The following is a 72,089-nucleotide window of genomic DNA, read 5'->3' on the forward strand; positions in this document are numbered from 1 at the left end:
AGGCATGTTCTGATGGCTCTCTTCACGAATGAAGACTGGGTGGAGGGGTATACATAGCCTCCACACAAAATCTAACCGTTACACACAAGTCACCAAACTCGGTGGGACCGATTTGGTTCATAATGTGACCGTTAGGTGTTTCGGTGGGACCGATACGTCAACTCGGTGGGACCGATTTCGTTAGGGTTAGGGCATAACGTAATCTCGGTGAGACCGATTACACAAACTCGGTGAGACCGATTTTGGTAATAGACTAACAGAGAGTTGGTCAGGCAAACTCGGTGGGACCGATTCGCTCATCTCGGTTAGACCAAAACGTTACGAAGGGGTGACAGAGAGTTTGCATTGCAATCTCGGTGCGACCGATTGCAAATTTCGGTGAGACCAAAATTATTGCAATAGGCAACAGAGAGTTTGCAATCCCATCTCGGTGAGACCGAGATCCCTATCGGTGAGACCGATTTGATTAGGGTTTCTGGCAGTGGCTATGTCAAGAGAACTCGGTGGCTCCGGATAGAAAGAATCGGTGGGGTCAAGTTGGACTTTTGGTTTGGGACATATGTGGATGTGAGAAAGTAGTTGAGGGCTTTGGAGCATATCAGTAAGCAGTTTGAGCAAGCAAGCCATTAAGCAACACCTCATCCTCTCTTAATAGTATTGTCTTTCCTATGGACTCAATGTGATCTTGGATCACTAAAATAGAAAATGTAGAGTCCTGAGCTTTGAGCTTGAGCCAATCCTTTGTCTTTAGCACTTTGAAGGGGTTCCACATCCTCTAGTCCATGCCACTCCATTGTTGAACTTATCTGAAACATACTAGGTAGAAACATTAGTCCAACAAGAGATATGTTGACATTAATTACCAAAATCACCCAGGGAGCACTTGTGCTTTCACCAACGCCTCGCTCGGGTTCAGTTAGAGCCCAACGCCTCGCACCCACGCGCGTGCGTGTACGAGAGAAACACGCATCGCTCGGCCCGACCACCCACCGTAACCGGGAACACCCCGATATTTTCCTCGCCCTCGCTTCTACCACGGTTTTTTCCGTCATGGACGGCCCAAAGAATGTCATCCAGCAGCGTCTCCGGCCCAGCCAGGATGAAAAGCCCATTTTCTGTCCTGATTTTTTGTCATAGAAGTAGGACCCCACCACATCTATGATGATACCGTGTTTTGTCACAATTATTGTCATAGAAGTGTCATAAGTATGACAGAAAAAAATTTCGTTCGGCCCAAAATGTCATGGATGTGTCTTTTTTTGTAGTGTGTACACATTCACAAGTTCCCACTCGCAGTTGTACCCAATATAAACAACCCAATCTCCATTTGTGCCTGCCGAAGCCTTGCCCTCAAGCGATGGCATCTTAACATCATACGTATCATTATCAAGCGACATCAACTTGCACAAGGCGAGGCTTCCCTCGTCCCCGCGCCAGTCACCAGGGTCACGGCGAAGAAGATAGGGGAGATCAAACCGCTCCTGGACCCTTGGGTTCCTTGTAATGATGTTATTAGTTGAGTCAAGAATGGTCTTGAACGAACCTGCCATGCTAGCGGAGGTGATGACGTCACACCGATCAATGAGTTCCTCCACCACATCATCTTTCAGATCGGGGCAAGAATAACGGGGTCGTTTCCGGCCTATTCCCTCCATGGAGAAGATGATCAAACAATGGCAGAAGGAAGGGTGAAGGCAAATGGAGGGAGGAAGAGCGTGCGACAGCAGTTCCAAGTCGAGAGGGAAAGGCAAAGAGGCGATGGACGGTTGCCACGGTACACGAAGAGGCGCCTGGGAGCGAACGGTTGCCATAGAGGTCACACACTGATGACAAGGGCTGAGTGAACCGCATGCGTATATGGCACACACCTTGATCTGGCTGACCGTTTCTTTTGTGTTGCCTAATCACAAACAGTTCATCCGAGTGAACCGTATGCTATATATCGCACACACCTTCATCTGGCTGCCCGTTTCTTTTGTGTTGCCTAATCACAAACAGTTCATCCGAGTGAACCGTATGTTGTGTATTGCACATGCCTTCATCTGGCTGCCCGTTTCTTTTGTTCCTCCTCATCACAAATAGTTAATTCAACTGAACTATATGTCCTTCATCGCACACGCAACTAAAATCTGAACCGTGTTTGATGCATCCGTCATCGCAAACGTTTTATACATTTTTGACGGTTTTCATACACCACCGTTTGCGATTATTGCATCGCACACAGTTTCTCGAAGGATCTCTGATCGTAGTGTCGTGTTAGCAGCATCCTACAGTAGTGTGACCAACTTGCATTGCATGGATACATGAAGGTGACATGCATGCCGAAGATGTACTTGAAAATTCCAATCCATTTCACTTCCTCTTTTGCTGTTTTTTCCCGCCCACGGCAAATCTACCATGGCCCGGCCTGATCAATCTCCTTCAAAATATATTTCGTCGTTGGAACGGATATTTTTATTTTGTTCCTTCTCAATGGTATTGCTTGGCAAGCCGTTGGAGACCTTTTTCTTTTTTAAAATGGAACACTTGTATTCCATTAAGGCTCGGTTAAATCACCGACTACGACAACTCAAGTCTGGGCTTCATACAAATAAAAGGAAACAAGGCCTGCAAAAAATGTTTCTTTCCTCATTGCCTCCAGCAACACAGTACAATCAAACCCTAGTTGGAAGAACCACTATTCATTCAGAACGCATAAAACTAGTGACTGATGCAAACAAGTTCCCGCGAAAAAAAGTAGAAACGACACGAAGAGAAACCACCATGTCCTGATAGTTGATTTACTCATTTCACCACAAATTTCTCCGATCCATGAGCATAAGGTGGATAAGCCGCACACCACCTGACATCGTGCACGTTACATTGCATCTTAGAATCTTAGAAAGTACACCGCAGTAAAGAAGAACAAATTGATCTCCAAAGTCATCGGAACAAAATCAATAAATAACATTAATTTTGATTTCAGTGGTTGTATCTAATTATTCTTATGGATAAAGTGCAATGGCTTATTTTTCTCTCAAGTACAGTGTACAGATATTTAGAGGGTTAGTCCTATACTTCATAATAATCATAATACTCAACATCGCCCCGCAGTCACAACGGGAGCGACACAGACAGTGAGATTGGAGAAGAATCCGAAGACAAGCCGACGGACACCCCCCACAGTCGTAACGGTCGATGCATTGCAAAAGTCATGGCTGGAAGGAAACCGACGAGGTTGCTCAAGCAAGGCGGTAGCCCTTTGTGCCGTTTGTCGATGTAGCCGAGAGCGTAGGGTGATGTAGCCGTGGTCGAGGTAGCCGCGTGAAGAATGCCGTGGTCGATGTCGAGTCGGGGTAGCTGGTGTCCAGGAAGTCGCTGTGGAGCCACGGGTGCAAGGAGGCGTCGAGTTAGTCATGGGCACAGTTGTGTCGAAGTAGTGGTGTGCTGGGAAGACGACGTTGTTGACGACGCGTCGCTCCGTGTTTGCCAAGCCCGGTGAGGGAGTTATGGACTAAGGGGTCCTCGGGGCGTCGGCCCATTGACTATGGGCCGGACTGGTGAAGTCGTACATCGACAGGAGGTCTATGAAGCTGTGGTGTACCTTCCAAGTCAAGGATAGGCATGATCTCTTTACCCCTTATTGTAATCTATCTCCGGTAACCCTAACCCTACCGGTGTCTATATAACTGAGGGTTGTAGTATTTAGGGCTAGAGCTATATTCACCACCTGATCACCTTAGGGTTTAGCTCATGCTGATCTTGAGGTAGATCTACTCTGTAACCATACTATACATCCAATACAATTAAGCAGGACGTATGGTATTACCTCTTCGAGAGGGCCCGAACCTGGGTAAACACCGTGTTCATCGTCCCTTGTTCCCCATCAATTCTAGATCCCTAGATCGGGATCCCTACCCTGAGGTCTGCCGGTTTTGACACCGACATTGGTGCTTTGATTGAGAGTTCCGTTGTTGGATTGCCGAAAGAATCGATGGCTCAACCGGTCGTTAGAGACCACACCCGTGCCGAGGGCTTCCCCACCCCGGATTGTCTCTTCGATTCGGTGGCGTATTATTACGCGCCGATCACACTGGTCGCCTCGACCAGATTGAAGGCTTCGCCCCCATGGAGGGACCCGCTGGCTTGGGGGCATCAACCCCGGGGCCAGTAGACCCAAAAGGATCAGATGTCTCCGAGGGTCCGACCTTGAAGCCTGACTCCGACAGACCGTCCACAAGACCCCTTGCCGAATCTCTGGAGTGTTTGGCACCCCCGTGTGCCCAGCCGGCAGACCACCTTGCAAGTCTATCCGTGTAATGGCAATCTTTGTTACCAGGCCCACGGCCTATGATCAGGTCGGGCTTAAACCCGACGACCAAGAAATCAACACCCCTCCAGTCACGCACCTCGTTGCCACCGTCGAAGAGGCCCAGGAGGGGCCACAGCCTTATAAGCTAAAAACAGTGTACACTCGAGTCTCTAGCTCAGAGTCAAGGACCTGTCCAGAAATACGTCCGGACTGGAGCCCTAAAGTAGGATCCGGCCTTGAGCCGATCCAGCCGCATATTAGTCCGGATCCGAACCCTGTGCGGTCAAAACTGGACGGAACTCAACCTCCTATTGAGGATAGTTCGGGTCCACCGCAGGTGGGAATCCCAAAAAATTTCCCACCCACCCACCATGCGAAATACTCCTCGGATTCGGGAAATCCGGACATATGGGACCTCATGAATGTCAAACAGCTGCCAAACGAGACAATCCGTCATTATTGGGCTAGATTTTTCCTTGCAAAAAACAAGATGGCATCTTGTTGCGACAAAGAGGTAATCAAAGATTTCCAGTTCACCTACAAGGACGAGGGCCTTTTGAACGCCCTCGCTCGCCGCCAAGTTCAAAGCTTCACCAAACTATCAGACATGGTACACAAGTATTGCGCCATGGAAAACATGTGGAGGGCGCAACAGATGAGCATGGGGTCACCGCCGGTCGCACTGCACGGAAAATCTTGCGTTAAACGAGCATACACACATCGGTCGGTGGAACGCGAGCCCGAAAGAAAACCGGACCTAGATCAGTGCTGGACGAGTTGCTGGATAAACCGTGCCCAATACACTCGGTCTTGCTAGACGCAAACCCGATCCACAGACTTCGAGCCTGTTGGGTGGTAAGACAAGTGGCCAAATATGGCGAGCCAATCTTGGGACTTACACCTCCAGATAGCAGTCCGCGGCTTCACCACAGGACCACAATGTCCTTACGGTATACGAGACGCTCGCCTCAAACAATAAAAGGAAAAAAAGGCTCTTCGAGAGCTCATCCAGATATATCAAGTGACGGTCTGATGTCTACTAGGCAAGTTTATTCTTGTAGACACGTGTTGGGCCTCCAAGCGCAGAGTTTTGTAGGACAGTAGCAATTTTCCCTCAAGTGGATGACCTAAGGTTATCAATCCGTGAGAGGTGTAGGATGAAGATGGTCTCTCTCTAATGACCCTGCAACTAAATACAAGAAATCACTTGTGTTCCCAACACACCCAGTACAATGGCAAATTGTATAGGTGCACTAGTTCGGCGAAGAGATGGTGATAAAAGTGTAATATGGATGGTAGAAATATATTTTTATAATCTGAATAAATAAAAACAGCAAGGTAGCAAATAGTAAACGGGCACAAAAACGGTATTGCAATGCTTGAAAATGAGGCCTAGGGTCCGTACTTTCGCTAGTGCAACTTCTCAACAATGCTAACATAATTGGATCATATAACCACCCCTCAAAGTGCGATGAAGAATCACTGCAAAGTTCCTATCTAGCAGAGAACATAAGAATAAATTGTTTGTAGGGTAAGAAACCACCTCAAAGCTATTCTTTCCGTTCGATCTATTCAAGAGTTCGTACTCAAATAACACAAAGCTATTCTTTTCGTTCGGTCTATCCTAGAGTTCATACTAAAATAACACCAAAGCAAATTCATATTCATAATACTCAATCCAACACAAAGAACTTCAAAGACTGCCCCAAGATTTCTATCGGAGAAACAAAGACAAGAACGTGCATCAACCCCTATGCATAGATTACCCCAATGTCACCTCGGGAATCCGCGAGTTGAGTGCCAAAACATATATCAAGTGAATCAATACGATACCCCATTGTCACCACGAGTATTCAATTACAAGACATATATCAAGTGTTCTCAAATCCATAAAAGTATTCAATCCGATAACAACGAAATCTCAAAGGGAAAAAACTCAATTCATCACAACAAGATAGACAGGGGAAAACACCATATGATCCAACTATATTAACAAAGCTCGCGATACATCCAGATGACATCTCAAGAACACGAGAGAGAGAGATTAAACACATAGCTACTGGTACAAACCCTCAGCCTCGAGGGTGGACTACTCCCTCCTCATCGTGGTGCCCGCCGGGATGATGAAGATGGCCACCGGTGATGATTCCCCCTCCGACAGGGTGCCACAATGTGGTCTAGATTGGTTTTCGATGGCTACAGAGGCCTGCGGCGGCGGAACTTCTGATCTAGGTTAACCCCAAGGGTTTTTGGAATATTTCTGAATTTATAGGGTAAAGAGGGGTGCGGGAGGCCACCGAGGTGGGCACAACCCACCTAGGCACGCCCGGGCCCCCAGTTGCGCCCTGGTGGGTTGTGCCCCCCTCAAAGCACGCCCAGGTGCTGCTCTGGCCCATCCTGGGTGTTCTGGTCCATAAAAAATCCCCAAAAAGTTTCGAAGTGTTTGGACTCCGTTTGATATTGATTTCCTGCGATGTAAAAAACAAGCAAAAACCAGCAATTGGCACTGGGTCAATAGGTTAGTCCCAAAAAATGATATAATGTTGCTATAAAGTGATTGTAAAACATCCAAGAATGATAATATAACAACATGAATTCTTCATAAATTATAGATACGTTGGAGACGTATCAGCATCCCCAAGCTTAATTCCTACTCGTCCTCGAGTAGGTTAATGATAAAAGAAATAATTTATGAAGTGTGAATGCTAGCAAAGTGCACAAGTTTGATCAATGACAATTTGAATCACTTTTCCTAGCATCATAACATCTATTCTTTCTCATAAAACTTCTCATGTTATAGTAGCAACCAATTCACATGTTAAGGTTCAAACAATGAACTCTCTTGAAACTCAACAACCTATGTTCTTAGTCACCAAGCAATTGCAATTCAACTTATTCAACGGAGTTTAAGTAGGAGCTCCACATACTCAACCATCATATAGTCTTCTATGATTGCTAACACTCATCGCATACACATGAGCAAAACGTTTCAACCAGACACATAGAAAGATTGGGGCTTATTGTTTTGCCTCCCAACGTGTTCACCTCAAGGGTGATGTCAACAATAATAACTCATTCTACCCATATTCAACTGGACATATGTGCCTAGATCTTTCCTCACCACATGATGCTTGTCAAAAGTGAAAAATAAGAAGGAATAGAGAGAAAAACTTTGACTATTTGCATAAAAGTAAATACTGAAAAGTAAAAGATAGGCCCTTCACAGAGGGAAGCAGAGGTTGCCATGTGCTTATTTGTTTGTATGCTCAACCCCTTAGTGCAAAAGAACGTCACGTTATATTGCCCCTTATGATAGCAACCTTTATTATGCAGTCTGTCGCTTTTATTCTTTGCCATCACAAGTTCGTACAACGCTCAATTTTCTCTTACACTAAATGATCTAACACTTTTAGAAGCAATTTTTATTGCCTTATTGCACCGATGACAACTTACTTGAAGGATCTTATTCAATCCTTAGGTAGGTATGGTGGACTCTTGAAAATAAGATTTGGGTTCAAGGGTTTTTGGATGCACAAGTAGTATCTCTACTTGGTGCGGAATTTTTGGCTAGCAAAGATGGGGGGTAAGCACAACATGTTGAAGGATCTATGACAATATAACTTCTATGTGAATATGAACAAACATAAACCATTACGTTGTCTTCCTTGTCCAATGTCAACAATTTTGGCATATAATATTTTGATGGGGGCTCACAATAACAGAAGATTTCCAAGATAGTGTATTTGCATGGGAAAGTTCTCTTCCTTATACTAATTATTCGTGAATTGCTTGTATGACCAATATTGTGATTGTCAAACCTCAAAAGATTTCACTTTCTAAACCCAATGTGAAGCTGCCACTAGGCATGATATGATTTCAACTTCATGACATTCAATTTATTCATAGGATATAAGTGAAGCACAAGAGTAAATGACAAGCTACTCCAAAAAGATAAGTGAAGATCATGAGCATAATATTTCTTTCTCTCAAATTGAGTTAAGTGAAGCAGGAGAGAATTTCTTCAAAAATACTAAAGCACACCATGCTCAAAAAGATATAAGTGAAGCACTAGAGCAATTCCAAAGAAAAGAGCTTTGTTGACGGGATGTGAGTGCCGCTTACCTAGCCTCCCTGGCAACTATTTTGAGGACTCTATTTTATTTAAAAGTTTCAGACCTAAGTATTTTATTAAAAAAGCAAGAAAAAGGAAAATAAGCTGACATTCCAAGGATAGCACACATCATGTGAAGAAGCAAAAACTTAGGCTCAACCGATACTAACCGATAATTGTTGAAGAAGAAAGGTGGGATGCCTACCGGGGCATCCCCAAGCTTAGATGCTTGAGCCTTCTTGAAATATTATCTTGGGATGCCTTGGGCATCCCCAATCTTGAGCTTTTGTGTCTCCTTAATTCTTATCATATCACGGTTTTCCTAAATCTCAAAAGCCTCATCCACACAAAACTCAACAAGAACTCATGAGATATGTTAGTATAAACCAATGCAAAAACCTTATCATTCTATACTGTAGAAAATCACTAAAATTATTATTCAACATTGCATACTAAATTGCTCTGCATATTTAATACTCCTATCCTCAAATAGAATCATTAAACAAGCAAACATATGCAAACATAACAGCAATCTGCCAAAATAGTATAGTCTGTGAAGAATGCAAGAGTATCAATACTTATTCAACTTCAAAAATTATGAAAATTCTACCACACTGTAGAAAATTTATCAGAGCTTATTTTGCAAAAAGTTTCAACATTTTATCACAGTCTGACTTTTCTAGGGAATTTTTGCAACATCGATAAACTTTCTGTTTTTGAAACAGCAACATGTAGACTTGTAAAATAAGCATAGTAAAGGCTATCGATGTCACTTTTATTGAAATAAAAGATGGAAAACATTATTCTAAATAACAGAAAGCAAATCCTAACATAATAAATTGATGCTCCAAGCAAAATACATATCATGTGATGAATGAAAACATAGCTCCAAGTGAGGTTACCGATAATGTTGAAGACGAAAGAGGGGGTGCCTTCTGGGGCATCCCCAAGCTTAGTTGCTTGGATATTCCTTGAACATTTCCTTGGGGGTGCCCTGGGAATCCCCAAGCTTAGGTTCTTGTAACTCCTTATTCTCCTCATATCGATATCTCACCCAAAACTTGAAAACTTCAATCATACAAAACTTAACGGAACTTCGTGAGATAGGTTAGTATGATCAAGAGCAAACCATTCCACTTTTGGTACTGTCAAAGACAGGATTCATAATTGCTCTCACACAATTCCTACCGTAGCATATCATTTCTACAATTTATATTGAGCAATATAAGCCATAGAAACTAGAAAGCAAGTAAACTATGCATTGAAAACAGAATCTGTCAAAAACAGAATAGTCTGTAGTAATCTGTACTCAAACCATACTTCTGCTACTCCAAAAATTCTAAAAAATAGGAAAACATAGATAATATGTATATCTATCACCTATAAAAAATTCAGATCAAAATCACATTCCAGTGAATTTTAGAAATTCCTGGACTGGACGCAGAAGTTTCTGTTTTTGGACAGAATCAAGTCAACTATCATCCACACTATCCCAAAGGCTTTACTTGGCACTTTATTGAAACAAAAGCTATAAAACATGATTACTACAGTAGAATAATCATGTGAACACACAAAAACAGTAGGTAAAAGTGTTGGGTTGTCTCCCAACAAGCGCTTTTCTTTAATGCCTTTTAGCTAGGCATGATGATTTCAATGATGCTCGCATAAAAGATCAGAATTGAAACACAAAGAGAGCATCATGAAGCACATGGCAAGCACATTTAAGTCTAACCCACTTCCTATGCATAGGGAGTTTGTGAGAAAACAACTTATGGGAACAAGAATCAACTAGCATAGGAAGGCAAAACAAGCATAACTTCAAAAGTTTCAACACATAGAGAGGAAACTTTATATTATTGCAATTCCTACAAGCATAAGTTCCTACCTCATAATAATTTTCAGTAGCATCATGAATGAATTCAAGAATATAGCTATCACGTAAATCATTCTTTCCATGATGCATAAACATAGAAATTTTTTTACTCTCCACATAAGCAAATTTATTCTCATCAATAGTAGTGGGAGCAAACTCAACAAAATAACTATCATGAGAGTGAAAATTAAAATCATGATGACAAGTTTCATGGTTATCATTATTCTTTATAGCATACATGTCATCACCATAATCATCATAGATAGCAACTTTGTTGTCATAATCAATTGCAACCTCTTCCAAAATAGTGATTCATCATTAAATAAACTCATGACCTCTCCGAATCCACTTTCATCAATCTAATCATCATAAATAGGAGGCATGCAATCATCATAATAAATTTTCTCATCAAAACTTGGGGGACTAAAAATATCGTATTAATCAAATATAGCATCCCCAAGCTTATGGCTTTGCATATCATTAGCATCATGGATATTCAAAGAATTCATACTAATAACATTGCAATCATGCTCATCATTCAAATATTTTGCGCAAAACATTTTATTGACTTCTTCTAACAATTGAGCACAATTTTCTGAACCATCATTTTCACAAAAGATATTATAAAGATGATCAATAATATGATGTAATCTCAATTCCATTTTTTTGTAGTTTTGTTTTATAAACCAAACTAGTGATAAAACAAGAAACTAAAAGATTCAATTGCAAGATCTAAAGATATACCTTCAAGCACTCACCTCCCCGGCAACGGTGCCAGAAAAGAGCTTGATGTCTACTAGGCAACTTTATTCTTGTAGACACATGTTGGGCCTCCAAGCGCAGAGTTTTGTAGGACAGTAGCAATTTTCCCTCAAGTGGATGACCTAAGGTTTATCAATCCGTGAGAGGTGTAGGATAAAGATGGTCTCTCTCTCTAACGACCCTGCAACCAAATACAAGAAATATCTTATGTCCCAAACACACCCAATACAATGGCAAATTGTATAGGTGCACTAGTTCGGCGAAGAGATGGTGATAAAAGTGTAATATGGATGGTATAGAAATATATTTTTATAATCTGAATAAGGAAAAACAGCAAGGTAGCAAATAGTAAACGGGCACAAAAACGGTATTGCAATGCTTTTAAATGAGGCCTAGGGTCCGTACTTTTGCTAGTGCAACCTCTCAACAATGCTAACATAATTGGATCATATAACCACCCCTCAAAGTGCGATGAAGAATCACTCCAAAGTTCCTATCTAATGGAGGACATAACAATAAATTGTTTGTAGGGTATGAAACCACCTCAAAGCTATTCTTTCCGTTCGACCTATTCAAGAGTTCGTACTAAAATAACACAAAGCTATTCTTTTTGTTCGATCTATCCTAGAGTTCGTACTAAAATAACACCAAAGCTAATTCATATTCATAATACACAATCCAACACAAAGAACTTCAAAGACTGCCCCAAGATTTCTATCGGAGAAACAAAGACAAGAACGTGCATCAACTCCTATGCATAGATTATCCCAATGTCACCTCAGGAATTTGCGAGTTGAGTGCCAAAACATATATCAAGTGAATCAATACGATACCCCATTGTCACCACGAGTATTCAATTGCAAGACGTATATCAAGTGTTCTCAAATCCATAAAAGTATTCAATCCGATAACAACGAAATCTCAAAGGGAAAAACTCAATTCATCACAACAAGATAGAGAGGGAAAAACACCATTTGATCCGACTATATTAACAAAGCCCGCGATACATCAAGACCATGACATCTCAAGAACACGAGAGAGAGAGAGATTAAACACATAGCTACTGGTACAAACCCTCAGCCTCGAGGGTGGACTACTCCCTCCTCATCGTGGTGGCCGCCGGGATGATGAAGATGGCCACCGATGATGATTCGCCCCTTCGACAGGGTGCCGGAACAGGGTCTAGATTGGTTTTCGGTGGCTACAGAGGCCTGCGGCGGTGGAACTTCTGATCTAGGTTAACCCTGAGGGTTTTTGGAATATTTTTGAATTTATAGGGTAAAGAGGGGGTGCGGGAGGCCACCTGTGGTTCATAAAAAATCTCCAAAAAGTTTCGCGGTGTTTGGACTCCGTTTGCTGTTGATTTCCTGCGATGTAAAAAACAAGCAAAAAACAACAACTGGCACTAGGCATTGGGTCAATAGGTTAGTCCCAAAAAATGATATAAAGTTGCTATAAAATGATTGTAAAACATCCAAGAATGATAATATAATAGCATGAATACTTCATAAGTTATAGATACGTTGGAGACGTATCACGGTCGCACAGCCATGGGCAGCCGTGCCTATTACCTTCGATGAGAAGGACTAGCCAAGTCCCCGTAGTAATCACGCACCGGCCGCACTGGTCCTTGACCCCATTTTCGATGGTTTTCGGCTGACTAAAGTGTTGATGGACGGAGGCAACGGCCTCAACGTCATCTATGAGGATACTCTCGACAAGATGCAGTTCAACAGATCCCGCATCAAACGTAGCCACACCACATTCCGAGGTATAATACTCGGTAGGGAGGCACCCTGCTCGGGACGCATAACCCTGGACGTTGTGTTCGGCACAATCGATAACTACAGATCCGAACCCTTGCTATTTCACACTGTGCCCTTCCGCAGCGGATACCACACCCTCCTAGGGCGTGAGGCATTCTCGAGATTTCAGGCCATTTCACATTACGGGTATATGAAACTCAAAATGCCAGGGCCCAACGGGGTAATATCACTTAAAATTGACCCAAGCAAAGCCTTGCAAGCCGAAAACAAGACGACATCCCTCGCCCTAGAGGCACTATCCGAAGCCCTCACGGCCGAAGAGTTGACAACACTATGCACTACAGTCGACAGGGATGATGTGGTCCTCAGTAGAAGACAAAAATCCACATCATTCAAGCCAGCAGATGAAATAGTAAAATTTCAAGTGCACCCAACAAATCCCAATAAAATGACATCCATAGGAGCACAGCTGGACCCCGCAGTCGACGAGGCGCTAAGAACATTCCTGTGTGAAAACTGGAAAATATTTGCCTGGCACCCCTCAGACATGCTGGGAATCCCACGCAGGCTGGCAGAGCACAGCCTAAACATCTTAAAAGGCTTCAAGCCGGTGAAACAGACTCTACACCGATTTTCTGAACCGAAACGGCAAGCCATGGGTGAAGAGCTCGCAAATCTGCTGGAGGCCAGATTCATCCGCGAGATTAAGTACCCCGAGTGGTTAGCAAATCTGGTTATGGTACCCAAGAAGGATAAGTGCTGGCGGCTCTGTGTCGATTTGAAAGACCTTAACAAGGCCTGCCCTAAGGACCCTTTCCCCTTGCGAAGAATAGACCATATCATCGACACCACCGCCGGACACGACTCACTATGTTTCCTTGACGCGTACTCCGGATACCACCAGATCAAGATAAAGGAGCCCGACCAGGCGGCAACCACATTCATCACTCCTTACGGGCCTTTCTGCTTTAACACCATGTCGTCCGGGCTGAAAAACACAGGAGCCACATACCAACGCGTGATTCAAGCATGCCTCGAAAACCAAATCGGCAGAACGGTTGAGGCATACGTGGATGATGTGGTTGTCAAAACTAAAAACATTGACCAGTTGATAGACGACCTCCGCCAAAACCTTCAACAACTTGCGAGCCTATGTTATACGACTCAACCCAGAAAAATGCGTCTTCGAGGCCCCTGCCGGAAAGTTGCTCGGATTCATCGTCTCCCATAGAGGAATCGAGGCCAACCGGGCCAAAATTAGTGCGCTATCCGAGCTCGCAATACCAACAGAGCTCAAGCACGTCCTGAAATTGGCCGAATGCATGGCAGCCTTGAGCCGCTTCATATCTCGCCTCGGAGAAAAGGCGCTCCCACTCTGTAGACTGCTTAAAAAGACCAAGAACTTCCAATGGATAGATGAAGCAACTACGGTGCTTGAGGAGATTAAAACACTTCTCGTTGGCAACCCTATCATAGCCGCACCTAGCGTCGGCGAGCCCATGCTACTATACATTTCAGCTGCCAATCAGGTGGTCAGCGCGGTGCTCGTCGTGGAGCAAGAGTCTTAGGGCCACAAGTTCCAAGTCCAAAAGCCGGTCTATTACGTGTCCGAGGTACTTACGCCATGCAAATCACGATACCCCCACTATCAAAAGATAGCCTATACATTTTTATGGCATCCCGGAAGCTATGACACTACTTTCAAGAATGTTCGGTCACAGTGGCGTGAGAGGTCCACTTGAATGATATAATCAACAACAGGGACGCCACAGGCCGCATCGCCAAATGGGGCATCGAGCTCCTTCCCTTTGAGATAACATACAAACCACACCGAGCTATTAAATCTCAGGTACTGGCTGATTTTATAGCCGAATGGACCGAAGCCGAACTACCCCGAGAGTACAGTACATATTCGCACTGGACGATGAATTTCGACGGCTCGAAAATGTTAGCCGGACTGGGGGCTGGGGTCATCCTAATCTCCCCTACAGGTGACACTGTTCGCTATGTCCTACAGATAATGTACATGGCCTTTCGCGGTCTGGGGTCTCGACATGGCCGGGCCACTCAAAGGGGGCACAAAGAAAAAGAAGTACCTATTGGTCATGGTCGACAAATTCACCAAGTGGATTGAGGCAAGGCCCGTCACTTCGGCAGAATCCAGACCGGTCGTTGACTTCTTATCTGACGTCGTACACCGTTATGGTGTCCCCCACAACATAATTACCGATAACGATACCAACTTCACCGCCCAGGAAGTCAAAGACTGGTGCGGCAAAATGGGCATTAAGCTCGATTACGCTTCGATGTACCACCCACAGACCAATGGACAGGTTGAACGGGCCAACAGGCTCATTATGAGCGGCATCAAGCCTCGCCTGGTCCGATCACTTGAACAATCAGATTGCCATTGGGTCGAGGAACTCGATTCCGTATTATGGGGGCTGCGCACTACTCCTAACCGATCAACCAGATACACACCATTTTTTATGGTATATGATGCGGAAGCCGTTCTCCCATGCGACGTCATCCATGACGCGCCTAGAGTGCGCATGTATGAAGAAAAGTAAGCCGAGTTGGATCGGCAGGATGACTTGGACGCTCTTGAAGGAGAACGGGGTATAGCTCGGGCTCGATCTGCACTTTACCAGCAGCAAGCACGGTGCTACCAAAACCGTGAAGTCTGGGCGAAGACATACAACATGGGCGACCTCGTCCTCCGGCTCCCCGAAAAGCAGAAGCATAAGCTCTCGCCCAAATGGGAGGGCCCGTACATCATTGACGAAGTACTTGCAGGAGGAGCATATCGCCTTCGCCGCCCGTCCGATGATCGCGTTGAGCCGAACCCCTGGAACATAGCCCGGCTGCGGCGCTTTTATGACTGAGTTAGACATCGTTACCCGCATACATCCTCACCTCTTTTTATTTTTTATTTTTATTTTGGACATGGCAGGCGTTCGGCTAAACTGAACCATACCAAGCTAATACCGTACACATTATTGAATGTAACACCCAGCTTTGCATGGGGGATCCCTTAGAGGAGCCGAATAATATAATCAATACAAATCGCATTCATTTCAATTGCACCCTTCTCATATCTTTCAAGCCAAAATATGCACTTCTCAAGATCTTTGCCAAGCTGGGTTGCCTGGCTCCTGTGTTTACCCCTACGTTCCAGATTGTTCGACTAGGGAGTAAAGGGAGCACCTCTGCGATTGTTATGACCGGGTCATCCGGGACCGTACCTCAAATGGGTGAAGCCGAAAGCTAGCGTTCTTACAGAATACAATAAGTCGACCTAAGGGAAGTGAATATAGCCTCGCGCTTATGACGAGGGTTTTTTCGCAGCCAATGGTCCCTGCTGATCTCACATGTCCAGACTATACTTTACCCAAAGAAAGGAACATTTGGAGGAACTATTTTCATCGGAAGATGTTTCTTACGTCAAACAGTAATATAACATAACTCTCCACACATGTTTCGGCCATTCGAGCCAGATGGCCGGATTGCCTGGTTCCTGAAGTGTTGCCTTGTTTCCCAAGGCACTTAGTACGGAACACTTCCCGATCACTGATCGGGGAGGTAGAAGTCGATGGCAGGTTAAGACAACATTCTTTACAAATAAAAATAAGAACATGGACTAAGCTCGGTTAATGTAAAGTACATAGATACATATAATTGACAAAACTACTCTTGATCGACATTGTCTATCAATTGCTCTAAGGCACAGTCCTTCGGAGAATAGCGAGCGGCTGACATCACATCATCATACACCAAGCTTAGAGGTATCTCTCGGCCATCAGGGCCCACTGGACCAACCCGCGCCATATGCTCCGGGTCTAGCTTGGTGAAACGTGTCTTTACCATAGCCCATGCCTCGTGCACTCTTTCTCGCCAAGACGAGATTTTCGATAATTCAAACCTTCGTGAGCTCCCTTAAAGCGGCTGGCTAGTTCGACCATGTTCTCTGGCGGCACATCTGATGGCCACAACACCTTCGCCATGCTCTTCATGACTTTTTGGGCCCTCTCGTAAGTCTTCGAAAGCTCCTTTAAAAGGTTCCCGTCATAGGTGCTGACTTCTTCCTCGGGCCGCCCAACCAGGAGACCTAAAAAGCAGGTGTTGCATTTCGTCATTAAAACGCCAATGGTACTTGCTAGCGGAACGGTAAGATCAGTGCTTACCAAATATGCCACCTTTCAGCTTCTGGTTTTCCTCCAAGGCTTGTGCTAGCTGAGTCTTCAAACTCTCAATTTCCTCGGTTTTCCGCTGATTCTCCGCCTTGAGCTCCTTTTTCTCCTTCTGACTTCACGTCAGCACTCGTTTACCAGCCTCCAGCTCCTTCCGCAACCCGCTTATAGCTTCCGCGACTATATGGAGAAAAAGGTGTTAATGCATAGAATACACCGTATACATTTCTATGAGTTGTGAAATAGTTTTTTGTACTTACCGGACAATTCGCTACTGGCTTTTCAAGCTGCATCTAGTTCGCCCTTGGTTTCGACCAACTGTGTCCAGCTCACCTCAAGGTCCTCGGACAGCTTTTTGCTCTGCTCTCTTGCGGCCTACAAAAATCATATCATTAGAAATCCTTAACTCGGCTGTCCCGCCCAAATTAAGGCTTGGGGGCTAGTTGGTTAGGGAACATGATCTGCTTTCAAGCTAATTTAGTTACATACCTGCACCCTGGCGGCAAAAGACTGGCAATCCCTTCAAGACCTGTCCGGGCCGCTCCAAGGTATGCATCCACCGAATCAAAGGCACTAAATTCCTGGTCGGCAAAGACAATATGACGTAAAGTTTCCCTCCAGTGGCGATGATTCATTACGCTCTCGACTTCGTAGTTGGTGACCGAAACATCATCAGAATCCGCCGGAGGCGCACCGACTGCCGCGTGTTCGGAGGAAGCTCTGGCTTGTGCCGAAGACTTAGGACTGGAGCTGCAATTTGGCGCACCCGGGGAATTTTCGGACTGATGCAGGGCATACTTCTTCTGTAAAATTAAGCAAGCTTTAATAAAAGGGTGTTAAAAGCAACCCTCGCTGAATTCCAAAATATGTTACCTCTGGGCCGAGGAGGCAAGTGCTTCCGCTTCGGCAGAGGCCTTCCGCTTTGATCTCCCGTTAGGGGCCGAAGCTGGCGCGGTCCGCGCTCCTCCAAAGACGGTTTGACGCGTAGTGCGACGACCCTTGGGAGCAGAAGTTAGCACGTGGGGAATAGTGCGAGATAAGTGCCCTGTTCGGGAGAGGGTCTTCTTTTCACTTACTGTGGAAGAGGGAAGAGCCCCGGGGTGATTGGCTGTCAGAGCGACCTTGGTGCGGTCAAGGCTCTCCTGATAAAACACCCCGTCTTCAAAATCAATCGACGTCTCTGGGTCGTCATGATACCCCGGATTGTCATCACAGGAATGATCCTCCGGTTCAGGAGGAGGGCAATTGATGGACACAACTTGACGCCTCCATCCCTGTTCAAATACAACCAATCAAAGTTCATACGTAATCTATGAGCTCGAGACAGTGGATTGTGGCTTACCAGTCCACCGGATTGTATCCTGAGCAATCTTCCCGGACGCTCATTCGAGCAAAATCTGCCTCTTCTCCTTGAAGAGATCGGCCAATATTTTGGCCAAAGCCGCCTTATTGTCCGGCCCTTGTCGCTGGCAGTGGGTTACATTGTTAGTACCATTATAGAACCATAAAGGATGACCCCTTTGCTGCAGGGGTTGCACGCATCGGGTAATAGCGACGGCGATCACTTTGATCATGGTCAGCTTACTGCTAGTTAGCAGCCTGACCTTGGCCGCCAACGAACGCACCTCTTCGTTGTCCTGTTGGGAAGGGCCTTTGGGCCGCTATTTGAACCGCTTTATAGGCGGGTCGTTTGAGTATTCGGGCAACCCTTGCCGAATTCGATCGGTGAGGGGAACGTCTTCAATATAAAACCACTTCGAGGTCTATCCTTAGGGATCTCCGTGGGTTTCCAATTGGGTACCCTGTCCCAGCTATCCGCCATACTTCGGCGCCGCCCACCTCGAATATGGATCCTCCCCGGAGGCGAGGGACAAGACAGAAATACTTCCTCCACAAGTCGAAATGGGCCTCGCAACTCAAAAATATCTCGCAAAGAGCTACAAAGCCAGATATATGCAATATGGACCCCGGGGTGAGGTTGTGGAGCTGGATCCCATAGAACTCCAACAAACCCCGTAAAAGGGATGGATGGGAAATCCCAACCTCTTAGAAGGAAGGGCACGAGACATACTCTCTCCTCCTTACTCGGAGTGCAGGTGTTCTCGGCGAGGGCGTAGCCATCGACGGAGATGAGACCGGCGCAGACGGGAACCAAATCTGCCGGAGGGAGGAAGCACTGTGTCTGCAAGCGCCTCAGTTGAAGGTGTGAAACTGAACAGCTCGACCAATCGCCTGGGAGTGGGTCGTGCGGGTGCGAGGATGAACCTGGGAGGTCGGCCATGGGGTCGGGAAATTTCTTTGGTGTTGTTCCTTGTGAAAGGGGGAGGTAAACTGTCCCCTGCACCTTTGGATCTATAAATAGGCATCTCACCTTGAAGCTGGAAGGACAGGCTCGTGGAAAGATGGCATTGGGCCGCACGCCTTCTGAAAAGGTGCACGAAGCCCTTGCCCCAAGGAATGGTATTAAACTATGATGGTCCCACCTCAATATCGAGATATCTTCGGATCCCAGAATCTTGAAACTGTCTGGGCCAGAGCACGTATTAGTTTGGGTTCTGGATAGTGTTCGACGAGATTGATACGGCTCCAAACTGAATAAAGGAATGGAAGAACTCGTCTCGCAAGCCAGTGATATGAAGATTCCAGAGGACAATCCCCGACATTGGAGGCTAGGGGTCCTCGGGGCGTCAATGCTTTGACTATGGGCCGGACTGGTGAAGCCGTACAACGACAGGAGGTCTATGAAGCCGTGGTGTGCCCTCCAAGTCAAGAATAGGTAGGATCTCTTTACCCCTTATTGTAATCTATCTTCGGTAACCCTAACCCTACCGGTGTCTATATAAACTGAGGGTTGCAGTCTTTAGGGCTAGATCTATATTCACCACCTCATCACCTTAGGGTTTAGCTCATGCTAATCGAGGTAGATCTACTCTGTAACCATACTATACATCCAATACAATCAAGCAGGACGTAGGGTATTACCTCTTCGAGAGGGCCCGAACCTGGGTAAACACCGTGTTCATCATCCCTAGTTCCCCATCGATTCTAGATCCATAGCTCGGGACCCCCTACCTCGAGGTCTGCCGGTTTTGACACCGACACCCGGAGTCACATCATAGATGAAGGCATGCACTTGTGTTGCCAGTACCGGGCATGCGTAGACGGTCGAAGACGAAGTTGACGAAGCATCGCACCAGGCTTGCCAGGCCCGGAGATACATCATGGATGAAGGCACATCGGTGTTGCCAGCACCGGGCATGCGTAGACGAGGGACTTGCACAAGCTGTACACCATGTCGAAGAGTCAGAGGGGCCAGCAGAGATGGACTCAACGATGGTTGCGGTGCCAATCGGCGTGAGGACGATGTCACCAATGATGGTCGGAGTAGACGAAGTGGTTGGGGTAGATGATGGTGACGTTAGTGACGGGCCGATGCTGGACGAAGACGAAGGGCGTCGACGGGTGGTGACGACAGCCGAAGAAGAGCGGCGGCGACGGCTTGGTTAGGACCATGGTAGCAGTGCTCAAAGTAGGCGAGGAACCGACAACGTGATGAAGACGACGTGGACGGTGGCGTTCCCACGCCGAGGGAGGTGGCACGACGCATACGACGGGAAGATGGCGGAGTGGACAGCGGGTCACGACCCTACGGATCGAAGGGGCGACGCAGTGGCGGTGGGCAGGTCGGCGGGATGGCGGAAAGACCTCGGGTGGCATGGACCGCGTGCCGTGGCGGCCCGAAGGTGCGCGCAGCAGTGGTGCGTGGGTCGGTGATGCCGCGGGGACGTCCTCGAGCGACGACGGTGACCGCATTCTGCAGCGCTACAACCCGAAGAGGCGGTGTCGTGGCGGCTCGCGGGTCAGGGCAGCCGCGGGGAGAACCACTGCCTGGGGGCGACAGCCCGACGGGTGGCGGCGTGGACAGCGCGTGACAGCCCTAAGGGGCGACACAAAGGCAGCGGCGGCTACAAGGATAGCCAGCAGGAGAATCTCGGGGGGGGGGGGGGGTGGTGTGGACCACGGGCCACGTCGCGACAACCCGAAGGGGCTTTGGCAGGAGCGGCACAGAGGTTGGGCAGCCGGCCGGAAGACCTCGGGGCGGCGACGCAACGGTCCGAAGGGACGATGCGACGGCAACCTGTGGCTCGATTAGTGGTAGGCGCGTGCTTGGCGAAGACATGTGCGTGATGGGTTTGATCAGACAGACGGCGGCACTGTACGCGCCATGGCGGGGACGACACACAGATCAGAGTCGATGGCGACGTTGTCGGTGATGTCCCGGGCGATGACGACGGAGACGGACCAGCAATGGAGAGCACGCGGACAAGCGGCCGACAACGATGCACGAAGGCATCCCTTGGGCGGCGCATCTAGCTTTGTCACACGGTTGATGACGAAGCGGCCAGTATAGAGTCGACGCCGATATAGGAGTAGAGGCGCGGGGTTTCATGGCGACGTCGGGTGACACAAACCGATCTTAAATCATAAAACCAAAAAGTAAAGACCGATCAAAGCGACCATTGAGAGAGAGAAAAACCCGGATTAATGGATCAGGAAAAAGACTCTATAGGGCAGCCGGTCAACATGACCGGTGGACGAACCCTAGGTACGGGCGGCGCGGGCCCCGGCGGCGGTTATGGAGGCTGACTGCCCTGGGGGAGGCGCGCGGCGGCTAGGGTTTGGATCGGTTTGGCTGGTACCATATTAGAAGGGATAGAGAGGGATTGGTAGAATCGTTGTTTATTGCTTGAGCCTCGTGGACATATATATAGAAATACAGTGACCAACTTAAAGTACAAGACAAGGCATGACCAAATCCTATTCTATCCTATACTTCCTAATAATCATAATACTCAATATTAAGGAAGCCTTCGTCAGATCTGCTCCCTACCCTAGGCCTCCACCATGGAGGACAATCAGTGGAGCACGATAACGACCACCACGTGTTGCCTACAATTGCCGATGCAAAGCTCTAGGCCAGCATAGCAACAAAATCCTCAGGCAAAACCAAACCAGCCTCCTAACTCATCTTCACTCCAATAAAGCAGACCACCGGAGATGAGAGGGAGAGGAACCTGGTGACTCTCAAAGCGAAGCGAGAAGAAGAGAGATAAAGTAAAGTGGGTAAACGAGAGCCACATGAGGTTGTTTTCCCTTGAGATTCATGTCAATGGGCTATTCCATAGGAATTCAAAAAACAACAAACATGAGGTTATACCTCTTTTTTGTGTCCATGGTTCCTGTGTATTCCCTACGTGACGTCCAAATGCCAGTATTATTGTGTTGATGTGGTTCTAGTCCAGCATCTTAATTACTCCATCCATTCCAAAGTTATTGTCGTGATCTTAATTCAAACTAATTTTTTTGAAATGGAGAGAGTAATGTTTATTTTATGTTCTTAGGGAATCTCCAACGCGGACCCTTAACCCACCCGTATTCATCTAGGTAGAATGGTCCAGACGCGTTGTGTCATCGAATGCGGGCATGTATCGATCCGCTCGGCGGTCCGAATGCACTTTTTCCCGTAAACCAGAGATAAAGTGGGGGGAGGGGCAAGGGAACCATGGATGCCGTGGAACCGCTGTGTCATCACGCTCCTACGGCAGTGCCATCTGCCCCAAACGTTTGCGGAACCGCACCTTGCTGGCGGAGGCGGCCAACACGTCCGCGACTGTCGCCAACACCGAGAAAAGTAGACCATGGGAAGCCACCGCCGCTTGGGTCCCATGATGGCCACCACCACCATGTCGTCGGCATACACAACCGATGTCTTGCCCGGTTCAGCGCAGACCATCATCGACCCCCACCTCAGCTTCATGGAAGCGGAGTAGGCACTCTTCCCCTCCGGCTGAAGCATGGCAACTCCGATGAGTGGCGCAACCAGACATAAGGAATATATGGCGGAGCCGGAGGCGACGGAGGCGGAAGCCATGGAGGGTAGCCATGTCGCGGGAATGAAGATCCGCCGTGGCCGGCATTAGACTTGGTGATTAGTTGAAGTATGTTCGAAATTATACCTCCAAATTCAAACGAGTTCTGCTTTTAGTTGAGGTATGTCCGAAACGTAATAAATTTCGTCCGATTTATATGAAATCCACCGTGTTTGCATGAATTTCGCCCCAGTTAATTCAAACAGTGGTTGAAATGTATGCGGGTAGCGTTGGATGGCTGGCTCCTGCATCAGTGTCCGCGGACTGGCACGGCTGCAACGCCCGCGTATGACTACCCTGACCCACCAAAACCCGGCCGACGCTAGCTGCCCGCATTCATGCTGACGCAGAGCGGATGCGACCTCTCACTTGCGCCGGCATTGAAGCAACCCACCGGCTGAGAGAGCGCCGCTTACTGCGCCGTGTAAAACACGCCTCCTCGCCGCACTCAACCGGTTTTAGACTGCCCCGCCTACCTCCATTGAACCCTCGTGTGTGCCGAGAAACCTACTTGCCACACGTCAGTCCACTAGCCAGCCGGCATTAAACACAACATCAATTGGCTCCTCGTGTTCGCCCACTATTTAAACGAGGCCAGACGCTAGACAAGAACTACACCACACCTCTGCTCCCCATCTCCTCATTGCACCATATTTTGCACACACTCCATGGCATCCAACGAGCAGGAAGACGGGTTCGACAACATAAAAACCGGCTGGGTGGCCCTGAGCCCACCTGATACGAGCTATGCAACTTGCTACTCCACCTCCCTCGCCGCCCCAGGCCGTCTGTACCATGGGCGAGGCTGCAGGCGGGCAAGCGGAGGAGCAAGCTGTCGCTCCAAGCTGGCCCTTGGTGCAACAACTCGCCGCTCCAAGCTAGCTCGTGGAGGACTGGCCAGTTGCTCCACGCCGACATGCATGGGAGCACGATGGCATGGGCACAGTGGATGCCATGGACCCGTCATGTCGTCATGCGCCTACGACAGTGCCATCCACCAAAAACATTGGCGGAACCACATCTTGCCGGCGGAGGCGGCCAACACGTCCGCGACTGCCGCCAACACCGAGGAAAAGTAGACCATGGGAAGCCGTTGCCACTTGGGTCCTACGATGCCCACCACCACCGTGTTGTCGGCCTACACAACCAGTGTCTTGCCTCGTTCAGTGCAGACCATTGTCAACCCCTGCCTCGGCTTCACGGAAGTGGAGTAGGCATACTCTTCCCCTCCAGCTGAAGCATGGCGACACCGATGAACGACGCAACGAGACATAAGGAAGATATGGCGGAGCCAGAGGCCACGGAGGCGGAAGCCACGGAGGGTAGCTTTGTCATGGGAATGGAAATCGCCATGGCCAACATTAGACTAGGTGATTAGTTGAAGTATGTTCGAAATTATACCTCCAAAGTCAAACGAGTTCCGCTTTTAGTTGAAGTATGTCTAAAATGTAATAAATTTCGTCCGGTTTATATGAAATCCACCATATTTGCATGAATTTCACCCCGGTTAGTTCAAACGGTGGTTGAAATGTGTGTGGGCAGCGTTGGATGGCCGGCTCCCGCATAAGTATCCGCGGACTGACACGGCTGCCATACCTGCATCTGACTACCCTGACCCACCAAAAAAACCACTTGCACCAACGCGCATTCCCGTCCGACGCTAGTTGCCCGCATTCATGCCAGCGTAGAGCGGATGTGACCTCTCACCGGCGCCAACATTGAAGTGGCTCTTCGGCCAAGAGAGCGCCACATACTGTAGAACATGCCTCCTCGCCACATTCAACCGGTTTTAGACTGCTCCGCCTACCTCCATTGAACCCGTGCGTGTGCCGAGAAACCTATTTGCCACACGTTCATCCGCCAGCCAGCCGACATTAAACACAATGTCGGTTGGCTCCTCGCATCCTCTTGCTATTTAAACGAGGCCAGGCGCCGAACAAGAACCACACCACACCTCCGCTCCCCATCTCCTCCTTGCACCATATTCTGCACACTCTCCATGGCATCCGGCGAGCAGGAAGGCGGGTTCGACGGCATAAAAGCCAGCTGGGTGGCCCCGAGCCCACCTGATATGAGCTATGTAACTTGCTAATCCACCTCCCTCACCGCCCCAGGCCGTCCGTACCATGGGCGAGGCTGCAGGCGTCCAAGCGGAGGAGCAAGCCATCGCTCCAAGCTGGCCCTTGGTGCAGCAACTCGCCGCTCCAAGCCAGCTCGCGGAGGACTGGCCAGTTGCTCCACGCTGATACGTCCATTTTGCACCATGTTTTTCTACTGATATTTATAATGTTTTTATGCATAATAATGCATTTTTGGAGTATTTCTAATGCCTTTTCTCCCATAATATGCAAGGTTTACACAAAGAGGCAGAATGCCGGCAGCTGGAATTCTGGACCTGAAAAAGCTACGTCAGAGTTACCTATTCTACACATCTCCAAATGAGCTGAAAATTTACGGAGAATTGTTTTGCAATATATAAAGAATATTGGAGCAAATAACTACCAGAGGGGGCCCACCAGGTGGGTACAACCCACCTGGGTGCGCCAGGGAGGCCAGGCGCGCCCTGGTGGGTTGTGCCCTCCTCGGCCCACCTCCGGTGCCCATCTTCTGGTATATAGGTCATTTTGACCTTGAAAAAAATAAGGGGAGGACTTTCAGGATGAAGCGCCGCCGTCTCGTGGCGGAACTTGGGCAGGAGCACTTTTGCCCTCCGGCAGAGCGATTCCGCCGGGGGAACTTCCATCCCGAAGGGGGAAATCATTGTCATCGTCACCACCAACTCTCCAATATTTGGGAGGGCAATCTGCATCAACATCTTCAACATCACCATCTCCTCTGAAACCCTAGTTCATCTCTTGTGTTCAATCTTTGTACCGGAACCTTAGATTGGTACCTATGGGTGACTAGTAGTGTTGATTTCATCTTGTAGTTGATTACTATATGGTTTATTTGGTGGAAGATTATATGTTCAGATCCATTATGCTATTTAATACCCCTCTGATCTTGAGCATGATTATCATTTGTGAGCAGTTACTTTTGTTCTTGAGGTCACAGGAGAAATCTTGTTACAAGTAATCATGTGAACTTGATATGTGTTCGATATTTTGATGATATGTATGTTGTGATTCCCTTAGTGGTGTCATGTGAACGTCGACTACATGGCATTTCACCTTATTAGGGCCTAAGGGAATGCATTGTGGAGTAGTTATTAGATGATGGTTTGCTAGAGTGACAGAAGCTTAAACCCTAGTTTATGCGCTACTTCGTAAGGGACCAATTTGGATCCAGAAGTTTAATGTTATGGTTAGATTTTATCTTAATACTTTTCTCATAGTTGCGGATGCTTGCGAGTGGGTTAATCATAAGTAGGAGGTTTGTTCAAGTAAGAACAACACCTAAGCACCGGTCCACCCACATATCAAATTATCAAAGTAGCGAACACGAACCAAACCAACATGATGAAAGTGACTAGATGAAATTTTCGTGTACCCTCAAGAACGCTTTGCTTATCATAAGAGACCGTTTTGGCCTGTCCTTTGCCACAAAAGGATTGGGCTACCTTCCTGCAGTTTATTTACCTTTACTGTTACTTGCTCATTACAAATTACCTTGTTATCAAACTACCTGTTACCGACAATTTCAGTGCTTGCACAAAATACCTTGTTGAAAACCACTTGTCATTTCCTTCTGCTCCTCGTCGGGTTCGACACTCTTACTTATCGAAAGGACTACGATTGATCCCATATACTTGTGGATCATCAAGGCTCTTTTCTGGCGCCGTTTACGGGAGTGAAGCGCTCTTGGTAAGTGGAAATCGGTAAGGAAAAATTATTACTACATGCTGAAATTTAACTTCACTTGTTACTGTGGAGAATCATCCTTTGAGGGTTTTTTTCGGGTATCTTCACCTCGACCGGAACCACAATTAGTTGCCCCTCAACGTACTGCACCTACTGAAAATATTGGCTATGAAATTCCTTCGGGTATGATAGAACAACTGCTAGCTAATCCTTATGTAGGAGACGGAACTGAACATCCTGATATGCACTTGATATATGTGGATGAAATTTGTGGATTATTTAAGCTTGCAGGTTTGCCCGGAGATGAAGCTAAGAAGAAGGTTTTCCCTTTATCTTTGAAGGGAAAAGCATTGGCATGGTATAGGCTATGTGATGATATTGGATCTTGGAACTGGAATCGATTGAAATTGGAATTTCAAAAAAAAAATTATCCTATGCATCTAGTTCATCGTGATCAGAATTACATATATAATTTTTGGCCTCGCGAAGGAGAAGGTAGCGCTCTAGCTTGGGGGAGGATAAAGTAAATGTTATATTCATGCCCCAATCATGAGCTCTCAAGAGAAATTATCATTCAGAATTTTTATGCTCGGCTTTCTCGTGATGATCAATCCATGCTCGATACTTCTTGTACTGGTTCTTTTATGAAGAAGACTATTGAATTCAAGTGAGATATTTTAGAAAAAATTAAATGCAACTCTGAAGATTGGGAAGTCGACAAAGGTAAAGAGTCAGGTATTAAACTTGAGTTTGATTGTGTTAAATCTTTTATGAATACCGATGCATTTCAAAAGTTTAGCACTAAATATGGACTTGACTCTAAGATAGTATCCTCTTTTTGTGAATCATTTGCTACTCATGTTAATCTCCCCAAGGAGAAGTGGTTTAAGTATCATCCCCCTATTAAAGAAGAACGGTAATAGCTAAAGATGAAACTATTATTTACAATGTTGATCCAGTTGTGCCTACTACTTATATTGAAAAACCACCTTTCCCTGTTAGGATAAATGAACATGCTAAGGTTTCAACTGTGGTCCACAAAAGTAATATTAGAGCACCTAAACCTGCTAAAAAATTAAAGTAGAACCTAGTGTTGCTATGGTTAAAGATCTCCTGGTAGAAAATATTGATGGGCATGTTATTTAGCTATACCCGATGAAAAAGATAAACATAGACCTGTTGTTGGCATGCGTGTTGTCTCAGTTAAAATTGGAGATCATTGTTATCATGGTTTATGTGACTTAGGTACTAGCGTGAGTGCTATTCCTTTTACCTTATACCAAGAAATTATGAATGACATAACACCCGCTGAAATGAAAGATATAGATGTTACTATTAAATTTCTAATAGAGACACCATCACACCACTTGGGATTGTTAGAGATGTTGAAGTCTTGTGTGGGAAAATAAAATACCCTACTGATTTTCTAGTTCTTGATTCCCCACAAGATGACTTCTGTCCCATTATCTTTGGTAGACCTTTCTTGAACACTGTCAATGCCACTATAGATTGTCATAAACAAACTGTCAATGTTAGCTTTGGTGATGAGTCTCATGAATTTAATTTCTCCAAGTTTAATAGATAACCTCATAAGAAAGAATTGCCTAGTAAGGATGAAATAATTGGTCTTGCTTCTATTGTCGTACCTTCTACTGATCCACTAGAACAATATTTGCTAGACCATGAAAATGATATGCATATGCATGAAAGAAATGAGATATATAAGATCTTCTTTGAACAACGACCTCTGCTTAAACACAATTTTCCCTATTGAAACTCTAGGAGGTCCTCCTCCACCTAAAGGTGATCCTGTGTTTGAATTGAAACAATTTCCTGACACTTTGAAATATGCTTATCTTGATGAGAAAAAGATATATCCTGTTATTATTAGTGCTAACCTTTCAGAACATGAAGAAGAAAGATTATTGAAAATTTCGAAGAAGCACCGAGCTACTATTGGATATACTCTTGATGATCCTAAGGGAATTAGTCCCACTCTCTGTCAACACAAGTTTAATATGGAACCTGATGCTAAACCCGTTGTTGATCATCAACGACGTTTGAATCCTAAGATGAAAGAAGTGGTAAGAACTGAAATACTAAAACTTCTGGAAGCAGGTATAATCTATCCCATAGTTGATAGTAGATGGGTAAGTCATGTTCATTGTGTCCCTAAAAAGGTAGGTATTACTGTTGTTCTGAATGATAAAAATGGACTTATCCCACAAAGAATTTTCACTGGCTATAGAATGGTAATTGATTTTTGAAAATTAAATAAAGCAACTAGGAAAGATCATTACCCTTTGCCTTTTATTGATAAAATGTTAAAAAGAGTATCTAAGCGCACACACTTTTGTTTTCTTGATGGATATTTTGGTTTTTCTCAAATACCTGTTTCACAACCTGATCAAGAGAAAACCACGTTTACTTGTCCTTTTGGAACTTATGCTTATAGACGTATGCCTTTTGGTTTATGCAATGCACCAGCTACCTTTCAAAGATGCATGACTGCTATATTCTCTGATTTTTATGAAAAGATTGTTGAGGTTTTCATGGATGATTTTTCCATTTATGGAACTTCTTTTGATGATTGCTTAAGCAACCTTGATTGACTTTTGCAGAGATGTGAGCAAACTAATCTTGTCTTGAATTGGGAGAAGTGCCACTTTATGGTTAATGAAGGTATTGTCTTGGGGCATAAAATTTCTGAATGAGGTATTGAGGTGGATAAAGCTAAAGTTGATGCAACTGATAAAATGCCATGTCCTAGGGATATTAAAGGTATTCATAGTTTCCTTAGTCATGCTGGTTTCTATAGGAGATTTATTAAAGACTTCTCTAAAATTTCTAGGCCTTTTACAAAAGGATGTTCCATTTGTTTTTGATGATGATTGCGTAGAAGTCATTGAAACACTTAAGAAAGCCTTAATGCTGCACCTATTGTTCAACCACCTAATTGGAACTTGCCTTTGGAAATTATGTGTGATGCTAGTGATTATGCTGTTGGTGCTATTCTAGGACAAAGAGTTGATAAAAAATTAAATGGTATCCATTATTCTAGCAAAACTCTAGACAGTGCCCGAAGAATTTATGATACTACCGAAAAAGAATTTTTAGAAGTTGTGTCTGCCTGTGATAAATTCAGCTCTTACAATGTTGATTCTAAAGTTACTGTTCACACCGATCATGATGCTATTGATATGTCTCCAACGTATCTATAACTTTTGATCGTTCCATGCTATTATATTATCTGTTTTGGATGTTCAATGGGCTTTATATGCTCTTTTATATTATTTTTGGGACTAACCTATTAACCGGAGGCCCAGTGCCAGTTGCTGTTTTTTCCTATTTCAGTGTTTCGCAGAAAAGGAATATCAAACGGAACGAAACCTTCGCGAGGATCTTTCTTGGAACAAACGCAATCCAGGAGACTTTGAGTGGAAGTAAGAGACGCAACGAGGGGGCCACAAGGCAGGAGGGTGTGCCCAGGGGGGTAGGTGCGCCCCCACCCTCGTGGGCCCTCGTAGCTCCACCGACGTACTCCTTTCGCCTATATATACACTTGTACCCTAAAAACATCCAGGAGAGCCACGAAACCACTTTTCCACCGCCGCAACCTTCTGTACCCGTGAGATCCCATCTTGGGGCCTTTTCCAGTAATCTACCGGAGGGGGATTCGATCATGGGGGGCTTCTACATCAACACCATAGCCTCTCCGATGATGTGTGAGTAGTTTACCACAGACCTTCAGGTCCATAGTTATTAGCTAGATGGCTTCTTCTCTCTCTTTGGTTCTCAATACAAAGTTCTCCTCGATGTTCTCGGAGATCTATTCGATGTAATATTCTTTTGCGGTGTGTTTCCCGAGATCCGATGAATTGTGGGTTTATGATCAAGATTATCTATGAACAATATTTGGTTCTTCTCTGAATTCTTATATGCATGATTTGATATCTTTGCAAGTCTCTTTGAATTATCGGTTTAGTTTGGCCTACTAGATTGATCTTTCTTGCAATGGGAGAAGTGCTTAGCTTTGGGTTCAATCTTGCGGTGTCCTTTCCCAGTGACAGTAGGGGCAGCAAGGCACGTATTGTATTGTTGCCATCGAGGATAAAAAGATGGGGTTTATATCATATTGCTTGAGTTTATCCCTCTACATCATGTCATCTTGCCTAATGCATTACTCTGTTCTTATGAACTTAATACTCTAGATGCATGCTGGATAGCGGTCGATGTGTGGAGTAATAGTAGTGGATGCAGAATCGTTTCGGTCTACTTGACACGGACGTGATGCCTATATTCATGATCATGCCTAGATATTCTCATAACTATGCACTTTTCTATCAATTGCTCGGCAGTAATTTGTTCACCCACCGTAATATATGCTATCTTGAGAGAAGCCACTAGTGAAACCTATGGCCCCCGGGTCTACTTTACATCATATAAGTTTCCGATCTATAATTCTAGTTTACTATTTATTTATTTTGCAATCTTTATTTTCCAATCTATACAACAAAAATACCAAAAATATTTATCTTATTATCTTTATCAGATCTCACTTTTGCAAGTGGCCGTGAAGGGATTGACAACCCCTTTATCGCGTTGGTTGCAAGGTTCTTGATTGTTTGTGCAGGTACTAGGTGACTTGCGTGTAGTATCCTACTAGATTGATACCTTGGATCTCAAAAACTGAGGGAAATACTTACGCTACTTCTCTGCATCACCCTTTCCTCTTCAAGGGAAAACCAACGCATGCTCAAGAGGTAGCAAGAAGGATTTCTGGCGCCGTTGCCGGGGAGATCTACGCTCAAGTCAAGACATACCAAGTACCCATCACTAACTCTTCTCCCTCACATTACATTATTTACCATTCGCCTCTTATTTTCCTCTCCCCCACTTCACAAAAATTTGCCGTTTTATTCGCCCCTCTTTTCCGTTCGCCTTTTTCTCGTTAGATCTTTCGTTTTCTTGTGTTGCCATGTGCCTTCTATGTGCTTGCATCTTCGCTTGCTAAAAATCTATTGATATGGATCCTCATCCCCTTGCTAATCCTTTTAAGAGATCCAATTATGATGAACCAATTGCTAGTGAGTTGTGTGCACTAGATTATCTTTATGAGGTTTTGCTTGAAATCCGTGAATCTGGAAATTGTGATGAAGTACTTTATGAAGCGATTCATGATAGATCTTTGAATAAAAAGCATGATTTCAATGATGGCATTATAAATTCTATTAATGTCAGTTGTGCTAATAATATGCAAAACCCTAAGCTTGGGGATGCTAGTTTTGCTATATCCCCTACTTGTTGCAACGATCATGATTGGGGTGATTCTTCTTATGATCTTGAAAATTTATTTAAGCCTCATGATGAATATGAGATTAATAATAACGTTTGCAATAATATTGAAATTGGGTTTGGAAGAGTGTCAACTTTAGATCCCACATATTTGGATAATGTTCAATCTTATGAAGTTTTTGATGAAAGTGGGTTTGGAGAGGTCATGACTTTAGTTAATGATATTCCCACTATTTTGGAATAGTGTCAACTTTGCATGCATGTGGATCATGTGGAGAAAATTTTATGTGAGAGCTATATTGTTGAACTTGAATATGATCCCACATGTAATTATTATGAGAGAGGAAAATATGATTGTAGAAATTTTCATGTTACTAAATTACCTCTCGTTATGTTGAGATTGTTATTGTTTCTCACTTCTTTCTTGCATATGCTAGTTTTTGCTTGTCTTGATAATTTATTTGCCTATAAGATGCCTATGCATAGGAAGTATGTTGGACTTAGATGTGTTTTTCATATGCTATATGATGCTCTCTTTGTGCTTCAATTCTTGTCTTTCATGTGAGCATCATCGAAATTATCAATGCCTAGCTAGGGGCGTTAAACGATAGCGCTTGTTGGGAGGCAACCCAATTTTATTTTTGTTCTTTGCTTTTTGTTCCTGTTTAGTAATAAATAATTAATATAGCCTCTGTTTAGATGTGGTTTTATGTTTTAATTAGTGTTTGTGCCAAGTAGAACCTTTGGGAAGACATGGGTGAAGTCTTTGTAATCTTGCTGTAAAAAACAGAAACTTTTGCGCTCACGAGATTAGCTGCCATTTTTTACTGGAGAGTGCTTTTAGGTTGATTCCTTTTGCAGATGATTAATAGATCAATTACTCACGTCCACCAATTTAGTTAATAATTTTTGGAGTTTTATAAGTACTTGTTTGATACATATTACTACAGACTGTTCTGTTTTTGTGTGTTGATTGCTTATTTTGATGAATCTATGGCTAGTATCGGGGGGGGGGGGGGGGGGTATGAACCATAGAGAAGTTGGAATACAGTAGTTTTAACACCAATATAAATAATGAATGAGTTAATTACAGTACCTTAAAGTGGTGGTTTGTTTTCTTACACTAACGGAGCTCATGAGATTTTCTGTTTAAGTTTTGTGTTGTGAAGTTTTCAAGATTTGATGGATTTTGGAATAAGGAGTGGCAAGAGCCTAAGCTTGGGGATGCCCAAGGCACCCCAAGGTAAAATCCAAGGACAACCAAGAGCCTAAGCTTGGGGATGCCCTGGAAGGCATCCCCTCTTTCGTCTTCGTCTATCGGTAACTTTACTTGAGGCTATATTTTTCTTCACCACATGATATGTGTTTCGCTTGGAGCGACTTGTATGATTTGAGTCTTTGCTTTTTAGTTTACCACAATCGGCCTTGCTATACACACCTTTTGGAGAGACACACATGAATAAGAATTTATTAGAATACTCTATGTGCTTCACTTATATCTTTTGAGCTAGATAATTTTGCTCTAGTGCTTCACTTATATCTTTTTAGAGCACGGTGGTGGTTTTATTTTATAGAAATTATTGATCTCTCATGCTTCACTTATATTATTTTGAGAGTCTTTTAGAACATCATGGTAATTTGCTTTGGCTATAAAATTAGTCCTAATATGATAGGCATCCAAGATGGGTATAATAAAAACTTTCATATAGAGTTAGTACAAAAAAAAGACACATCCGTGACATTTTGGGCCGAACGAAAATCTTTTCTGTCATACTTATGACACTTCAATGACGATAATTGTGACAAAACCTGGTATCATCATAGATGTGGTGGGGTCCTTCTATGACAAAAAATCATGACAGAAAATGGGCTTTTCGTCCTGGGCAGGCCGGAGACGCAGCTGCATGACATTCTTTGGGCCGTCCATGACGGAAAAAAACCGTGGTAGAAGCGAGGGAGCGGAAAATGTCGGGGAGTCCCCAGTTACGGTGGGTGGTCAGGGGCCGAGCGATGCGCGTTTCTCTTGTACGTACGCGCGTGTGTGCGAGGCGTTGGGCTCTAACTGAACCCGAGCGGGGCGTTGGGCTCTAACTGAACCCGAGTGATTGCACTGCAGCCTACGCGTTACTGAACCCGAGCGATCAATCGATGGCTGTTAATTGAACCCGATCGAGCGATTCCTTCGCTGCTGCTGCTAACTGAAGCCGATCGATGCTGCCTCTAGATGAACAGTGAACGTTGCGCGGGGGGGGGGGGGGGTTGGATGAACAGTTCCCGGTGGGGGTGGATGAACATGACCCCGTGGCGTTGCCTCTAGATGAACAGTGACCGTTGCTGGGGGGTTTGGATGAACAGTTCCCGGTGGGGGTGGATGAACAGGACCCCGATCGTTCGAGCCGGTTGGGGCTGGATGAACAGGACCCCGTGGAGGGCAGGATGAACAGGACCACCCCGTGGAGAGCAGGATGAACAGTAGACGGTGGAGGGCTGGATGAACAGTAGCCCGTGGAGGGGTGGTTGAACAGGAGCCCATGGAGAGGGTTGGTTGAACAGTAGCCGGTGGAGGAGCGCGCGGTGGAGGCTGGATGAACAGGAGCCCGTGGATGAACAGTCGCAGGTGGAGGCTGGAGGAGGTCGACGGTGGATGAACAGTAGCCCGTGGAGGCTGGAGGGGGTCGACGGTGGAGATGAACAGTATCCCGTGGAGTCCCGTTTTGCGGTACGCCACACCCCTCCCGATGAACAGGACCCCCGTTTCGACCGTAGCGCTCCAACACAAGTCCGTTTCCTCCGTTTTGCGGTACGCCACACCCCTCCCGATCAACAGGACCCGTTTCGACCGTAGGAGGTCCGTTTCCTCCTTTTGCGGTACACCAGACCCCTCCCGATGAACAGGATCCCGTTTCAAATGTGGCCGGTCGAACACAAGGCCGTTTCCTCCGTTCTGCGGTATGCCAGGCCTCATTTCCATCGGTTGTTCTGTCCAAGCCCTCCCGATGAACACGACGACGCATTTCGTTCCGACCCAGCCGGTTGGCTCCACATGAACACGACGACGACGCTGTTTCTCCATTCCGACCCAGCCATGTACACGAGCCCTGGTCGTACGTATGCGCGAGTAGGCGTTCGAGACCCTGCCCGTATGTACGTACGTGGCCGTATTTTCATTCTTGCACACTGGTCGATGTATGTACGTGTACATGCTACGTGCGCGCCTCTACTACGACACGTGCACGCCTCTACATCGACCAGTATGTACATACACGTTCGCGACCAGAATGACAACGCTACGTACGCTTCGACCAGGTGGGTCCCGACTGTGAGGCACTTCCTTGCCTGGGAAGATGTAGCTGGTGGGTCCTAGTAGTCAGGGGGGTGAATCGTTTTTTTTGCCCGGACGCACTTCCTTGCATGAGAAGATGTAGCTGGTGGGTCCCAGCAGTCAAGGGGAAATCTTTTTTTGCGAAATACGGTGGCCCGTCTGGTGGGTCCCTGCTGTCAGGTGGAGGAATAATTATTTTGCGCGTAATAAGGAGGCACTTCCTTGCTGCGGCCGTGGACCTAGCTGTCAGCCTCTCCATGTATAGTCCATGTCCGATGGAAGCCGTTCCTTGACCACGTTGACCACACCGCGCTGAGAGCACCAGGGCGGTGGACGACGGCGAGGCCTAGGAAGGGGACGACGCGGAGCCGGGGAAGACACGGCAGTGGAAGCCCGCACGGAGAGGAGTACGATGGTTCACTGGTTCGGCTGCGGTGTGAGGCTGCCGTCGCCGTAGGGCCTGGCCAGCGGTGGGAATAGTAGCGGGCGGTGAGGCCTCCGCGGCAGCACAGCCGGCCACGAGAGGCAGGAGCATGCGGCACGACCGGCGCTGCTTTGGGCGGCTGGAGCAACAAGACCAGAGGTTGAAGAAGCACTATGGCCGTTGGACCTGGAATCGTACGGTCACTGGACCTGGAATCGTTCATATTGATTAAGTTGACAAAGCACTCCGTCCCCGTCAACTTAGTAGGCCCACAAGTCAGCCTCCCACCAAGGTGGGTCCCAACTAGTAGGGGGAGTATTCATTTTTTGTGCGTAATAAGGAGGCACTTCCTTGCGTGCGAGGATATAGCTGGTGGGTCCGACCTGTCAGCGGTGGGAACATTTTTTTCGCGAAATACAGAGGCCCTTCCGGCAGGTCCCAGCTGTCAGGTGGAGGAATCATTATTTTGCGCGTAATAAGGAGGCATTTCCTTGCGTGCGGCCGTGGACCCAGTTGTCAGCCTCTCCACGCACAGTCTACTTCCGATGGTGTCGTTCGTTGACCACATTGACCACTCCGCGCCGAGCGCATCCAAGGTGGTGGACGAGGGCGAGGCCCCGGACAGCAACAAGCCGGAGATGGGAAGATGCGGGAGTAGAGTCGCAGACGCAGACGTGTACGAGGGTTAACTGGTTCTAGTGCGGTGTGGTTCGGCAGTCGGTGGAGAAGAACAGGAGGTGTGGAGGGGTAGAGGGATGGCCTGGCCAACGGTGGAGTAGCGCTTCACAGCGAAGCGTGCTAAGCAGAGCTGCTAGCAGCAGGAGGTCCCGGCGGCGCTGGAGGAAGAAGACGAGAGATTGAAGATGGATGCCGGTCGTTGGATGTAAATCCAATGGCTAACGATGTCAGAATCATTTGTTGACTAAGTTGACAACGACTTGCATTGGCTTCGGCCTATTGGCCCACATTTCAGCCTCCAAAAATGTGGCACGTATTTAACCCATTTTTTCAGAATTTATAGTTTTTTGCGGGGTAGAATTTACAGTCCATTTGATCTCTTTTTTCTGAATTACAGTCCATTAGCTGGGCTGGGTGAACAAATAATGTAGCGTCCATGCGGCCCATTTATATTTTTCCTAAAAATTTACAGGCCATTTGCACTTTCTCGAAATACACGATTTTGCTGGGCTGATTCTAATTATAATGTTGGGGTGGGCGCAGCAATGTTATCAAAAAATAAACAGGGGCTGAGCATTTTGTTATATATATATATATTTAAATAATAAGTGATGTATTATTACATTGGTCCTTAAATCTTACCAAGCTTTTGTACACAATCACCAGGATTTTCGTTGCCAAAAAAATTCCAGGATTTTATTGTTAAGAAATTATCTATACTACTATATAGTGTATCAGTTTCGAACAAGACCTAGAGCATCAATCATAGCCGTTGGTCACCAAAATCCAATGGCTGAGATCATCAGGATTCGCCATGAACAGTAGACTGATACTGCCTCTACTGTGTTCTGGAACAATCACGTGACCTTTCAAGAACAAAAGAAGCCCATGTTCCCTGCCTCATGGACCGTATTGCCGCTTGAGTACATGGCAGTTTGAGCCCAAACAAGATTGTTTGGGAGTAAAACAGGGAGCAAAAAGTAAGGTGCAGTCTTTTTAGATGTGCACATACAGTTTCTTGTATGAATAATAATCCCTACCTTTATAATACTTATCAATCATAATTAATTAATATCTACATTCGCACATTTCTATATTTTCTTTTTGCCTTTTATCTATCAGCAAATCTATGGCTTATTCTCTTTTAACAAAATCACTCTCTTCAACTAAGACGTGCCTTGCACGTGTATACATACTAGTTTTTATAAGTTAACAAGATGTGGTATATTGTTTTCTTACATATGTAAGTATCTGTTAAATATATGATGACAATAACAATAATATATAATAACATATAAAATAATTTAAATATATATAATATAGTTAGAAGGGAAACATAAGTTGGACCAGGCGTTCCTATTCTTATATAGAAAAATAGAACAGACCTCTGCGTTTTCTTAAAAAAAAATACATAAATTGGGCTGCCGATGTTTCAGGAAAAATAAAACCTCGGATGGGAGGTCCATAGGCCGGTCGATACATGACGGCCCTCAAGAAAATACAAATAGCCTTATGGACCTCCCATCCGAGGTCGTGGGCTGCGCATGTTAAAAAAGAAAGCCTAGACGGGCAGCTGTTCCGCCCGGGTTCAATTCCACCTGTGCAGAGAAAATATCTCCAATTTTTTTGCCTCTACCTTTATTGACATGTGGGTCCCAATTGTCATCTACGCACACCACGTCCTACACTTGTCAAAACTTCGCCCCTCATTTTCTCTGTTTTTCGCACACTCGACATTGTGTGGGCATTTTGAAAATAGCATATCTTTTTGACTGTGCATCATATGAAGATGTGCTATGCATGAATGTTGATCAGCATGATGTTAACTGGCTGGTAGTTCTAGTTTCAACCATGAATAAAACTTCCAGCATGATGTTAACACTGTTTGAAAAGGCCGTGTTAATATAAATGCTCTGCCTCTGAAAGTTGCAGTTTCTTATCTGAAACTGAACTGGAGTTTCTTATCTGAAACTGAAACTTGCAGTTTCTTCTGTGAGAATCACATTGTCTGCACTTTTATACTCCTATGAAACTACATTTTTTTAAGTGCTAAAAATAGATCTCTAGAATTCATAAAATACTTCATATGCTCAATACTGCAAATTGGAAATTCAAAAGACATTCATATCTGAAAGTACTCTCAAAATACACAACACAAAACACAATTCACAACCTGCAAATACTAACAACCCTAAGCTCCTCCTGACAATTCACAACCTGCCCGACTATTGGTCTCGGGGGGGGGGGGCAAATCCCTCCTATTCCTCGGCGACAGACAGCCGCCCCGTGAGACGATGTGAACGGCGAGGGAGAGGATGGAGGGGAAGCGTCGTCGGGCCAACTGTTTTTCTCCTCTTGCAATTGGGTTCGGTCAACGAAGACTCCACCGGCTCGCTCTGGCACGTCACCCTCACAAACGACACCCTGTAGATGCTCGATCCTTCAATCTCTGGTGGATGCTCCATCTGGGATCGATACTCCCACCACCGCTCCCTCACGATCGGATTCGGTGAATCTGTTTGCTCCATGGCCCAGAGGAGCAGCTCTATGTACTCCCGCGCGACTCCCTCCGGGAGTATCGCCGCCTTTTCGCTCTGTTGCAGATATTTGGCCATGGATGTCGCCGTCGCCGCTAGTTGGTCCTTGTTGTCAAACCAAGATTGTATCTCCAACATCCTAGCTAGCTTCACAGAGTCGCCGTCTGCGATCCTCATGTATCGGTTGTACTCCTCCATCGATCTACTTCTCCACAGCACCTTCACTCGCCGGCGGTGGTTTTTGAATGGAAGAGGAGAGGAGCAGCGCTGGTTTTGGTTTAGAACGGGAGAGGAGCGACGCTGGTTTTGGATTGGAACAGGAGAGGAGGGGCAGTGGTTTTGAAATGGAAGAGGAAAGGGGCGGTGCTGGATTTAGATTGGAAAAGGAGAGGAGCGGCGGTGGTTTAAGAGGAGAAGAGCGGAAGAGCGGCGCTGGTCTTGGAAGTATTTTTTTGTTTTGCGTATTTTGGGTCAAAGTTTGACCACGTACTGTATTTGACAAGCAAAATGTGAATGCATGTCACCAAAAATTGTATCGTTTGGTTCGTATCTGAATGTACTTTCAAATTATATTATTTTTTCAACGTATAACATATATTTTATTTGCGAAAATCATGGTCAATTATGACCCAGAATAAAAGGGAGACTAGTTAAATGTGGGGTCGCTTTCTTAATTGAAGGGTAAATTGATTTTGATTTTGATCCAGTCACAGTGCGTCGGCCCTCTCGTCCAATCCTAAATCACTCCGCACACTCCTCTCCCTCTTCTCCATTGCAAAACCACCTCCTCTCCTCTCCATCATCTCCATTCCAAAACCACCATCTCGCCTCTCCCTCTTCTCCATTGCAAAACCACCTCCTCTCTCCTCGAACGAGGATCCCCTGACGTAGCCCATCCTGCCATTGAGACACTGACACATGGGTCCCACCAAGCGCGGGGCCCACCTATCAGCGACCGAAAGGCAGGGGAACCTCTCCTCTCCATCATCTCCATTCCAAAACCACCGTCTCGCCTCTCCCTCTTCTCTATTGCAAGACCACCGTCTCTCCTCCCATCTTCCAAAGCTAGCACCGGACCACTCAGAAGGACATCTATGGAGGGGATGCAGCAACGAATCTGGCAGATCGCCGGCAGCGACCAGGCAAAGTTAGCCAGGTTGAAGGAGATCCTTAATTGGTTTGACAATGAGTGGGAGATTTTGAGGACGGTGAGGGCCATGTGGCAATGTACGCGAAAGAGCGAGACGACGACGATGAGGGCGGTGATGTACTCCTCGGCTGCAGTCATGTCGCAGTCCTTCGAGTTCATCGAGTATCTCCTCTGGGCAATGGAGCAGACAGATTCGCCCGAGGCGAAAGTCAGGCGGAGGTGGTGGGCGTACAGGTTGAAGGTCGAGCACCCAGAGGATAACGAATCGATCGAGTACGGTGTGCCATTCGTGAGGGTGCAGAGCCAGTGGGAGCCACAGGAGTATTCGTTCTCCCACTGCAAGAGGAGGCCGGATGGTGTGACGTCGCTTCCCCACCATTCTCCACGGTTCCCTCGACACTCGCCTCGTTTCAACGGCGTCGGTAGGGTTTAAGGTAAGCTTCGCACTAACCTAATCTTCCACCTGCTCATGCTTACAATCAGTGTGACAACTAATAAAAATCATGCTTACAATCAGTCTCCGAGTACTATGCCAATCACCCTAAAATAGCTCTGGACCTTTGGGTCAAAGTTGTGACACTGTGTACAAATAAAGAAAAATAGATTGGTGCTTCTTTCAGAAAAGAGTACACCCCTAGAAAACTGCCAATATAAGCTACTAGTATTTTTTTAAGTCTAAGCTACTAGTATTTGGTTAGAGGATTTGCTGCCGAGAAAGATCCGTCCATAGTGAGCGCCACACATCCCACTGATGGTGGTGGATGCCAATGCTTAGATGGAGCAGGGTTGGTGTCGGTAATTTTTACTTGGCACCTAGCACTCTGCATATATGCCGGTTCCATCCGTACATTTGTGCAGTTCCACCAAAATGCAGCTGAATAACCCTGTTTGCACAGATAATGAAAAGGCGTGATTACATTATAGTGGCACTAGTTGATGAAACATACACTAATAAACAGAAGAAAATATTAGATCATACTGGAAATCGACCCAAGGCTCCCCGATACACTTTCTGCCAGTGATGAACATTAGTGTACAGCGGTAGTACAAGGAGGGGCCTTGAGACATTCAAATCTCTATTTTTGTGCAGATCAACTAAAATTAAGCACCCCAGTTTGCAGAAACGCTTAAACATTAACAATGGGACTAGTTGATGAAACATACATTAACAAAGAGAAGCACTTTCTTTATCTACATTGGAAATGAAATGATAGAGAGGACACTCGCTCTATTTTAACTGTATTATTACTTCATTTTATCAGTGACACTAGGGTCGAGCAGGTGGCAAATGAGGTGTACCGTGCGTCGCAAGGATGAAGGCCGGGGGTGCTTAGACTGCGATGCTGAAGCTGGCTCTTTCAGTCCCTATCTTCCCCCTGATGTTTCTGTGGTAGCATTTGGGTTGTAATCCAAACTTGGTCGAGCTGGTGTTGCGTCCCCCTACCTGCCTAGCTTATGTGGCGAACTTGTCTCCTGCTAGTACTCAGTCCGTTCTAGTAGTAGTTGAATAACTGCCCGTTTACACTGAGATGTTGTCGGATAATGGTTCTCTATGGTTGGGTTTCTTTAATGAAATCGGAGGGAACCCCCTCTTTTGATATATAAAAAAAACAGTGGCACTAGCCGTGCCAAAACATTCCCTCAAATTAATAGTGCCACTAGATTAAGGTGCAAAATAATAACATTACTGCTTTATCATGGCAGTGCCAAAACAGTAGCACAAGAGCAGGATCAATGTGCAGGATCTTTGGCAAATGGTCGGACCAAAAAGTAACATACCTCGTGATGGGAACCATATCTGCAGTCAATGCCATCGTATAAGGGATGACACTAGTCACCAACATGGATGATTCAATTCATGGGACCTTTTGGTGCAGTTCACCTAAAATGAAGCAATGTCCCATGAGCTAGCAGCTTCTACTTCTTCTTTTTTTAAGAAAAGGGCTCCAGCCCCGGTTCCATTTCCATCAGAAAACGAAACCCACAGAGCTTCTTCATTAGTTGCAATAAAATTGAGCAACATCAAGGTTGGTTGTGAAGCTCCTGGAGAGTAGCCGGATCAGGACAGTTGCATCTCTAACGAAAAGAAGCAACTTATCTTAATGGGAAATTTAGCAAGACATGAAAAAAGTGCCATTGATTCATATTACTGGAGGCATTACATTGAAAACAACATTGGTTTAACGTGTCCTTACTTTTAACAGTGCGACTGCTACATTTTACCAGTGGCATTACATAAGAGCGGCTCGGGGCAACAAACATCAGAAGAGGATATCTGGGTTGGTCCCATTTTTGTTCGGTATATAGCCACCTTATACAGTGTGAGGCTAGCAAATCTAGTGCTGGACTTACTCTGTTGACTTATCCCCCAGTCCCCACTTTCTTTCCTTTTTCAACCAATAGATCGGGTTTATATTGAGTTTGTACTGCGTTCCCTTTATTTCCCTATTAGACCTAGAGACCAGTTGGATAGCCAGTCTCTGCTACTTTTCGCCCCCATTATTTCCTCTTTCGACCAAGTCCTAGATTCATGTAACAAATCTTCCCCCACCCCACCCCCTTTCTTCCTTGTTTGAACCACGTACTACTAGATTCGAGTGCATGAACTAGTTTTACGTCTTAACAGTAAAAAAATTAGGTGGTTTTCGAACAGCCGATCGATCCTATCTACACGAGGGGCCCTTAGAAATAGTAAAAGATACAAATGCAACGACGTCAGGAGCTCGGTAAGTAGAGCAAGGCCGGTTTCGAAGGAAGTTACACCTGAGGGTCACTGGGATGTCTCTAGGTGGGCGGCGGGAGGCCAGATCTGCCCACACTACGGCAACGAGGAAGAAGGGGTGGGAGGCCCTCCCTCGCCAGCGATGCTTGGGAGAGAATGGCAAAGCACGCTGATCGGGACACGCCAATCCAATGGTGCAGAGCTGGAAAATTTGAGCACTACTGGCCGTTGGATATCATCTAGATTCCACCAAATTTTGCCACATGTACAATCTAGAAGACTCTCTGGTTGAACTTAAGCATAATGCACAAACCTCAAAACACAAGCACCTCTTCTTTGTTCTAGAATCTTCCGTAACAGAATTTCCCAAATGTTTTTCTACATGATTTGTTTTTACTTTATGCCTTACAACGCATTCCATGAATCTTAAAATAGATTAGCTTTCTTATAAAAACTAGATGATTTTGAATGAAATGAACTATAAGAATTAAATGAACATCTACATCATGCATATATGACTCAAAGCTTACATGCTATAATGTGGTATTTATTCATAATTTGGTTGCCAAATCTCATGCGTGCAATGCACGTGTACCTTACTAGTCTAAATGTTGTCTGTGTGTGTGTTGTGCGTGTTAAACACACTGTACATAGTATATCATACTAGTCTAAATTGGCTTTTTTCTTTTGGGTACACGTTAAGCTTGTTCTCCCGAAATTTCAAGCCGCGCCTTGTTATGCCAAAATTTCAAGCTAGCGTCTCTGTCTATCGTGCTGCGAAACTCCCGCCTCTTCAACCCGCGCCTTGTTAGCCCGAAATATTTAAGATATATCTTCGTCTCGTTGTGCTCCGACAACTCCCTCCATCTCAACCCGCGCCTTGCTATTCCAAAATTACAACACGCGCGAAAACTCCCACCTCCTGTGAAATCCCGACACGCGAAATGCCCGTGATACCCCTGAACCGAAAGAACCGCCTCATATCGATGGGGGTACTTTCGTAACTTACCCCACATTTCGGACAAGTGCGTCCCTAAGCCATGGTTCCCCACTCCCATCCCATCCGCCCACCCATTCGTACACCGAGGCCGGGAAAACCCGCGAAGCCCCACACCCTCCTCCGTCCGCCACCCAGCCGGAGCCTCTTCCCCGACGACGTCGTCCACAGCAACACCTCGACGTCCCTCATCCACCGTACTGGATGAGGATCCATCGTCGATCTGGTCGTCCCGCCGGTTCAGCCACCCCGTCCTCCACCTCCAAGGAGCTGCCCCGACGTTCCCCTTGTATTTCGCGCCACCTCCATTCCCACACCGCCGTCTTCACCTACACCACCGGAAGAGCATCAGCATCACCGTTTCCTCGGATGAAGCTGCGGCCTAATCGGCGCCACCCAAGAGGTTGTACACTAATCGCCACATTTTCTTCTTAATTCGATGTCACGGTGCTGCCGGCGCTCGGTCCTAAGCCGACACGGCGCAGCTCCATCCACCGCGGCGTCGCCGGCCACTTCCTCCATGGCGTCGCTCCCTCGGCGGCGACGTCCACATCAGTAGGAGCTGATGCTGCTTTAGCTCTCGCTCGCGCTGCTGCTGTGCTCTTACTCTCGGTCCCCGGCCTGGTCTGCTCTTGCTCGTGCTGCTGCTTTTGTCTTGCTCTTGCTTGCGATGCTGCTCCGATTTAGCTACACTTCAGTCGTCTGAATCGACTGTTGGGTCAGTCGATTTCAGGGGGTGGGGGGCTCGCCGGAGTTAAGGAAGAACTAGCCACAGCGGGGAGGGGGCTCGCCGGAGAAGTACCCCACTATCTATCTTAGGGTTCAGGGTGGGGCGGTGGTCGCCGGCGGTGGCGTGGGGATCACCGGAGAAAAAGCTCGGCACGGGGGGGGGGGGGCTAGAGGGATGGCCGGGGCGGGGGCGGACCGGCGGTGGGGAGTGTTTTCGGGGCGGGCGGGGCGGCTGTTTGGCCGGTGGTGGCTGGCGGCTCAGGGAGGTGGAGGTTGAAGATGAACTGCAGGCCCTTGATTTCGTATCCAATGGCTGCAAAATCGACTGACCAGAGATGAAAAAGTCAGTCGACTGACGTGTAGCCTCACCTCTAGTGCATTCAGTTTCGACAGTAAAATTCAGTTTCGACAGCAAAATTCAGTTTCGATAGTTAAGTTCAGTTTCGACAGTTAAATTCAGATTCGACAGTTAAGTTCAGAGATGAGTGGCTGATGTATACATCTAGCACTTTGTGGTTATGTATTTTATGTCATCTATTGGAGATGCTATTAGAATTCCACTCAAGTTAACGTTGTCTCTCTTGTCCTGCTTCAGCCTCGGCGTCGTACAACTCACCGGAGCTGCTCCAACAACGAAACCCTCCATCACAGCGGAGCAGTACCTCGGGCTCCATCTCCAGACGCCTAAGATCTTCTTCCCCTCCTCCGACAGCCAAGTCAGCCGGAGCATCCTCTCTGGCTAACCCAATCACGCTGAGATCGACATGGCTTCACCAAAGAGGTTGTACACTTGTTGCATATCTTTTTTACTCTACATGTTATATATATTGTCCGCTGAGCACACGGAGTAACGGGAAATACGATTATTTTATCCTACTATATGACAAGCAGTGAGGTACCAGGCAACTTAGATATCCGTGATGGACTCTCTTGAACGCCATCATTATTTATCTCTGTGCGTTTGAGCTGTGCATTTGTCGATGGCCCTGGGAGTTGAGCTAGTAGGGCAGTGGCCTGGGTCCAAAGTAATAGAAGTAGCACAAAAACATTTTTTTAGTGTAGGCTTTTCCTTGCTCAAGCCTGCCTGCTGGAATCGCCAGTGCTTGAAAGGAAAAGTGAATGAAAAACATAGGAATTGGAAAGTTTCATATGGTACTACTTTTCATGAATTTGGTGCAAAGGAATGGAGCAAAGGAAAACTGTAGGATTTGTTCCTTTAGTGTCTCCTTGAAAGAAAAACCGTAGGACTTTTAATTTCCACTTGTCCTCCTTTTCAAATTCCTATTCATGAAGCACAAGACTAAGAGATATTAGCATAATAGCATTATAACCTTACATTTTCTTGTGGTTTGACTTAATCTCACCATGCTTTTTTTCATCCTGTGATCTTCCAATTCTTGTGAACCAAACACCCAGATTGGCAGAAATCCTGTGTTTTTAAATTCTCTGTTTTGCACGTGCATTCCTATTCTATTCATGTCTATTTCCTATCCCTGCATTGTTAGAATCCTCAAATTCAAACAAGCCCTTACACAATTACTTCTATTACAGATATGTGTCAAAGAAAACCTTGTGTGGTTTGTCCTACTCCTGCGGTGCTGTGTTCCACCCCAGCTCAGCTGCTCCAATGACCGAAGGGTTCACCACAACAGGGATCCGCTCTCCAGACTGTCTTTCGCCGCCTCAGATCTTCTTCCCCGCCGCCGGCAGCCACGACAACTGCATTACCATCATCAACTGAGCAGATGACCTTGAGGACTACACGCAAGAGAGGTCGCACTCTTTCGTGTCTGCTTACGTTATGCATCGCTTAATATGATGACATGCTACTTTATCGTCGTGTTCACCTATTAGACTCCGAGTCAGGTCCAAACTTATGCTGAAACTTGAGTTTTTAAATGGTTGTGGGGTACATATTGGGGCAACAATCAGTACTATCTGGTTAATCTCGGGTGTCTACTATGAGTTTCATGTTGGGTGCAAACAAACATTAAAGGAGCCATTATCTGTATTTTTAACTGAAGCTATTATCTACCTGCTATCATTGGTTTTGGATCTATCCACAATTTTCTACCATCACTCTGGATTTGTGCATGCACTCCTTTCATAATCTCACTATGTTTTATTCCTATGCATGTCAGTTATTGTACACAATGGAACTGAACATGCAGAGCAAAAGAGACGAGCCTTGTGTGGCAATAAAATTTCATGCAGACGTCGCTCCATGGTGGGCGCAAAGGCAGCCCCCCTCCACCCATTTCGGATCATAATCAAGAGGAAGATAACTGTTCTAAGGGGGATTCAGAAGCAGAAGACCACTCCTATTTACCCCATGAGGTCTTGGCTCTAACTTGGCATGCTGATGTTGGTTATATCATGCATATGGTGCCTTGCATTGCTTACTTTATACATCAAATATGTCAACTACTTAGTTTAGACATGCTTTGTGTGAATGCCATCTGTTTAGTTTATTCATCGTTTATGTGAATTATGCAATGCCATCTTGTTTAGCCAGGCATCATATATGTGAATTTTGCAATGCCATCCTGCTTAGCCAGTCATCTTATATGTGAATTATATCAGGCCATCCTTTTTTTCCGTTACGTATTACTTTTGTCAACAATGTTAGTACATTCAACTACTCTTCGTGTGCATCAGCCATTTGACACGGTGATGGAAAATTCTGGAGTGAAAACAAGGTCTTCACAGCAGACTATGCTATCCGACGAAGCACATATCTCGTTGGTTACGGATAGCTCCTCAGAGGAGGATTCAGAAACAGATGACCAGTCCTATTCCCCCCCGAGGTGTATGCTCTAATTAACTTGGCAGGGTTATGTTGCTCATATCGTGCGTATGGTGTCTTGCATTGCGATGTCATTTGATTAGTTTAGACATGCTTTGTGTGAATGCCACCTGTTTAGTGTCTAATTACCATATATGTGAATTATGCATTGCCATCTTGTTGCAAGACATTATATATGTGAATTATACAATGCTATCTTGTTGCAAAGGCATTATATATGTGAATTATGCAATGCCATGCTGTTGAGCCAATCATCATGTATGTGAATTATATCATGCTATCATTTTTTGTATTACGTGTTCCATTTGTCGACAACGTTTGTATATTCAACTACTCTTCCTGTGCATCAGCCATTTGAAGTGGTGATGGAAGTATCTGGAGTGAAAACAAGGTATTCAGAGCAGACAATGCTACCTGCTGAAGCAGACATCTTGCTGGATACAGAGAGCTCCTCAGAGGAGGATTCAGAGACTGATAACCAGTCCTATTTCCCCCCTGAGGTCTATGCTCAAACTTGGCAGGGTTATATTACCCATGTCATGCATGTTGTCTTGCATTGCTTAGTTTTTACATCATATATGGATTGCCATCTGCTTACTTGCTTACTATATAAATCATATATTTGAATTATATCATGCCATCATGTTTACATACACAACATCTATCTGAATTATGGCATGGCAACCCATTTAATAAAGACATCATATAGTTATATCATCTGATCCTATTTAGTGTTTACAGTCATCATATTGTGAATTATGTCATTCTATCCGGGAATTATATCATGCTATCATGTTTCCATAGGCGGCTGATATGTCTCCAACGTATCTATAATTTATGAAGTATTCATGCTATTATATTATCCATCGTAGATGTTTTATATGCATTTATATGCTATTTTATATGATTTTTGGGACTAACATATTAACCTAGAGCCGAGTGCCAGTTTCTATTTTCTCCTTGTTTTTGAGTTTCGCATAAAAGGAATACCAAATGGAGTCCAATTGACGTGCCAATTTTTGATGATTTTTATGGACCAAAAGAAGACCACGGAGCATCGGAGTTGGGCCAGAAGAGTCCCGGGCTGCCCACGAGGGTGGGGGGCGCGCCCACCCCCCCCCCCCCCAGGCGCGTGGGCCTGCCTCGTGGACGCCTCGGGCACCTCCTTGACGTGAGACCGACGCCAAAAATTCCTATAAATACAGAAACCACGGAAAATTAACCTAGATCGGAAGTTCCGCCGCCGCAAGCCTCTGTAGCCACGAGAAATCAATCTAGGCCCTCTCTGGCACCCTGCCGGAGGGGGCCATCATCACCGGAGGCTATGGAGGAGGATCCCGGAGGGGCCATCATCGTCATGAAGGCCGAGGACCAGAGGGAGAACCTCTCCCCATCTAGGGGGGAGGCCATGGAGGAGGAAGCACAAGGGGGAGAACCTCTCCTCCTCTCTCTCGGTGGCGCCGGAGTGCCATCGGGAGGGGAATCATCGCCGCGGTGATCGTCTTCATCAACATCACCATCCTCATCTATTTTACGCGGTCAACTCTCCCGCATCTCGTTGTAATCCCTACTTGAACGTGGTGCTTTATGCCACATATTATGATCCAATGATGTGTTGCCATCCTATGATGTTTTGAGTAGATATCCTTTGTCTTCGGGTTGATTGATGATCTAGATTGGTACGAGTTGTATGTTTTATTTTGGTGCTGTCCTATGGTGCCCTCCGTGTCGCGCAAGCATGAGGGGTTCCTGCTGTAGGGTGTTGCAATACGTTCATGATTCGCTTATAGTGGGTTGGTGAGTGACTGAAACACAAACCCGAGTAAGGGGGATTGTTGCGTATGGGAATAAAGAGGACTTGATGCTTTAATGCTATGGTTGGGTTTTACCTTAATGATCTTTAGTAGTTGCGGATGCTTGCTAGAGTTCCAATCATAAGTGCATATGATCCAAGTAGAGAAAGTATGTTAGCTTATGCCTCTCCCTCATATGAAATTGCAATGACGACTACCGGTCTTGTTAACAATTGCCTAGCACAATTCCGCACACCGATCCATCATTATTCCACACTCGCTATTTATAATATTTAGTAATATATTCTAAATTTATGATAACATCAACTACTTTTATATTTTAGTTCTCTGATATCATGCAAAGTTATCCTCTTCATACCCACAACATAGTTTTATTTCTCGTTTCTAGTTGGAAGCAAACGTTCGGTGTACGTAGAGTCGTATCAGTGGCAGATAGGGCTTGAGAGAATATTGATCTTACCTTTAGCTCCTTGTGGGTTCGACACTCCATACTTATCACTTCCACCTTTGGAAATTGCTACGATGATTCCCTAAACTTAGGGATTATCAGCGGCATGTATGTGAATTATGGCATGCCAACCTATTTAATAAACACATTATATAGTTATATCATGTCATCCTGTTTACATAGTCATCATATTTTGAACTATGTATTTCCATCTTTTTTAGTTTGCCATCATAATGTGAAATTGTATCATGCTATCATGTTTAGTTAGCCATCATATATGTGAAATTGTGTCATGCTATCCTGTTTGGTTAGACAACATAAATGTGAATTATTTCATGCCCTCTTTTATTCCCCACTATCTATTGCACCTGTCTATCATACAATGTCTGTACATTCAATTATTTTTCTTGTTTATCAGCCATTTGAATTGGAGAGGGTGATGGCAGTATCTAAGGGAGTAACAACATGGTCTTCAGAAAAGATAGTGCTACCAGTTGATGCAGATAGAACCACGGTTGTACTTGCCCAAGAACCAGCCCCACCACACATAACCCAGACTCTCGCAGATTGTACCCCTACCCAGTTGGAGAGAGAACCAGCTACACCCCTTCTAATCCCAACCCTAGCAGATAGTAACCCAGTTCGAGTTGACACAGCACCGTCTCCACCACAGAGCACCCAAACACGAGCAGTTAGTAAGGGAACTGCAGTGCCCAAAGCACGAGGACCACCACTCCGAATCCCAACTCAACGCTTAAAGGAGAAGAAGAATTGTTCTCAGGTCAGGTTCTATAGCTATGGTTCATACTCCTTTGCTCTTGCATCACTGTATTTACTCAGACCAACTATTTTCAAATTTGAAGGATGGAATTCAAACTCCAATGGCGAAATAGGTATGTTTTAAACTTGTTTCTTTAACTGGTTTGCTGTTGTAACTTGCTCTATATTGATTTCAGTTTCAATTGAATAAACAGTTATGTTCTCATGTCATGCACATTACAAGTGTCTCTATAGTTTCCCACACTTATATTCTGTCTATTCTGCTTTGTCTTGAACAAATATTATTTGAATTGTGTCTCTATCTTGATTTGGCAACAAAAACTAGAATGATATAGAACATAAAGTGACCATGGTACATAGATATATGTTTGTTTCATGCTGTTATCCTGTGCACTTTACTACTGAACTGATTTACCAAAATGAGTTTCATATACAACATGGTAAACCTGTGATGTGTCTGCTTGTTTCTCTTTTAGAATGCGGACAAAATATTGGAGAACAGTACCCCGTTATGCAATGGTGAAGGAAGTAATGCAGATAAGGTTCAAGATAGTGAGACATTCCTGTTGGTCTCCAAGAAAGCTGATAAAAACTACCTTGACGACAGTGAGAGAACCCAGAAGTCCTGTCTTGATGTAGTGTTCGAGTTACTGGCCACTACCGCTGGCACAAGCTCTTTGAACTCGCAACCTGAATCAGTTCGTCTTCTTGAGTCTCAGCTTCAAGTTGAAAGACATCGATCAGTTGTGTTGCGACAGGAAGCTGAAGGACTGAGGAAGTCCCTGCAGAATTCAGATGCATACTTTCTGGTGCAACAGCAACCGCTGGAGGATTTAAGCGCCAAACAAGAGAAAGTTAATAAGCTTGCTAAGCATCTTGCCAGCATTATGGGTACCCAGGATATTGTTTCTTGAGATCTTCTGAAGTGGTTTCAGTTCTAGACATGTTTTGCTGCGGCGTTTATTTGCACTGGTCGCCAACTTCGACAACTAGTGTATATGATATGCTGCTTTGTTCCCTATATTTGCACTGGTGGCGAACTTTGATGCCCAGTGGATGTAATATGTGTAATATCCATGATAGCCTAGCGTAAGTTGCTTGCTTATTTATTTCCTTGTTGTCTTGTTTATTTGTTTGCTTGTAGTCAGTGTTGTTCTTTTTCCGCGGTTTGCTAGTGGCCGCAATAACCTTTTTTTAACTAGGTCACAATAACCATGGGCGACATATTTACTGTAGTGACACTGGGCCTTCTACGGGCCGTAGAAACAATGGGCCTTCTACGGGCTGTATCATCAATGGGCCTTCTACGGGCCGTATTATCAATGGGCCTTCTACGGGCCGTATGATCGATTGCCCAAACATGGGCCAATAACATGCCGCTTAATGGCCGTAAACGGGCTAGAGTTGGAATCGTCCGTTCATGGGCCGACGATAATGGGCCGTCGTTAATCGGCCGTATTTGATGACGCTATGAAAACGGCCCAACGTATTAATAGGCCACAAACGGGCCGACTGTATGCACGGGCTGAATTTGGCCCACAAGCAGAAAATGACAGTAACGGGCCGTAAGTAACCGAATGCTGGAAATGAGCCCAAGAATAAATGGGCCCTGAGAAGGCCGAAAGATAACATGGGCTGGAAACGGCCCAACGGAATAATGGGTCGTTAATGGGTATAAAGTGATACACTGTTCATTACGGGCCAGTTTTACCACGGGCCGTTAACGGGCCGAGGGTTACTAAGGGCCTCAGATGGCCCGGAAGTTAAAACGGGCTGGAATTATATTGGACGGCCCAGATGACGCTATTGGGCCTAATTCGGATAGGCCGTAAACGGGCCCTGGGTTAGCGGGCTGTAAATGGGCTATATGCGAACATGCCGTTAACAGGCTTGTCGTGGGCCGGCCCGCCACCTTTTGACCAAGTCAAACGGGCCGGCCTTTTCACATGAATGGGCCTCTGTTGGGCTGTGCCACGTGTCGACGTATCATAGGCGCTTTGGGTCCAATGAGTGGATGACATCTGTCCCAACGGTGAGCCGACACGTGTTTCCTCCAGCCAATGATGAATTTACACATGGAAAATCCCCATTGGTCGGGGCTGTTAACGGGTTATTGGATCCAAAACCGGACCCGATAGCTTAACGACGTTCCGTTACGGTGGATGCCACGTGTCGATCACCCTTGACGAAAGCACTTCTGTGACGCGCGATTTATCGTCATGGAAGTGGACACTTCTGTGATGATAATTTTGGTAATGTCATGGAACACTTCTATGACAGCACAGGTATGACTATCTTGATTCTGTCATAAATTTGTCATGGATGTACATGCATGAAAAAAAACGTGACCTACTGTGACAAACACGTATCATCACGGAAGTGTATTTTTTTGTAGTGAGTGCACTAAACACTATGAGAAGTTTGATACTTGATAATTGTTTTGAGATATAAAGATGGTAATATTAGAGTCGTGCTAGTTGAGTAATTGTGAAATTGAGAAATACTTATGTTGAGGTTTGCAAGTCCCGTAGCATGCACGTATGGTAACCGTTGTGTGACAAATTTGAAGCATGAGGTGTTCTTTGATTGCTTTCCTTATGAGTGGCGGTCGGGGACGAGCGATGGTCTTTTCCTACCAATCTATCCGCCTAGGAGCATGCGTGTAGTGCTTCGTTTCAATGACTTGTAGATTTTTGCAGTAAGTATGTGAGTTCTTTATGACTAATGTTGAGTCCATGGATTATATGCACTCTCACCCTTCCATCATTGCTAGCCTCTTCGGTACCGTGCATTGCCCTTTCTCACCTCGAGAGTTGGTGCAAACTTCGCCGGTGCATCCAAACCCCGTGATATAATATCCTCTATCACATATAAGCCTCCTTATATCTTCCTCAAAATAGCCATCATACCTACCTATTATGGCATTTCCATAGCCATTCCGAGATATACTGCCATGCAACTTTCCACCGTTCCGTTTATTATGACACGCTTCATCATTTTCATATTGCCTTGCATGATCATGTAGTTGACATCGTATTTGTGGCAAGGCCACCATGCATAATTTTTCATACATGTCACTCTTGATTCATTGCACATACCGGTACACGCCGGAGGCATCTACATAGAGTCATATTTTGTTCTAAGTATCGAGTTGTAAGTAAATAAAAGTGTGATGATCTTCATTATTAGAGCATTGTCCCATGTGAGGAAAGGATGATGGAGAGTATGATTCCCCCACAAGTCGGGATGAGACTCCGGACGAAAAAAGAGGCCATAAAAAAGAGAAGGCCCAAACAAAAAAAAGAAAAGGAGAGAAGGGGCAATGTTACTATCCTTTTTCCACACTTGTGCTTTAAAGTAGCACCATGATCTTCATGATAGAGAGTCTCTTATTTTGTCACTTTCATATAATAGTGGGAATTTTTCATTATAGAACTTGGCTTGTATATTCCAATGATGGGCTTCCTCAAAATGCCCCAGGTCTTCATGAGAAAGCAAGTTGGATGCACACCCACTTAGTTTCTTTTGTTGAGCTTTCATACATTTATAGCTCTAGTGCTTCCTTTGCATGGCAATCCCTACTCCTCGCATTGACATCAATTGATGGGCATCTCCATAACCCGTTGATTGGTCGCGTCGATGTGAGACTTTCTTTTTTTGTCTTCTCCACACAACCACCATCATCATATTCTATTCCACCTATAGTGCTATATCCATGGCTCGCGCTCATATATTGCGTGAAAGTTGAAAATGTTTCAGAATGCTAAAGTATGAAACAATTGCTTGGCTTGTCATCGGGGTTGTGCATGATGAGAGCATTTTGTGTGACGAAAATGAAGCATGGCCAAACTATATGATTTTGTAGGGATGAGCTTTCTTTGGCTATGTTATTTTGAGAAGACATACTTGCTTGGTTAGTATGCTTGAAGTATTATTATTTTTATGTCAATATTAAACTTTTGTCTTGAATCTTTCGGATCTAAACATTCATGCCACAATAAAGAAAATTACATTGAAAATTATGTTAGGTAGCATTCCACATCAAAAATTCTATTTTTTATCATTTACCTACTCGAGGACGAGCAAGAATTCAGCTTGGGGATGCTGATACGTCTCCAACGTATCTATAATTTTTTATCGTCCCATGCTATTATATTATCTGTTTTGGATGTTTAATGGGCTTAAATATGCTCTTTTATATTATTTTTGGGACTAACCTATTAACCAGAGGCCCAATGCCAGTTGCTGTTTTTTGCCTAATTCAGTGTTTCGCGGAAAAGGAATATCAAACGGAATCCAAACGGAACGAAACCTTCGCGAGGATCTTTCTTGGAACAAACGCAATCCAGGAGACTTGGAGTGGAAGTCAGAGACGCAACGAGGCGACCACGAGGCAGGAGGGCGCGCCCAGGGGGTAGGCGCGCCCCACCCTCGTGGGCCCCTCGTAGCTCCAACGACGTACTCCTTTCGCCTATATATACCCTTGTACCCTAAAAACATCCAGGAGAGCCACGAAACCACTTTTCCACCGCCGCAACCTTCTGTACCCGTGAGATCCCATCTTGGGGCCTTTTCCGGCGATCTGCCGGAGGGGGATTCGATCAGGGAGGGCTTCTACGTCAACACCATAGCCTCTCCGATGATGTGTGAGTAGTTTACCACAGACCTTCGGGTCCATAGTTATTAGCTAGATGGCTTCTTCTCTCTCTTTGGTTCTCAATACAAAGTTCTCCTCGATGTTCTTGGAGATCTATTCGGTGTAATATTCTTTTGTGGTGTGTTTGCCGAGATCCGATGAATTGTGGGTTTATGATCAAGATTATCTATGAACAATATTTGGTTCTTCTCTGAATTCTTATATGCATGATTTGATATCTTTTCAAGTCTCTTCGAATTATCAGTTTAGTTTGGCCTACTAGATTGATCTTTCTTGCAATGGGTGAAGTGCTTAGCTTTGGGTTCAATCTTGAGGTGTCCTTTCCCAGTGACAGTAGGGGCAGCAAGGCACGTATTGTATTGTTGCCATTGAGGATAAAAAGATGGGGTTTATATCATATTGCTTGAGTTTATCCCTCTACATCATGTCATCTTGCCTAATGCGTTACTCTGTTCTTATGAACTTAATACTCTAGATGCATGCTGGATAGCGGTCGATGTGTGGAGTAATAGTAGTAGATGCAGAATTGTTTCGGTCTACTTGAAACGGATGTGAAGCCTATATTCTTGATCATGCCTAGATATTCTCATAACTATGCACTTTTCTATTAATTGCTCGGCAGTAATTTGTTCACCCACCATAATATATGCTATCTTGAGAGAAGCCACTGGTGAAACCTATGGCCCCCGGGTCTACTTTACATCATATAAGTTTCTGATATATAATTCTAGTTTACTATTTATTTATTTTGCAATCTTTATTTTCCAATCTATACAACAAAAATACCAAAAATATTTATCTTATTATCTTTATCATATCTCACTTTTGCAAGTGACCATGAAGGGATTGACAACCCCTTTATCGCTTGGTTGCAAGGTTCTTGATTGTTTGTGCAGGTACTAGGTGACTTGCGTGTAGTCTCCTATTGGATTGATACCTTGGTTCTAAAAGACTGAGGGAAATACTTATGCTACTTTGTTGCATCACCCTTTCCTCTTCAAGGGAAAACCAACACATGCTCAAGAGGTAGCAGCTATTAAATATCTTATGGAGAAGAAAGATGCTAAATCTAGACTCCTTAGGTGGATGCTCTTGCTACAAGAATTTGATTTACATATCACTGATAGGAAAGGAGCTGAGAACCCCATAGCTGATAACTTGTCTAGGTTAGAAAATATTCTTGATGACCCACTACCTATTGATGATAGCTTTCCTGATGAACAATTACCTGTAATAAATGTTTCTCATAACACTCGGTATGCTGACTAAGCTAATTATATTGTTGCTAAATATATACCACCTAGTTTCACATACCAACAAAATAAAAAAATTCTTCCACGATTTAAGACATTACTTTTGGGATGACCCACATCTTTATAAAGAAGGAGTAGATGGTATTATTAGATGTTGTGTACCTGAGCATGAACAAGGACAAATCCGACGGAAGGAGATTGAACTGCTCACAAGGTATTGCAATCTGGTTTTTATTGGCCTAATCTCTTCAAGGATGCCCGTAAGTTTGTTTTATCTTGTGATGAATGCCAAAGAATTGGTAATATCGGTAAGCGTCAAGAAATGCCTATGACTTATTCACTTGCTGTTGAACCATTTGACGTTTGGGTTTTTGATTATATGGGACATTTTCCTTCCTCTAATGGGTATACACATATTTTGGTTGCTGTTGATTATGTCACTAAGTGGGTAGAAGCTATTCCAGCTAGTAGTGCACACTTCCATTAAAATGCTTAAAGAAGTTATTTTCCCAAGGTTTGGAGTCCCTAGATATTTAATGATCGATAGTGGTTCACACTTTATTCATAGTTCTTTCCGTAAAATGCTTGCTAAATATGATGTTAACCATAGCATTGCATCACCTTGTCATCGTCAATCTAGTGGTCAAGTTGAACTTAGCAATAGACAAATAAAACTAATATTACAAAAAACTGTTAATAGTTCCCAAAAGAATTGGTCTAAAAAATTGGATGATGCACTTTGGGCCTACAGAACAGCATATAAAAATCATATGTGTAACATCCCAAATTTTCAATTTGGAATGTTATACATTAGATCATCATTGGATAGCATATTTTATTACATTTTGGCAAATCCTCGATAAATCCTAAGCAACTCAAGGACCCTCAGAGAGAGTTGGGGATTTTCCCAATTTTTCATATTTGATTTTTATCAAATAATAAAACGAGGATTTTTGGTTTTAATTATTTTCTCTCCGAAAAATATTTCATATTAACATAAATGAGAGGAGAAAATATGAATTCTCCACAATAATTGAAATATTGGAGGAAAAATATTAAAATCAAATATTGGATTTTATTCGGATTTTATTTGCAATTTTAATTACATTAAAAAATTGCACGTTTTCAAAACTGCATTTTTTGGGCCAAGAATAATTATTTTAATTAGACGGGGAAAATTTGTTTTAACATTTTTGGATTTTTATTTATTTTTTTGTGATTTTTTTAGACTTGGCGAATATTTAAAAAAAACCGCGCCCGACCGGGCCGAGGCCCAGCCGAGCCAGGCCGGCCCACCTCCCTCGTCTCCCTCCCGAGCACGCCGCCGCGCCGCCCGAGTCCCGCTCGGAGACGCCGCCCCCCGCCGCCTTGCCCCTCCTCCACGCCACCCCCTCCCCCTCCTTATATACCCCCATCCCGCCTCCTCTCCTCACCCCGCCGCCGCCCCGACCCGCACCCGCCGCCGCCCGCAGGAGCACCCGCGCCGCCGCCGCTCGCGCCGCCGCCCCGCGGCCGTGCGCCGCCGCCCGCTGCCTCCCGCGTCACCCCGCCGCCGCCCGAGCCCCGCTGGAGCTGCCCGTCGAGGTAGCCGAAGCCGCCGCCGCCGAGTCCGGTTTAAAAAAAAACCGATTCGGTTTATTTTTTCTAAACCCTAGTTTTTTTCAGATCGGTTTGTTTTTTTCCGGTTTTATTATTTAGTGAACGTTCACCGACCCGTTCGTTTTAACGAACGTGTTCGTCGGATTGTCGCTGTTAACGAACGTTTGTTCGTTTAACTGTTCGTCAGTTTTTCTTTTTTGTCGGATTTTCCGCGATTATTCCAGATCGCGATTTCCGATCAGATCTTCGTTTTCGTTTAACTTTTCGCTCGTTTATCGGAATCAGGCGATTCAAGCGCCTAGAGTTTCGTCTCGAAATTCTCTTTCCGTTTAACCTACTCAAACAAGTTTTTGCTACTGTAAAATTTGACCTAGATCCAGATTAGTAAACGAAGCTTGTTTCTTTCGCCATTTGATTTTTCGTTGCTTCGTTCGATTTGATTCTTTTTGCAAACCGGAGTTCTTAAGTTGAACTTTCTGGTTGGATCTTTTATTCGAGTTTTACCTGTGCATTAGATGAGTACTTATTGTTTGCTTGGTTGTTTGCGATAGAGTACCCGGAGTGCGCCGCTTGTTACTTCGAATCTCTAGGTTACGCGGATCATCAGCAAGGCAAGTAACACTTTGATCATACTTTTCCATACCCAGTTTTTTGTTGCATTAGATCAATCCTCAAACATTGCATGGTTAGGATCTAATTAAACTGTGGGTATTGGGAAGTAGTTGAGGTAGTACCTATTACCTGTTTTATTTATCAAACCCTTGGGAGTTACTTCTACGTTTGCTTATATTGCCATGCTATGCTCGTAGACGTGGATTGGGTTTGAGAGATATTCATGACAGATGTGAGATTGTTAACTAATGGTTTACTTAAGGTGGCAACTAAAACTCACATCTGGGTGGATTGAGGCACCTGGAGAACCCAGTGCTGCCTGTATTTTTGGATATCCCGGAGTAGCCGTGTGATCATCCTATGGACCGCCACCCAGGCTCAAAGGGATCATGAGATTATTCATGCTAGAAACTTCTGTGTGCAGCCACAAGCTATTATGGGCTCTAGCATAGTTGATTAAGTTGTGTGAGCTCTCGAAGAGGTAGACTAGCAGATGTAGGGGATGTAGGTGGTACGGTCTACCCAGAGTAGAGAGTTAACGCTTCTGAAAGACTGTGTCTCGGTTATCCGTTTCTCAAACATCATGCAGTGTGAGAATCAAGTGGAGGCGATCGAGTCTTGTGGGGAAAAGTGCACAAACCTCTGCAGAGTGTACAAACTAATCATGGTTAGCCGTGTCCCCGGTTATGGACAACTTGAGTATCTAGTACTTGGATTATCATGTGAATCTCATCACCATGTTACTTTAATTAATCTTGTTGGGTTAATGATGATACTTAATTGGGATTGAGTTGGAGGTACCTTCTCAATGTTTCACAACCACCATGATAGTTAAATAAAATTTATTCCTTTGCAGTAGGGAAAAATTGGCTTTTCGCAAAACTGTAACCATAGAGCTTTCCACCGGCCATTTATGCATGTAGTATAGCATTATTATGTTCATTATTCTCTATGTGTTACATTGCCAGCATATTCCATGTGCTGACCCGTTTTCGGGCTGCAACGTTTCATGTTGCAGACTTTTCAGACGACGAGTAAGGTGCCTTAGGTCGTGGTCTTATACTCAGTGATGCCATTGGAGTTGATGGACTCACTTATCTTCGAAGCCTTCCGCTGTTATCGTATTTAGATGGCCTTAAGCCATATTTATCATACTTATTCTCTTTTGAGATATTCGTTGTAATAAGTGTGTGATTGCTACTCTGTTATAAATCCTCCATTTGTACTGTGCGTGTCAGCATTACTGATCCAGGGATGACACTGGTGCACAGCAGCACAGACTGTTTGAGGTCTGGTCGCTACAATATGGGTATGTCTCCTTATAAAATGGTTTCCAGAAAAGCTTGTCATTTGCCTCTTGAGTTAGAACATAAAGCATATTGGGTAATTAAGGAACTCAACTATGATTTCAAACTTGCCGGTGAAAAGAGGTTATTTGATATTAGCTCACTAGATGAATGGAGAACCCAAGCCTATGAAAATGCCAAATTATTTAAAGAAAAAGTTAAAAGATGGCATGACAAAAGAATCCAAAAGCAGGAATTCAAAGTTGGAGAATATGTTCTTTTGTACAACTCTCGTTTCAGATTCTTCGCAGGAAAACTTCTCTCTAAATGGGAAGGATCATATTGAAGGAAATATGCCCTAGAGGCAATAATAAAGTTGTTATTTTATATTTCCTTATTCATGATGAATGTTTATTATTCATGCTAGAATCTTATTAACCGGAAACTTGATACATGTGTGGATACATAGACAAAACACTGTGTCCCTAGTAAGCCTCTACTAGACTAGCTCGTTAATCAAAGATGGTTATGTTTCCTAACCATAGACATGTGTTGTCATTTGATGAACATGATCACGTAATTAGGAGAATGATGTGATGAACAAGACCCATCTGTCCCTTGTGTGCTATCAAACGTCACAACGTAACTGGGTGATTATAAAGATGCTCTACAGGTATCTCTGAAGGTGTTTGTTGGGTTGGCATAGATCGAGATTAGGATTTGACTCCGAGTATAGGAGAGATATCTCTGGGCCCTCTCGGTAATGCACATCATAAGAAGCCTTGCAAGCAAAGTGACTAATGAGTTAGTTGCAGGATGATGTATTACGGAACGAGCAAAGAGACTTGCCAGCAACGAGATTGAACTAGGTATGAAGGTACCGACGATCGAACCTTGGGCAAGTAAGATACCGATGACAAAGGGAATAACGTATGTTGTCATTACGGTTCGACCAATAAAGATCTTCGTAGAATATGTAGGAGCCAATATGAGCATCTGGGTTCCGCTGTTTGTTATTGACCGGAGAGGTGCCTCGGTCGTGTCTACATAGTTCTCGAACCCATAGGGTCCGAAAGCTTAACGTTCGATGACGATTTAGTATTATATGAGTTATGTGATTTGGTTACCGAATGTTGTTCTGAGTCCCGGATGAGACCACGGACATGACAAGGAGTCTCGAAATGGTCGAGAGGTAAAGGTTGATATATAGGATGATAGTATTCGTACACCGGATGTGATCCGGATAGTATCGGGTATTTATCAGAGTACCGGGGGCGGGGGTTACCGGAACCCCCGGGGGAAAGATATGGGCCATATGGGCCATGAGAGGGGAGCACACCAGCGCACAAGGGGTGGTGCCCCCTATGGAAGCTGACCTAATTGGAAAAGGAAAAGGGGGGGTTCGTCCCCCTTCCTTTCCCTCTTCTCCCTTCCCTTTTCCCCCTCCGGTAAAAAGGAAAGGGGGGAGGCCGAATTTGGGAGGACCCCAAGTAGGATTCCTCCTACTTGGGGCACCCCCTTGGCTTCTCTCCTCCCCTCCAACCTATATATATGGGGGGCACCTCTAGAAACCACACCAACAATTGTTAGCCGTGTGCGGCACCCCCCTCCATAGTTTATGCCTCCGGTCATATCTTCATAGTGCTTAGGCGAAGCCCTGCGTAGATCACTTCAGCATCACCGTCACCACGCAGTCGTGCTGATGGAACTCATCTTCTTCCTCGACACCTTTGCTGGATCAAGAGGACGAGGGACGTCATCGAGCTGAACGTGTGCAGAACTCAGAGGTGCCGTACGTTCGGTGCTTAATCGGTCGGAGCTAGAAGAAGTTCGACTACATCAACTGTGTTGTCAAACGCTTTTGCTTTCGGTCTACGAGGGTACGTGGACACACTCTCCCCTCTCGTTGCTATGCATATCCTAGATAGATCTTGCATGAGCGTAGGATTTTTTTTGAAATTGCATGGTACGTTTCCCAATAGTGGCATCATGATCCACGTCTATGCATAGATGAACTGCACGAGTAGAACACAAGGAGTTCTGGGCGGTGGTAGTCATACTGCTTACCACCAACGTCTTATTTTGATTCAGCGGTATTGTGGGATGAAGCGGCCCGGACCAACCTTACATGACCACGTTCATGAGACCTGTTCCACCGACAGACATGCAACTAGTTTTGTATAAAGGTGGCTGCGGGTGTTTGTTTCTCCTACTTTAGTTGAATCGAATTTGACTGCGGCCGGTCCTTGTTGAAGGTTAAAACAGCAAACTTGATAAATCACCGTTGTGGTTTTGATGCGTAAGTAAGAATGGTTCTTGCTAGAAGCCCATAGGAGCCACGTAAAACTTGCAACAACAAAGTAGAGGACGTCTAACTTGTTTTTGCAGGGCATGTGTTGATGTGATATGGTCAAGACATGATATGATATACATTATTGTATGAGATGATCATGTTTTCTAAAAGTTATCGGCAACCGGTAGGAGCCTGCTTATGGTTGTCTCTTTATTGTATGAAATACAAATGCCATGTAATTGCTTTACTTTATCACTATGCGTTAGCGATATTTGTAGAAGCAATAGTTGGCGAGACGACCACAACGCACCGATGGAGATCAAGGTGTCAAGCCAGTGACGATGGAGATCACGACAATGCTTTGGAGATAGAGATCAAAGCACAAGATGATGATGGCCATATCATGTCACATATTTTGATTTCATGTGATGTTTATCTTTTATGCATCTTATTTTGCTTAGTACGATGATAGCATTATAAGATGATCCCTTAACTAAAATTTCAAGGTATAAGTGTTCTCCATGAGTATGCACCATTGCGACAGTTCGTCGTGCTGAGACACCACGTGATGATCGGATCTGATAGGCTCTACGTTCACATACAACGGGTGCAAGACAGTTTTGCACATGCGGAATACTCGGGTTAAACTTGACGAGCCTGGCATGTACAGACATGGCCTCGGAACACTGGAGACTGAAAGGTCGAACGTGAATCATATAGTAGATATGATCCACATATATAGAGATGTTCACCATTGATGACTACTCCATCTCATGTGATGATCGGACATGGTTTAGTTGATTTGGATCACGTATCATTTAGATGACTTGAGGGATGTCTATCTAAGTGGGAGTTCTTAAGTAATTTGATTAATTGAACTTAATTTATCATGAACTTAGTCCTGACAGTATTTGCATATCTATGTTGTAGATCAATAGCTCGCATATAGCTCCCCTGTTTTAATTTTGATATGTTCCTAGAGAAAAACTAAGTTAAAAAATGATAGTAGCAATGATGCGGACCGGGTCCGTGATCTGAGGATTATCCTCATTGCTGCACAGAAGAATTATGTCCTTGATGCACCGCTAGGTGGCAGACCTATTGCAGGAGCAGATGTAGACCTTATGAACATTTTACAAGCTCGGTATGATGACTACTTGATAGTTTAGTGCGCCATGCTTTACGGCTTAGAACCGGGACTTCAAAAACATTTTGAAACGCCACGGAGCATATGAGATGTTCCAAGAGCTGAAATTGGTATTTTAAACTCATGCCCGTGTCGAGAGGTATGAGACCTCTGACAAGTACTTTGCCTACAAGATGGAGGAGAATAGCTCAGCTAGTAAGCATGTGCTCAGAATCTCTGGGCACTACAATTGCTTGAATCAAGTGGGAGTTAATCTTAGATAAGATAGTGATTGACAGAGTTCTCTAGTCACTATCACCAAGCTAATAGAACTTCGTGATGAACTATATTGTGCAAGGAATAACGGAAAAGATTCCCGAGCTCTCCGCGGTGCTGAAATCGGCGAAGGTAGAAATCAAGAAAGAGCATCAAGTGTTGATGGTTAACAAGACCACTAGTTTCAAGAAAAAGGGCAAAGGAAAGAGAGGGAACTTCAAGAAGAATGGCAAGCAAGTTTCCGCTCCCGTGAAGAAGCCCAAAGATGGACCTAAGCCTGAAACTGAGTGCTTCTACTACAAAGGAAATGGTCACTCGAAGCGGAACTACGCCAAAAACCTTGGCGGATAAGAAGGATGGCAAAGTGAACAAAGGTATATTTGACATACATGTTATTGATGTGTACTTTACTAGTGTTCATAGTAGCCCCTGGCTATTTGATACTGGTTCAGTTGCTAAGATTTGTAACTTGAAACAAGAGTTGCAAAATGAACAGATACGAGTTAAGGGCGAGGTGACGGTGTGTGTTGGAAGTGATTCCAAGGTTGATAAGATCACCACCGCACACTCCCTTTACCTTCGGGATTAGTATTTAACCTAAAATATATGTTATTTGGCGTTTGCATTGAGCATGAATATGATTGGATCATGTTTATTGCAATACGGTTATTCATTTAAGTCAAAGAATAATTGTTGTTCTGTTTACATGAATAGAACCAATGGTCATACACTCAATATAAATGGTTTATTGAATCTCGATCGTGGTGATACACATATTCATAATATTGATGCCAAAAGATGCAAAGTTGATAACTATAGTGCAACATATTTATGGCACTGCCGTATAGGTCATATTGGTGTAAAGCGCATGAAGAAACTCCATGCAGATGGGCTTTTAGAATCACTTGATTATGAATCATTTGATACTTGCAAACCATGCCCCATGGGCAAGATGACTAAAACTCCGTTCTCCGGAACAATGGAGCGAGCTAATGACTTATTGGAAATAATACATACTGATGTATGCGGTCCGATGAATGTTGAGGCACGCGGCGGGTATCGTTATTTTCTGACCTTCATAGATGATTTGAGCAGATATGGGTATATCCACTTAATGAAACACAAGTCTGAAACATTTGAAAAGTTAAAAGAATTTTAGAGTGAAGTGGAGAATCATCGTAATAAGAAAATAAAGTTTCTACGATCTGATCGCGAAGGCGAATATTTAAGTTACGAGTTTGGCCTTCATTTAAAACAATGTGGAATAGTTTCACAACTCATGCTACCTGGAACACCACAGCGTAATGGTGTGTCTGAACGTCGTAAACTATACTTTATTAGATATGGTGCGATCTATGATGTCTCTTACCGATTTACCACTATCGTTTTGGGGTTATGCATTAGAGACAGCTGCATTCATGTTAAATAGGGCACCGTCTAAATCCCTTGAGACGACACCATATGAACTTTGGTTTTGCAAGAAACCTAAGCCGTCGTTTCTTAAAGTTTGGGGTTGCGACACTTATGTCAAAAGGCTTCAGCTCGATAAGCTCGAACCCAAATCGAAGAAGTGCATCTTCATAGGATACCCTAAGCAAACAATTTGGTACACCTTCTACCACATATCCGAAGGCAAGATCTTTGTTGCCGAGAATGGAACCTTTCTAGAGAAGGAGTTTCTCTCGAAAGAAGTGAGTGGAAGGAAAGTAGAACTTGATGAGGTAATTGTACCTTCTCTCGAATTGGAAAGTAGCACATAAGTGAAATCCGTTCCCGTGATGCCTACACCAACTAGAGAGGAAGCCAATGACGATGATAATGAAACTTCAGATCAAGTTACTACTGGACCTCGTAGGTCAAAGAGAGCACGTTCCGCACCAGAGTGGTATGGTAATCCTATCCTGGAAGTCATGTTATTAGACCATGGCGGATCCACGAACTATGAAGAAGCCATGATGAGCCCAGATTCCGGCGTATGGCTTGAGGCCATGAAATCTAAGATAGGATCCATGTATGAGAACAAAGTGTGGACTTTGGTTGACTTGCCCAATGATCGGCAAGCCATTGAGAATAAATGGATCTTCAAGAGGAAGACGGCCACTGATGGTAGTGTTACTATCTACAAAGCTTGACTTGTCGCAAAAGGTTTTCGACAAGTTCAAGGAGTTGACTACAATGAGACTTTCTCACTCATAGCGATGCTTAAGTTTGTCCGAATCATGTTAGCAATTGCCGCATTTTATGAAATCTGGCAAATGGATGTCAAAACTGCATTCCTTAATGGATTTCTTAAAGAAGAGTTGTATATGATGCAACCAGAAGGTTTTGTCGATCCTAAAGGTGCTAACAAAGTGTGCAAGCTGCAGTGATCCATCTATGGACTGGTGCAAGCATCTCGGAGTTGGAATATACGCTTTGATGAGGTGACCAAAGCATATGGTTTTATACAGACTTTCAGAGAAGCCTGTATTTACAAGAAAGTGAGTGGGAGCTCTGTAGCATTTCTAATATTATATGTGGATGACATATTGTTGATTGGAAATGATATAGAATTTCTGGATAGCATAAAAGGATACTTGAATAAGAGTTTTTCAATGAAAGACCTCGGTGAAGCTGCTTATATATTGGGCATCAAGATCTATAGAGATAGTTCAGGACGCTTGATAAGACTTTCAATGAGTACATACCTTGAAAAGATTTTGAAGGAGTTCAGAATGGATCAGTCAAAGAAGGAGTTCTTGCCTGTATTGTAAGGTGTGAAGTTGAGTAAAGACTCAAAACCCGACCACGGCAGAAGATAAAGAAAGAATGAAAGTCATTCCCTATGCCTCAGCCATAGGTTCTATAAAGTATTCCATGTTATGTACCAAACCTGTTGAGTACCTTGCCATTAGTTTGGCAAGAGGGTACAATAGTGATCCAGGAGTAGATCACCGGACAGCGGTAATCCTTAGAGGACTACGGAAATATTTCTCGGTTATGGAGGTGATAAAGAGTTTGTCGTAAAGAGTTACGTCGATGCAAGCTTTGACACCGATCTGGATGACTCCGAGTCTTGATCTGGATACATATTGAAAGTGGGAGCAATTAGCTAGAGTAGATCCATGCAGAGCATTGTAGACATAGAAATTTGCAAAATACATACGGATCTGAATGAAGCAGACCCGTTGACTAAACTTCTCTCACAAGCAAAACATGATCACACCTTAGTACTGTTTGGGTGTTAATCACATGGCGATGTGAACTAGATTATTGACTCTAGTAAACTCTTCGGGTGTTAGTCACATGGCGATGTAAACTACGGGTGTTAATCACATAGCGGTGTGAACTAGATTATTGACTCTAGTGCAAGTGGGAGACTGAAGGAAATATGCCCTAGAGGCAATAATTAAGTTGTTATTTTATATTTCCTTATTCATGATAAATGTTTATTATTCATGCTAGAATTATTAACAAGAAACTTGATACATGTGTGGATACATAGACAAAACACCGTGTCCCTAGTAAGCCTCTACTAGACTAGCTCGTTAATCAAAGATGGTTAAGTTCACTAACCATGCATAGACATGTGTTGTCATTTGATGAACGGGATCACATCATTAGGAGAATGATGTGATGGAGAAGACCCATCCGTTAGATTAGCATATTGATCGTTCAGTTTTATTGCTATTGCTTTCTTCATGTCAAATACATATTCCTTTGACTATGAGATTATGCAACTCCCAGATACCGGAGGAATACCTTGTGTGCTATCAAACGTCACAAAGTAACTGGGTGATTATAAATATGCTCTACAGATATCTCCGAAGGTGTTTATTGGGTTGGCATAGATCGACATTAGGATTTGTCACTCCGAGTATAGGAGAGGTATCTCTGGGCCCTATCGGTAATGCACATCATAAGAAGCCTTGCAAGAAAAGCGACTAATGAGTTAGTTGCGGGATGATGTATTACGGAACGAGTAAAGAGACTTGCCGATAACAAGATTGAACTAGGTATGAAGATACCGATGATCGAATCTCGGGAAAGTAACATACTGATGACAAAGGGAATAATGTATGTCGTCATTACGGTTCGACCGATAAAGGTCTTCGTAGAATATGCAGGAGCCAATATGAGCATCCAGGTTCTGCTATTGGTTATTGACCGGAGAGGTGTCTCGATCATGTCTACATAGTTGTCGAACCCGCAGGGTCCGCACGCTTAACGTTCGATGATGATTTAGTATTATATGAGTTATGTGATTTGGTGACCGAATGTTGTTCGGAGTCCCGGATGAGATCACGGAAATGACGAGGAGTCTCAAAGTGTTCAAGAGGTAAAGATTGATATATAGGATGATAGTATTCGGACACCGGATGTGATCCACATAGTATCGGGTATTTATCGGAGTACCGGGGGGGTTACCGGAACCCTCGGGTGAAAGATATGGGCCATATGGGCTATGAGAGGGGAGCACACTAGCCCACAAGGGGTGGCGCCCCCCCCCCTATGAAAGCTGGCCTAATTGGAAAAGGAAAAGGGGGGTTTGTGAGGGGGTCCTGGACTAAGGGGTCCTCGAGCGTCCGGCCTGTTAGCCATGGGCTGGACTGATGGGCTGTGAAGACACAAAGATCAAAGACTGCACCGGTGTCCGGATGGGACTCTCCTTGGTGTGGAAGGCAAGCTTGGCGACCAAATATGTAGATTCCCTTCTTTGTAACCGACCTTGTGTAACCCTAGATCCTCCTCGTGTCTATATAAACCAGAGGACTTAGTCCGGAGGAGATACCCATTACCATAGTCATACAGGCTAGACTTCTAGGGTCTAGCCATTACGATCTCGTGGTAGATCAACTCTTGTAATACTCATATTCATCAAGATCAATCAAGCAGGAAGTAGGGTATTACATCCATACAGAGGGCCCGAACCTGGGTAAACATCGTGTCTCCTGTTACCATCGACCTTAGACGCACAGTTCGGGACCCCCTACCCGAGATCCGCCGGTTTTGACACCGACATTGGTGCTTTCATTGAGAGTTCCACTGTGCCGTCCTCAAAAGGTTCGATGGTCCCTTCAATCATCAACAATGATGATGTCCAAGGAGAAACCTTCCTCCCTGGACAGATCTTCGTGTTCAGCGGCTTCGCGCTGCGGGCCAACTCGTTTGACTGCCTGGAGCAGATCAATAGCTACGCCCCTGGCCACCAGGTCAGATTTGGGAGCTTGAACTATGTCGCGGACATCCGTGGAGATTTGATCTTCACCGGATTCGAGACCGCGGCAACCGCTCCTGGTCACCTTGATGAACATGACCTAAATCTGTCGTCAGACCGCATCCAGGAGATAGCTCCTGTAACAGCTCTGGCCTTAGATCCGGAGCATACAGCGCCATCCAAGGATTGGAGGCTCAACCCCACCATGGAGGCCACAGATTCCCCGGCATTGGAGCCGCACATGAACTTAACCTCACACAATATTTGTGTCACCGGAGCTCTGGACTCGTCTCTGGGTGTAAGTTCCGAACCATGTGAGCCCGCGGATGCCAAACTTGATCGTTTATCGATCTTCGAGTTCAGCGCCGCAGACATCTTCCAGCACTCGCCCTTGGGCGATGTGCTGAACTCATTAAAGAGCCTGTCCTTGGCGGGGGACTCACAGCCGAACTATGTTCGGTTCGAACTAGGGGCTGATGATGGAGAATCCTGCTTCCCACCCGCCACCCACTTCATAGCCACAGTCGAGGATTTAACCGACACGCTTGATTACGACTCCGAAGACATCGACGGTATGGACGACGATGCTGATGAGGAGCAAAATCAAAGTCCGCCATAAACTGGACGCTGGACGGCCACTTCTTCGTACGATGTGTACATGGTGGACACACCCAAAACAAACAACGATGATGACAAAGAAAATCTAGTTGAGAATAAACCTCCTGAGACACAGCAAAAACGCCGGCGTCCTTGGCACCGCTCTAAGTCACGTCGTTCCAAAGAAAGCAATACTGGCACCGGAGAAAATAATACTCCGGACGATGACGAAAACAATGAAGACCCTGCTGAGGCCACACCCGAGCAGGAGGAGAAAGAAAACGGGCAAACTAGCCCCGACGAAAAGGCCAGGCCCAACAATTCAGAGGACGGTAGTTATCGTCCGCTCTCTGAGGATGAGGAAAGCCTCAACAACGAATATTTTATCGTGCCTGAGGAACCTCTCGAGCAGGAGCGCTTCAAGCGCCAGCCAATAGCCACCGCAAGGAGCCTAAAAAGAAGCAGTAGTAGCTTCAAGCTGACGAAGATCTGCTTGTCGACAGATGGACTGATGTCCTGGCAGCCAAAGAATACGGCCTTAGATGCCCAGCCAAGAGTTACCCGAAGCAAAGGTTGCTACCTCAGTTCGACGAAGAGGCGTCGGGGCCCATACCTCCCTCGCGCAATGCGGCCGATCGACCGCTACGCGGTTGGGACAGTGCGGCGGACCGACCACCACATGGTCGGGATAGAGTGGCAACCCAGGCCGAACAGCAGCCTGCCCCACCGCCACGTAAAAATAGAGACAAAACAGTTCGGGGTCATACATACGACCTTCGACAGATCCTGGATAGCAGAGCCGGATCGATTTACGGATCGCGGGGATGTTCTTTGACACGTGATGATGGCTACCTATTCGGACGTGACAAACCTAGTCATGCCCGGGCCGACAACCGTAGACGGACTCCATCGGAGCTATGTCACGATGCAGCCCGATAGAGAGGCGCCGCACACCCTCTTTGCTTCACTGACGAAGTAATGGATCACGAATTCCCCGAAGGGTTCAAACCCGTCAATATTGAATCATACGACGGAACAACCGATCCCGCGGTATGGATCGAAGATTTTATTCTCCACACCCACATGGCCCGCAGAGATGACCTCCACGCTATCAAATACCTCCCACTAAAGCTCAAAGGGCCAGCTCGGCACTGGTTAAATAGCCTGCCTGAAAACTCTATCGGCAGCTGGGAGGACTTGGAAGAAGCCTTCCTCGACAACTTCCAAGGTACATATGTCCGGCCACCAAGCGCCGATGATTTAAGCCACATAGTCCAAAACCTGGGGAGTCAGCCAGGAAACTTTGGACTAGGTTCCTAACCAAAAAAGAACCAGATCGTCGACTGTCCGGATGCCGAAGCCCTAGTGGCCTTTCAACATAGCATCCGCGACGAATGGCTCGCCCGCCACCTCGGCCAAGAAAAGTCGAAATCTATGGCAGCCCTTACGGCACTCATGACCCACTTTTGTGCGGGTGAAGATAGCTGGTTGGCTCGTAGCAAAAACACAGCCAGCAAGGCAAGCCCCTCTGAGGTCAAAAACAGCAACGGCAAGCTCCGACGCAGCAAACACAAACGCCGAAGCAATGGTGACAACACTGATGACACTGCTGTCAATGCCGGATTCAGCGGCTCCAAGTCTAGCCAGCAGAAGAAACCGTAAAAAAGAAACAATCAGGGACCATCCAGCCTGGACCGCATGCTCGATCGCCCGTGCCAGATACATGGCACCCCAGACAAACCAGCCAATCATACCAACAGAGATTGTTGGGTTTTTAAACAGGCCGGCAAATTAAACGCCGAGAATAGGGAAAAGGGATCACAAAGCAAGGATGACGACGAAGAGCCCCGGCAACCGAACACAGGGGGACAGAAGAAGTTTCCCCCTCAAGTGAAAACAGTGAACATGATATATGCTACACACATCCCCAAAAGGGAGCGCAAGCACGCACTCAGGGACGTCTATGCGATAGAGCCAGTCGCCCCAAAATTCAATCCATGGTCATCGTGCTCGATCACTTTTGATCGTCGGGATCATCCGACCAGTATCCGGCATGGCGGATTAGCCGCACTAGTCCTAGACCCAATCATCGATGGCTTCCACCTGACGCGAGTCCTCATGGACGGTGGCAGCAGCCTCAATCTGCTCTATCAGGATACAGTGCACAAAATGGGCATTAACCCATCACGGATCAAGCCCACAAGGACTACCTTTAAAGGAGTCATACCAGGCGCAGAGGCCCGCTGTACGGGCTCAATCACACTAGAGGTCGTCTTCGGATCTCCAGACAACTTCCGAAGCGAGGAGTTAATCTTCGACATCGTCCCCTTTCGCAGCGGCTATCACGCACTGCTTGGACGAACCGCATTTGCCCGATTCAACGCGGTATCTCACTATGCTTATCTCAAGCTCAAGATGCCCGGACCATGTGGCGTCATAACAGTCAATGGAAATACGGAACGCTCCCTCCGTACCGAGGAGCATACCACAGCCTTAGCAGTAGAAGTACAGCGCAGCCTTTTCCAGCAAAACCTTAATTCGGCGGCCGAGCCCCCGGACACCTTTAAGAGAGTCCGGATTATTCGTAGCACGACAGCCACGCTTGTCAAGAGCTTAACTAGCAATTTGGCCTCTATCCCAGTCCCAATCAAATGGCGGCATTCGTACCGCGCGTACATAACTACGCACTAAAAATTCCATGGGCATCGATGGAGGCATAGCTAGCCCGTGATCCACAGTGCGGCTCGACCGACCCTGGATCCGCTCAC

Source organism: Aegilops tauschii, chromosome 7, assembly GCF_002575655.3.
Source record: "Aegilops tauschii subsp. strangulata cultivar AL8/78 chromosome 7, Aet v6.0, whole genome shotgun sequence".
Taxonomy (NCBI): Eukaryota; Viridiplantae; Streptophyta; class Magnoliopsida; order Poales; family Poaceae; genus Aegilops; species Aegilops tauschii.